The 69288-nt window shown below is 58.2% G+C and overlaps 2 protein-coding genes across 2 annotated transcripts; both read right to left on the reverse strand.

Moving 5' to 3' along the window:
- Positions 1-9429: 9429 nt before the first annotated feature.
- Positions 9430-18773, reverse strand: MATN1 (matrilin 1). Its single transcript, XM_086716259.1, has 8 exons — positions 18342-18773; positions 15984-16330; positions 13762-13984; positions 13141-13266; positions 12265-12681; positions 11316-11468; positions 10459-10539; positions 9430-9936 (listed from the first exon to the last, which is right to left on the reverse strand). Exons 1-8 carry the CDS (start codon positions 18433-18435, stop codon positions 9887-9889), a joined length of 1491 nt encoding a protein of 496 aa, XP_086572385.1. The 5' UTR covers positions 18436-18773; the 3' UTR covers positions 9430-9886.
- Positions 18774-29047: 10274 nt separating this feature from the next.
- LAPTM5 (lysosomal protein transmembrane 5) lies at positions 29048-53055 on the reverse strand. Its single transcript, XM_025934960.2, has 8 exons — positions 52888-53055; positions 37803-37896; positions 37059-37135; positions 35333-35464; positions 34510-34632; positions 33620-33715; positions 31645-31737; positions 29048-30422 (listed from the first exon to the last, which is right to left on the reverse strand). Exons 1-8 carry the CDS (start codon positions 52972-52974, stop codon positions 30333-30335), a joined length of 792 nt encoding a protein of 263 aa, XP_025790745.1. The 5' UTR covers positions 52975-53055; the 3' UTR covers positions 29048-30332.
- Positions 53056-69288: the final 16233 nt, after the last annotated feature.

Raw genomic sequence — 69288 nt, forward strand, 5'->3', positions numbered from 1 at the left:
ACACTCCCCCACCCAGATTTCACAGAATTCGTTCTGCCCAACTAGCAGATCTTCACCCCACTGGAGGACAAACACACACAGGATGAAGCCCTATTGTTCTGCGGACTTGATCTGTCTTTCCTTGTTGCTCCTCACAGCCACACCCCTGTGAGGTAGTTCTCTTGGTCTCAGTCCACAACCAAGGACGTGGTGGCTCCAAGAGTCCATGTCACCGCCCAGCGGGTGGCCCAGCTGGACACACACTCAGACCTGCCTGAGGAGGGCGCCCCTGGTGGAGCTGCTTGTGGGAGGCATGGGGGGGCAGGGGGAGCTGTGTTCATTGGGTGACAAGCCCTCTTCCCTGACGAAAGCCATCGGTCCCACACCTAGAATGAGCTCCTGGTGATAACAGGGCTACTAATGCTAACTATAATAAAAGCACCCGTGGCCGCCGCCATAGCAGGGCGCTGACCCCACGGCAGGCTCCGGGCCAGCACTCCACCTTTCTCACCTCATTTACCCCTCTCCACAGCCCCGAGAGCTGCGTGACATCCCGCGTGACAGAGGAGGCGAGTGGGACACACAGGGGAGCAGTGGCCTGTCCACGATCCCTCAGCCACAGGCGGAGCCAACCCCCCAGGGATCTCACACCCAGCGCAGGGGCCTCCGGTGTCTCCCAAGCTCCGGTTGTTTCTCCGGCCTCTCTGGGCTTTTTACCACCTTCACCCTCTACCTGCACCGTATTGACTCAAGGTTCCCTGCAAATCGGCTCAAAATAAGCTCCTTTTTCCAATTTGCCTCACCCTGAGCAATAATATCCATGAAATCAAGGGTTTCGTGCATTAATTGCTTGTGGGGTTTTTTTCCCTGATACTCATTAAAATAAACACACGACTGGTAAATATTAAACGTTCTTCCGGGCACCGCTCGTCCTGGTCGTCCTGTCTCTGACTCACCCGGAGCAGATGCCCCTCCCTGGGAGGCACCAGGGCTGTTGCCGGAGAGGCCGGGAGGGGCGGGGAGGAGGTGGATCTGGGCGGGTGGGCAGGGCGTGGCCTCCCCCAGCCCCGCCCAGGACCGCCGAGGAGTTTCTCCTTCTGCCAGGGAGGCCCCGCCCCTGCCTGCTGCCCCGGCCTGGGCCTCGGCAAAGGGAGCCCCTTGGCGGCCGGAGGGGGCTCGGCTGACCAGGGCCCCATGAGGAAGGGATCAAAAGGCTGCAAAGGCCCCAGTGGCCCCTGAGAATGGGATGCACCTGGGGGTGCTCACCACACGCGCTCCCCACCAGTCCTGGCTCCTGGAGGAAGCCCCAGGCTCGGGACAGAATTCCTGGCTCTGCCCCGCCCACAGGAGAGAGGCTGGGCGGTGCTTGCTGTCCAGGGGCCAAGGGCTCCTGCCAGGAATGAAGGCAGGAAACTGCAAGGGAAAATCTGATACCAAGAAGGAGGGAAGTTTCTTCCCAAGTTGTGGCCACATGCCCGAACAGCAGTGCGTGCCAACCGTGGCCTGAGCGGGGCAGGAAGCAGGGAGGCCCAGGTGCAAGTGGAGGCTGGCCCTCGTCGTAGGGGGCGTGGCCAAGCTGGAGGGGGTCCAAGAGGCAGAACCAGCAAGGCCGGACCCCAACCCTATGGACCTCAAAGAGCACTTAAGACACCAAAGGGGTCTCCCCTGGAGGAAGGAAGACTCGGGGGGCCATGTGGCACAGACGGGCCTGGGTGCAAGACCCAGAGCCTCTACATGCCTCTGCAAAGTCCCTTCTGCTCTCTGAGCCTCGCTTTACCCAACCTGTAGAATGGGGATAGTCCTGCCATCCAAAGTAGCTATAAGGAATTAATGAGATTGGTGCTATTTCGACAATGCTTACTTAGCTCATAGTAAGCACTGACAGATGTTAGCTATCCATGGATTTATTTTTATCAGTTACTATTTATAGGTATATAATATACTATATTTTATTATCTATAATATAGTGTTTATGTTTATATTTATTATTTACATGGTTATATTATTTACATATTTTATTTATATATTATATATACGTATATTTTTATTTATATATAATATACACGTGTTACCTGGAAGTATGTATAATATACTATCTATACGGTAAGGTGCTATAAATCACTATCGATAAATTATTATTGTCACCACTGAAAGGCTATGGGACACAGAGGGGGCAGATATGTGCTGTGTGGCCCAGATGTCACATACTCATTCAGTGTGTCTATTTCCCAAGGCCCCGGAAAGCAGAGGTGAGCTCGAATCCCAGGGCTTAATTGAGCACAGTCACCTTCTCAGACGGGCATCTGAGAAAGGATGGCACTGTCGTACCTGCTCGGTGGCTGGAGCACAGGGGCCCCTCACCGGGACCAAGTAAGACAGCGTGCGGGCCGGTCTGAGCGGCCGGCAATGCAGGGGCTCCGGACTTAAGGACTCGCCAAGGTCACACAGACCCGGATGTGGAGCTGCTGCTCACACCGAGGTCTGGGCACAGGCTGTCCCCCTGCAGACCCCATGCTCCCTGTCACCGTCACTGTCACCAAGTAGGACAGACACTCGCACTTTGCAGGAGGGGACAGACAGGAAGGAGCCACTTCAGGCCCTGAGGACCTGAGGGGGCCACAGCAGAGGACACGTTCTGACCTGTTGGGAGGTTTGCCACGAGGGAGGAGAGGACAGCTCTTGATCTGGAGGAGGTGCCGTCTCCTCCTCAAAACCCCGGTGGGAGACCTGTGGCCGGGGGGTCACCTGGGCCCAAACCCCGGCAAAGATGGGGTTCCGTCCTGAGCCCCGATGACAACTCGTCCTGCCCCAGGTGCCTCGTTTCAGGCTGCACGCCCCAGAGAGGTGGGAAACGTTGTCCCCATTTCCTAGGTGAGCAAACTGAGACCCAGAGGGGCAGTCAGGTGCCCCAAGTCACACAGCACGTCAGGGAGGGTCCCAGGACTCTCCCCCAGCCCTTTTGACTGTGGACTTCATGTTCTATCCAGGGTGCCCGAGAAGCCTTTTTAGGGCCCCTCAGTCATGTCTGCTTCGGGGTCTCTAATACCCCCTCCCCCACCCAGGCTGCAGTTATCTTTGCTTAAAGACTCTGATACCCTGACTTAGGGACAAAAGGCTTGGCCATTGCCCATAGGAACAAGAGAGGGGAGGGGAGCAGGAAGATGCCCCTGGGGTGCTCCTAGCTAGTCCCCCACCCCGTCCTCCACATTTGGGTCTGAGCGGCCACCCCTCGCCCAGGAGAGCCCCGGACGGGCCCCGGGAGAGATGCATCCAGCCCAGGCCCTTCACAGGGCATCTCAGGGCAAGGGATAGCTGAGCACGGCCGGCTGCAGTGGGGAGAGAACCACCGTCTCCAAGAAACCCCCCTACCCATGCTTGGCCCTCGGGGGACAGGTTGCTGCTTCCTTGGGGGTGTCTCTGTGAGTGGAGGGTGGGGTGGTTTAGAGGGGTTGATCGTGGGCTACCGAGTGCCACAAGTGACAGGAACTAGCCCAGCTCGCTGTGACTGCTGCCGAACCCCATCCCCGCCCCCGCCGCCAGGCCGGCCATCCCATTCCTGGGCACATGCTGCCATCCTGTGGCCAGATTCCTCCATAGCAGCCCCAGGCCACTAAGATCCCTCAACTCTAAGATCCAAGGCCGTTCTTGAGATCAGCTTACCCAGTGCCGGGGGTCCATTTCACAGATGGCGAAACTGGATCACCCAGGTAGCAGCAGCAAAGGGAGGGTGAAGATAGCAGGAAATTTGGATTCCAACGGGCCTTGGCAACAGCCAAACCATCTAGGTTCTAGTGTGTCCAACTAAGTTTGAAATTCATCTTGGGGACAATAGGGAGCAAGAGAAGGTTCTTGAGCAGGCGTGTGACCTGATCAGATGTGCACTGCAGGACCATCACTCCGGTGTCTGTGTGCAGAATGGACTAAAGAACAAGGCAGGGAAGCCAGCTAACCTGCCACGGTCCCAACCAGTACAGAAAGGGCTAGAACCCCCTCTCATCATAGTGAGTTTGAACCTCGGAAAGAGTCCTGCCTTTGGAGCCAGAGATTCCAGGGTTCAAACCCCAGCCCTGCTGCTTACTGGCTGTGTGGCACTTTACCTCTGGCAGCCTTGGTTTCTCCGTTTGTAAAACAAATTTATTCAAGAGATCACTGGGAAGTTTGAATTCAAAATTGTGTGTATAACAGCTCGCACCTAGTGGACGATGGAAAAAAGGTAACTCAGTGGGGGACCTACATCTGATTCTGACCCCAGGAGCAGAGATGGCCCCTCCCACATCAACAAACCGTCCTGCGAACGGAGCTCCCGTGACCGTGACCCAGCCGCCCAGCTCCGGAGGAGGGGGGCCCACACCCAGGCAGCAGGCAGCCTCCGGGCAGCTCCTATCTCCTCTCATATTAATTGCATTTGCAGCTGGAACAGATGGGGTGCTGGGACTCCCCCCCCCCACCACCACCACCACCATCATTTTTCACAGAGCATTGATCCAGGAGAAAATCATGTAATTAAAAGAGAAGAAATGTAAAACAATCCCCTTAGCGGACTGTGCCGTCTTCCCTCCCTTGTAAATCCGTTAATGAACTGTAATTGCAAAGACAAACCCCTTATTGAAATCTGGTAACCAATTCACTGTGGGGCCAAGGGACTCCCATTGTAATCCAAGACCTGGGGAAAGACAGGAATGAAAAAAAAAATCCTAATTAGGTTGGTCCTGTTTATCTATACAGAAATCAACACAACAAAAATATCGGTTACAAAGTAACTTGCCATCTGCCAATAGACTGTGGGTGCCTTGGGGAGACCCTGGTTTCCTTTCTTTCTGGGACTTGTTTATAACCTTCTGTTAATCAAACTGAGAACAGGGAAAGATGTGGGGATTACATGGAGAGCGTGGGTGGTGTGGGGACTTGAAGCGGACGTGGGGAGAATTGAGAGGAGTTTGGCAGGAGTTTGGGGCGGGAAGACCCCAAGATCCCAGCCCCTGCCCAGCGGCATGGTCCCATGAGAGCTGGCTCCCCCATTCAGATTGTTCTGGCCACGGTGATTGTTCAATCGTGGCCACGGTGGTGGTTCGAGGGAGGGCACAGGACTCAATGTGAGCCTGAAGTCTGAACTCAGAGCTGGCCAGGTATGAGTCTGGGCTGTGGGGGCCTCTTGAGAGCAGGGCCTGGCTGGACATGAGGCCACTGGGGTAGAGACCGGAGTCAAGGGTGCAGAGAGCCGGCGGCCTGACGACATCGCGGAGCCCAGCCCCTCCGCCAGCGCCTTCCGTCACGGGGTCCCATCAACTCCCTTCTTGTGCTAAAGCTGGTTGGTGTGGTGTTTCTGTCACTTGCAACCCAGAGCCCTAACTCAGCCCATTCGGACCCACGGTGCCTGTGGTCCAGTCTCTGGGGGGTTGACCTGACCTGCTTCTCCCACCAGCCACCCTGGGACTCTCCCTTCTGCCGTGGGATGCCTTGAGCAGGACTGTTGGAAGCAGAAAGCAGCCCTCTCCCACTCCAAAATGGGTGAGTTCTGGGCACATAGCCCCCTCCGGGTATGTTGCTCTTGGAAAATCCTAAGGCTCAGCCCCAGAGGCCCCAAATCTCCCCAGCCCACCTCGGCTCAGCCCGGACGGGAGCCTGAGCCAGGCCTGACCCGGCACAAGGCCAACCACAGCCTCGGGCCCGTCAGTTCTAGCCTCTGGGTTCTGATCAGTCTCCCTGTGCCAACACCTTCTCCAACCCCCAGCCGGGTTGGTGGGGCACTCACTCCATGCCTGGCTCCCACCAGCCCCTCTGTGGGGGTCCAAACCTGCCCCCCTTTCCCTTGGGCCCCCTGGGGCCAGGCTCCTCTGGGGCCAGGCCCACCTTCTGCCGAGCTGTGGCCTGCTGACCACTGAGAGGATGACCGGGGAAGATATTGGCCACTGGGATCTGCTGAGCACCTACTATGTGCCCAGGGCTTAACATTCCCTGTCCCGGGCAGCAAAGCTAAGTTCACCTTGCTCTCAAGAAAGGTCCCTTGATAAGGCACACTAAGTCCTCAGCCGGCTACCACAGCCGGATTCCCCGGGAGGCTTTCTGTCCAGTGTCTGCCTGCCTCTCTAGACTGGGAGCACCACGAGGCCAGAGATCATCGGGCATTTTCCATTTTATCCTGAGTGCCTGGTCCATGCTCTGTCCTTTGGCGATGCTCAGTAAATGGGGAGGGAAGGAGGGGAGGAAGGAAAGAGGGAGGAGGGCAGGCTAAGACCGGAACTGCCCTTAGGGCCCCGCAGCCTGACTTCACCGTCCCTGCGCCTCCCTCCCGGAGTCACAGGCCCCTTTTCAGCACCACCTCCCTCCACACGCCCCTCACTTCCAGACTTCCCCTGCAGGCACAGCCCACAGATCCCTGCAAAGCCACCTCTCCCGGGGAGCCCCGCAGGGCTGGCCACCACTACGCCAAGCCCTCCGTCTGAGAGCCCTCAGCACGACCACTCGTGAGGAGGGTGCCGTTGCCCTGTTTACTGGTGAGGAAGCTGAAGTCAGAAAATGAAGGAGTCTGTCCCAGGCAAGGAGCCTTGGGGACTCACACCAGGACCGTTGACCCCAAAGACGGAGCCACTAAGCCCTCCGCTGTCGCTTCTCCATGGGGCGGTTCCTGGAGGCTCCGAGACCGATGCTTGGTCTCTGCCAGGCCAGACAGGTGCCGGGGCGCTCTTCTGTCTTGTCTGACTTCATCAAGGAAGTGTTGACAGCTTTTGGTCCTTGAGTGACACCATTCGTCCCCTTGGAGAGTCTCCTGGTTTACTCTTGGTTTCTGGATTATCTCTCCGTGTAGCGGATGAGGAGCTAAAGCTCACGGGGAGATGGGACAGCTTGTCCAGGCTCATAGAGGGAGAAATACCGTAAGGCTGGAATGTCGGCCCAGGAGCGCAGGGACTGGTGTCTGTTTCTGGGCTCCGTTCTACCCCTGGGGCCTGGAAGAGGGCCTGGTGTGGGGGCTGGGCAATCGCTTGCTGCAGAACTAAAGGAGGGAGCTGGCTGGCTGTCCCCAGGGCCTTGCAGGCTCACCCCACCCTCCACACCTCACCTCCCTGAGCCCTGGAGCACTCAGGCCAGAGGCAAGGCTGTCCTTGTCTTTGCCCCCTGGCGGAGCTGGAGGATGGGTACCCATTAATGTGACACAGCTGGGCCAGAGCCATCGTGTGCGCTCTGGGGCCGTCTCCCAGCAGGGAACGGGTGTCCCAAGTGGCACCACCACCGGAGGCCAAGTGGCTGCAGTGTTTTGAGGAACATGGGTGCCAGATGGGAACAAGGCAGGTGCTCAGGAACTGGCAGGTTTGAATGTGTCCCTGAGGCCAGGGAACCACCCCCTGGAGGCACTCTGGATGCAAGGGGTGGGTGGGCACTGTTCTGGGTGCTCTCCACGCATCTTCTCATTTCCACCTTGCAGCGCCCGCGAGGCGACACCGGCATCCTTCTCCTTGGATGTGGACGGGGGACCCAGAGGGGCGAAGGACCCTGCCAAGTTGCCAGGCAGCTGAGGCACAGGCCCGGAGCCCAGGGTGGTCCTGGAACTGAAGAGTGAGCCCAGGACACCAAGGCCACCCCGTGGGTAGGAGACAGAGGTGAATGATCAGCTGAGTCAGGGCTCTCTCGCATTGCATGGAACAGAAACGGGCTCAGCCGTGTCTAACGTTGATGAGAGGGTTTCCTGGGTGTCCTGTGAATAGCCAAGGCAGGGAATGGAGCCCGAGGAGGGCGCCAGAGAATGCGACCCTGCTATGGATTGCAGGTGGCCACAAATTCTTCCCTGCTCTCTCCCCATGGAGAAATGGCATGTGCCTCCCCCCGCCCCCCTGCATTTGGGCTGGCCTGAAACTGCTTCGATCAAAAAAGTGCTGGTGGCTCAGTCAGTTGAGCGTCTGACTTCGGCTCAGGTCATGATCTCACAGTTTGTGAGTTCGAGCCCCGCATCGGGCTCTGTGCTGACAGCTCGGAGCCTGGAGCCTGCTTCGGATTCTGTGTCTCCCACTCCGCCCCTCCCGTGCTCACAGTCTCTCTCTCTCTCTCTCTCTCAAAAATAAATAAACATTAAAAAAAAAGTGCCTCCAAAGTCACACAGTGCCAAAGTGGGGCCATAAACCTAAAAAGCTTTTGGAAGCCCTGAGCTGCCACGTAAGAAGCCGCGTTCCCCTGCTGGACAGACTGTGGGCGAAGGCAAGGCCCTGAGACTACGTGGAGAGAGACCGAGAGAGAGGCCCAGCCTCGCAGCCGGGCCTCCCCGGGCAGCGGTCACGCGAGTGGGCCCGGCACAGGTGAGCGGGCCGTGCTGGAGGCCGCAGCCTGGTCGAGACCCAAAGGAGGGTGGCCCCAGTCACCACCAGGTGGAGCAGGAGAACCAACCAATGAGCCCAGCCAACCCACAGGACCACGCCAATAGCAGGTGGTTATAAGCCACTAAGTGTTGGGGGTGTGGTGGTGTAGTTCTGCCTGCTTGAACTGCCTCTCAGGAAGACCGCTCAGGACGGCCTGAGTCTCATAAGGGCCCTTTACATGCTCTCAAGTGTGAATCGAGCAGTAACACCAAAATTGGGCCATTACACAGGAATGGGTCCCGAAAGTCACCCAAGCTCCCCCTCTGGGAGACAAGGGGTTGAGATTGCATGGGGTGGCGGATGGAGCATGGCTCCAGAGGGACCTGGGAGAGGCCGACAGATCCGGGCAGGGCTGTAGGGGCACGTGGAAGAGGGGAGTCTTTCTCCTGTGCTGTCCCTGAGGCGGGGGTGTCACTGCCCATGCTGGGGACGGAGGCAAAGCTGTTGAACTACAAGGAGACCCCGAAGAGGACTCCAACATGGGTGTGGGGGGCAGGGGGCACCCAAGGCCAGCCCAGGTGCAGCTGGGACCCTCCCGCCATCTCTAACTCACACACAGACACACACACACACACACACACACACACACACACTCAGCCCATGGGCTCCTGGTACAACCTAAACCCACTCTTTCTCCAGCGCCCTGAGGGTGACAGGGCGCTCTACTCAACTGTAAGTCCCTGAGGGGCAGGGACTGTGTCTGTCTCCCAGGCCCCCATCTCCCCACTGCCTGACATGGGCATGTGCTCTGTGTTTGCGGTCTGCATGAATGAATGAATGAATGAATGAACCCTTCTGGTGCCATCATTCTTCTTTCTCTTTGATGTCTTGCAGTCCTAGATTCAAGTCCTCTCTCTCCAACTGACGCTCGGCTGACGCTCTCCCAGTGACACAGCTTTCCCATCTGTGCCACGGGGGTGACTCAAGTCCGTTCCGGGCAGGGCTGCTGGAGGAGGAAGCGAGACCCTGTGCGGGCAGGACGAACACGGCCGCCTCCACCACTGTGACCGCCACAGTGGCCACCCCGCAATGGCCCCCCCTCACCCGGCCACCCTCGCCACTCCTTTGTCCCGCTCCCCAAATGACCACGCCGCCCCTGGCCTCGTTCAGGGCTTAACTTAAGTCATATTTAATTGCTCTTCAGGAGGGAGTCGAAAACTCAGAAAAGAGATTCACAGCACTCGCAGTCAAGAAAGGGTTAACTAAAAAAAAATAGGAATATATTAAGCTTTGGATTGGAAAAACAAAAAATGCAAACCCAGTCCCTCTCACACTCACCCCTGTGTTCTCGCTCATAACACACACGCATCCCTGCTCCAGATACACACCCGCCCTCAGGTGCACACACACACACACACACACACACACACACACCCAGCAGGGCTGGTGGAGGAGGGGGAGGCCTGGTACCCTCAGGGCCTGTCCCTCCCCAACCCCCCCCCCCCACTGAAACAGCAAAGCTAAACTAAACCCGGGCTCTAGGGACACACGCAGGACTCCGCGGGCTGTGCTTGGGGTGGGCGGGGGGGCAGACACAGAGGCCGTGGCGGGGACAGGCAGCCTTAGACGACTCTGTTCTCCAGGACGGCCAGCCGCTTACTCACAGCTTCCAGTGGACTCGGGGTTAAGGAGAGACACAGGCTGACCAGCACGGGGTAGTGACACGGCTGTGGTGTCTACACTCGGGACCCCGCTTCCTGTAGCTTTAGGCCTACTGGGCCCCCCACCCGGGATCCCACCTCACCCTGACCGAGCAGGGGTTGCTGTTCCTGGCCCGGCCCTATCTGAGCCGAGACCGGTGGTAGTCGTGTCACAGAAAACCTGAGAAATGGGGAGTCCCCGAGTACCATGCTTTCCCCAGGAAGGCTAGGACTCTGTATGCGTGTCTAGTCTCCAGAGCTTGGTTTCTGCCTCAGTTTCTCTGTTGACCTTCTAGGAGCCTCTGCTTCCGACAGGAGCAGTCCCAAAGCTGGTGCCAGCCCATCTGGCCAGAGTCCAGCCCGGCTCCAGAAGGAGGCAGGCAAGGCAGAACCACCGCCACCACCCCTCACACAGGGGCGAGGCCCCCTCTCCCCTCCGCGCGGTGCCCTGCCCCACCCCCCTGCCCCCTGCAGTGGCCTCTGGGAAAGGATATGTTTCCTGGTCAGGGCCTGCAGCAACCCCTCCACCGTGGTCTGGAATTTCACAAGGGACTCGCAGGCACACGGGTCTTCCTCTGGAGCGGACGGGAAGTAGGGGGAGAGAAGGGGGGGGTGGTGAGTGGTGGCGAGGCAGGGGGGCGCAGGGCAGACACGACCCAGGGCCAGGACAAGGGAGTCTTGGGGGAGCGTGGGCTCCGAGAGATCTGAGAAGACAGAGAGGCGTGTAGGGTTCTGAGGCCGAACTCCCAGGAGTGACCCTGAACGTCTCCCCAATCCCTCAGAGCCCTGAGGAAAACCTCCAACAATAACACCTCCACGCTGGTCACCTACTATGTGCAGGACACTGCCCCTGGGAGCCTCTATATCCCCTTGGCGACTTCGCCCAACACTTGAGGTTTGAAAGCATGAGTCCCATTTCACAAACGAAGAAGCCGGGAAGTGAAACAACTTGTCCATGGCCCAACAGCTAGCTAGAGTCAGAGCAAACACGGAAACCCAGGCAGGTAGGTCTGGCTCTGGAAACCATATCCTCTACCATGGGAGAATCAGAGGAGGTAGTAGGGTTCAACTCCTAGCTCCTCTGGTTATTCACGATTGCCCGCCCCCCCCCCCCGGCTTGGCTTTCCTGTCCGTCAAATGGGAATGATCATATCCCACCAAGTAGGATCAAAATATGTCTGCTGGTTGCTGAAGTGAAACTGACCAGCCTTCCTCGTGGTCCTGCCAATTCTTGGTGCCCCCCACCCCCCGCCGGCGCCTGCTGTAGCCGGTTCCAGGATGTCTCCACGATCTCCCCCTGGGCGCCCCGCCCCCCGCCCCGACCATCAGTGCCATCTCTGGCCTCACTAACCCACACAGATCTTCTTCTGCAACTTCTTGCCGATCTGGTCGATGGTCTTGAAGTCAGCCGTGTAGAAGTAGTGTTCGGCCACGGGCTCTGAGGCGATTTCCCTCAGCTCGTCCTCCACGGCATTGCCCACACCCACAGCAAACATCTTAAAGCCTGCCGAGAGGAACAGGATGAGTGACAGTGGCCATGGGGGACGGGGCAGCCACGGCTGAGGCTGCTGGGGAATGCCCGCGCAATCAACACAGACACCTCCTGGTGGCAGCTTCTGGAATTGCAGGCACAGAGGACGGTAGGAATTGCGGGACAAAGACAGCATCCGTTGAGATTCTGCTACCTGTCAGACCTGCACTGATTCCCTGTACTGGGAGCTTTATAAGTGCATACGCCCCACAAGTGTCCACCTGGTGGCTATTATCACTCTCATTAAATCGGCGATAAAACTGAGACTCAGGCTTGTCCCAAAGTGGGGCTACCTTCCAACAGTTGGTGTGTCCTTGGGAACATTCAGCTGGAAAATTTCCCAGCCCCACCTACATAAGAACCATCAGAACCAGCTGCTTGCTTTTCTGGGGCCTCCGTTTTCTCATCAGTATAAGAAAGAGGTAGGAGCGCCTGGGTGGCTCAGTGGGTTAAGCGTCCGACTTCGGCTCGGGTCATGACCTCGCGGTTTGTGAGTTCGAGCCCCGCATCTGGCTCTGTGCTGACAGCTCGGATTCTGTCTCCCTCTCTCTCTGCCCCACCCCCGCTCACTCTCTCTCTCTCTCTCTCTCTGTCTCTCAAAAATGAATAAACTTTAAAAAAAGAAAGAAAGAAAGAGTTGGGCAAACCGATCCCCCCTCGTTCACGTTGAACGTGGGTTGAGGGCAGCGAGCAGAACAAACTACAGTCGAGCTGTTCCATATTTGTCCTCCTGGCCATCAGTGGTGTTCAGGGTCCAGACAGCACCTACCAAGGTCCTTGGCCTTCTTGGCAGCATCATTAATGTAGTCCTGGCTCCGGCCGTCAGTGAAGACGATGCCCACCTTCTGGGCACCGGGCCTCGCCCCGCTGGACACGGTGAAGGAATTGTCAATGAGGTACTTCAGGGCAGCCCCGGTCATGGTGCCCTTCTCCATGTAAGACATGTTCCGCACAGCCGCCTTAATGTCCTTCTTCGTGTGGAAGCGGCCCAGCGGGAACTCCTGGCGGACGGAGCTGGAGTACTGCACCAGCCCCACTTGGGCCAGTTTGTCCGACACGTCCAGCGTGTCCACGATCTGATTGATGAACTTCTTCACCAGCTCAAAATTCTCCGGCCGCACGCTTTTGGATCCATCGATGAGAAAGACCAAGTCAGTGGCCGAACTGCCACCACGGCCGTTGCATACTGGGAAGGGCAGAAAGGAGAGGAGGCGAAGCTTAGGGACCGCTTGTTCCTCGCGACCGCTGGGTCGGGTACCCCTCACACACCAAGCTCTGTCCCGGGCATTATCCCGTCCCATCGCGTCCTCAGAACTCCCTGTAGAAAGCCAAGGCTCCTGGCCTCGTCTCACGTAGCATTGCAAACTGCAGCTCCAAAAGTCGCGGCACCAAGATTTGAACTCAAGACTCTGTAACTCCTTCCACCATTACTAAACCCGCCACCCACCGCGACAGAAAGAGGGCCACAGTCAGAAGATAACTTTCTGCAGACCCCAAGTTCTGGAAGGCATCGCTCGCCTTCGCAGATTGGTCCAGGAACAAAGGGCAGAGAGGAGGCTCCGAGGGGCTACCTAGAGGGTGGCCAAGCCCCAGCCCCTCCCCTCCCCACCCTCCCCCGGGGCTTGCCTGCCTCCAGCCCACTGACCGTTGCAGGTCTTGCCATCACTGTTCAAGGCGAAGCCCTCCCGACAGGCGCAGGTGTAGGAGCCCGGGGAGCTGAGGCACACCTGCTCACAGTCGTGGTCTCCTGTGACACACAGGTCTGACACCACTGTGGGGACAGGAGGAGACTCAGAATCTCATAGTCACAGGGCCTTGGACATCTCGGCCAGGATGGCCCTTCACACACCCAGAGAAACTGAGGCCCCCCAACTAGGTGAGGTCCAAGTCCCAGGCCCTCCGTCCAGGACCCGAACCACTGGCCGCCCCTATGCGGACTCTCTGAGCCCCGTCTGGTCCAGCCCCTCCCCTATTGACTCTCCAGCCACGCCCCCACACCGCCCCTCCCCCTGCCCTGGCTGCCCAGACGCTCAGCCTTGGCTCTGTCCATCCCCGTCCGACCCCGCCCTGACCTGCCCCCCCCCCCACCTGGACTCAATCCCGCTGTCCAGCCCCTCCCCGATGCTCTTAGCCACGCCCATGCCCCATCCAGCCACGCCCCCGTTATGTCCCCGCCTCCACACCCCCATCCCTGCCCCGCCCCTTGCTTCCCCGGAAGCCCCCTTTCCTCGTCCAGCCCCGTCCAGCCCCTCCCAGCCCCGCGCACCGCAGAAGGCCTCCTGGAACTTCTTGGACAGCTTTTCGATGACGCTGTAGCTCTCCACGTAGTCGACGTGCTCGTCCTGCGGCTCGCTGGCGATCTGCCGCAGCGTGGCCTTGTCCACGCGGCCCACGCCGATGGCGAACAGCTCAATACCGCTGGCCCGGGCCCGTGCAGACACGTCCCGCACGCTGTCCTGGGGCCTCCCGTCCGTCACCACGATAACCACCTGCGACACGCAGGGCGCGTGAGAGGTCTTCCTCCCGCCCTGGGCTGGGCTGGGCTGGGCCCTCCAGTAAGCCCCCGAGATCACTAGCAGAGGAGGACACAGAGGCCCCAGAGGCCTGCCCAGCCTTGCCCAGGTCACGCAGCTAGTCTACTGCAGATGGGTCTGACTCCCCGCCACGGTCTTGCCCCAGGGAGGAGGACCTGGCTAGCAGAAGAGGAGAGAGGTTTCCTCTGACTGAAAGACCCGGCTGAGGTGTTCTCCCCTCTGACTGGGGCCTCTGGATCTCTCCCCCTTCAGGCAGACACCTCTGTGATCATCTGAGGGCAGGACCCTGCCTCCCTCCTCAGACTGGGACCTCTTGAGAACCCTGCAGTTGAAGTGTGTCCGACACCATGCAGTTCTGCCCATTGGCCACCAGAGGGCGAGCGAGGCTAGCGAACGGCGGCTCGGCCTCCAGTCTGGCCATCTTTCCCCTCTAGGCCCTGGGAAGGGGCCTTTTCTCCCTCCGTCCCCCAGGATGCTACCTGCCCTTTCCGTGGGGGAAAGCACTGTCTGCCCCCCTCCCACAACGCTCCTCTGTTTGTACCCTGGGAAGGGAGACAGAGGGGACTCCGGGGCCGGTCCCAGCCCTGGCCACCCCGAGCTCTGCTCCAGTCTGGGGCCCGGAATCCAGCCCTGCCGGCTGCTTCTCTGCTTCTGACCTGGGCCTGCTTCTGATTCCCGGGTCCCCACCCTGGGCCCCGGGGCCCGAACCCCTGGCCTGTAGTGTGGTGATTAAGGCAGGCCTGGGCTGGAAATGCAGCTCACCCTCCCGGTGAGATGATTCATGGTAAGAAGCCAGGAAGAGGAACTATTCTTTTCCGTATCCCTCCCGTGGACCCCCTGGGGAGTGGTCTCGAACCATCCCTTCCCCCAGAGGCCTAGACTCACCTAGCTATGACCGTCCGCTGCCCCAGCCTGTCCTATTCCCCCCGCCCCCCATCAGTCCAGCCTTGCGACCCTGAACCCACCTTGTCGGGGCTTCCCACAGGTGAATTCCAGGCTGGCCACCCACTCACCCAGACCCGATGGAACTCTCTCTCCCCCGCTTGTCCACCCCGGGCTGACACCGTTCACTAGAGGTGTGACAGCCACAGATGTCACCACCATCCCCTTCACCACGTCTCTCCGTCAGGATCACCCCAGGCCACCACATCCTCCCAGTGATCGTGACCGTCAACTTCCTGTCAGGGTTTGTAAATGGCCCTCACGAGGTATGACCAACAGGCCGCCTCATAGACCTGCTCTTTGAGGCCTGTCACGGCCGGGATTACACGCTGTTGTCTGTAAACATTCCTACCTCTTATTAACGGGGCAGGATGCTTAAGCCCCGCCCCCAAGCAGGACTGCATTCACTCGGCACTCATATGTCAGGCGTGTGCTCCATGGGGATAAGAAGTACATCCCCTGGGGCTGGGGGCCTGGGCAGATAAGCGGTGACTCCTTGGGGCCATCGAGGGCTCTGAAAGGGAGGCGCGGGAGCCTGTGGGAGGAGAGAACACCTGACCGGCCTCACAGGCCCCGGACTGAGCCCTGGAAAATTACCCCGTGGGCACCAGGTCCGTGCAGCCCCTCCACACACCCTGCTCAGAGCCCTTCCTGACGTCAGCTTGTGGCACGTCGTGTCATTTTTCTGAACCCCTGCCCTCGAAGGCTTTAAACAAAAAAATAAGCTGGGGTGCCTGGGTGGCTCAGTCGGTTAAGCATCTGACTCTTGATCTCGGCTCCAGTCATGATCTCATAGTTCGCGGGACAGCGAAACTGCGATAATCAAGTGCTCGCCAGATCGGGGTCCTGGGGTCAGACGGTGGATAGAGCGGGTTCAAATCTCAGCTCCGCCAATTAGCTTAGGCGGGTCTAATCCACAACCGTAAGAAGGCCAGCCCGTCAGGTGCTCTGAGAATCACGCAGGTGAAGCTCTCAGCACACAAGACGCCGGCGGGGAGGGGCGGGCACGTACCTTGCTGATGTCGGGGGACCTGGCACGGCCCCCCTCGGCGTCGCTGAAGGCTTTGGTGATGGCGAACTGGATGGCCAGACCGGTCATGGTCCCCGTGGACAGCGGCCGGATGCCGCGAACGGCCCGCAGCAGCGCGGCCTTGGAGCCGTGGGCCCGCAGGGGGAACTCCTGCTTCACGGCGCTGGCGTAGTTGACCACGCCCACCCGGGTGGCGTTGGGCCCCACATCCAGCGACTCGATGACCTGGGACAAGAACACCTTCACCTTCTCGAACTCCACGGGCCTCACACTGCGCGAGCTGTCCACCACAAACACCAGGTCGGCGGGCCGGGTCCGGCAGAGGTGCCCTGCGAGGGGGCAGGAGGGGGGAGGCAGAGGGCAGGGGGTTGAGGTCAGGGGCTACTTCAACCGAGACTCGAGGCCTTAGGCAGTGTAGACTGAACCTGGGCCAGCCTTCTGTCAGCGTGTGGACGGCCCCAGCAGGCCATTTGCCAAAGGCCCCACCGCTCAGCCCCGTGGGAAAGACAGAGGCTCAGATCTCGGCCCCGGGGAACTCACTTCCCCTGCCTGAGCTCAGTTTCCTCTGTACAATGAGTCTGTACAATGAGCTGACAATCCCCTCTTTACAGGATCCTTCGGGGGCCCAAGCAGGAGTGCGTGTAGGGCACGAAGCAGGTGTCCAGCGGGGAGCAAAGGAGAAGGCAGCCTTTAAATTGTTGCAAAATTTTTTAATGTTTATTTATATTTGAGAGAGAGAGAGAGAGAGAGAGAAACCGTGCACAAGTGGGGGAGGAGTGGAGAGAGAGGGAGACACAGAATCCGAAGCAGGCTCCAGGCTCCGAGCTGCCAGCACAGAGCTGGATGCAGGGCTTGAACCCACGAACCGTGAGATCATGACCTGAGCCGAAGTCAGATGTTCGACCGCCGGAGGCACCCAGGCGCCCCAAGAAGACAGACTTTAAATCATGCTTCTCGGGTTTCAGCCCAAGGTGGCTGCCATAGCAAGGGCAGCATTTCTCCCGGCGAGGGAGTCAGGGGGCGGGGGAGGGGGGGAGGGCACAGCCCCAGAGCGGGGGGGGGGGGGGGGGTGGCATGGGCAGCACAGTGCCCATGAGCTTGGCCTCTTTCATCTCAACATCAAAGTCAGTCACCGAAGTGGACCCAGCTTCCCTCAGCCCCGGAACCTTCTGGCTGGTGTCCCTGGGCAGGGGATAGGGCAGGGTTTCCTCGTGGCCATCTTGGTAGCCTGACCAGGTGGGCTCCTGAGACCTATCCCCAGAGAGGCAGGTCTTCCCAGACACCCCAGGAGGCAGCAGCATGGCTGGAACGAGGCAGATCAGGGTTCGAATCCCGGCTTAGCCGTTCTGCAGCCCTGAGCAGCTCACTACACCTTTAGGGGCCTTGTCCGGGGGGAGGTGGGGGGAGAATAAGGCTCGCTGTTTAATGCTGTCACGGGCCTGGGCCTGCAGCTGGGCAAGGCTCAGTACAAAGGCCCTTCCCTCTGCGTTCCAGAACTGAGCAGAGCTGCTCCCTGGTGAGGGTGCAGGAAGGATCGAGAAAGGAAAGGTCTGCTGGGCTGTCCCAGCCCCCCAGCCACAACGCCCTAAGTATCAGAGTTCCTTGAGGTACCTTAGAAATGACCTTGCAGACTCTTCCTGATCCCCACTAGTTAAGGCTACAGATGGGTAAACTGAGGCCCAGAGAGGGTGAGGGAATTAACCACACCCCAGAGTAGAGGATCAGGTGCCAGGAGGCTCTGGGGCTATCTCACTATGTGGTCTCAGACAGGTCCTCCCTTCTCTGGCCTCAGTTTCCCCACCTGTGCAGGACGAGTTAGGCGTTCCAGGATTCAGTGCCCAGGGCTAAAGCTCTGGGAATGGAACAGCAGGTAGGACCCCACCCCGAGACATGCTAGAAAGGCTGGAGAAGGGAGCATGGAGCCCTGGCCACCCCAGAGTGGCACTCAGCGGAGCCGTGGGCGCGGCCCCAGGCTCGGTGCGGCTCCAGACCTCAGCTGGCTCTCGGTGTAGCCTCTGTCCTCAGGGAGACTGGCCTTTGCACCATGCATGGTCCCTGAGGGCGGCCTGGGAGCTGAGACGCCCCAGCGAAGGCTCTCAGGCCGCAGAGAGAGGTCCCACTCGCGTCCCCCAACAGAGCCGACTGAGGGTCACCCCTGTCCTGACCCTTGTGAATGTCACCATTGCTGTCTGCTCCTGTGCCAGCCTCCGGCTACCCCTGCCTCCCTTCCCCCCGACCCCAGCGCACCCTGGATCCCATTTAACCTCTGCTCATCTCAGTGCCCAGCCGCCCCCCCAGGCTGTCGGCCAGTGTGGCCCAGCTCACAGGGACCCCCCTCACCTCTGGACTGGGGGGCGAGGCCCAGCGTGCACGGGGCCTGGAGCCACAGCAGGAGGCCACACAGCACGAGGCTGGTGCCCGAGATGGCCCTCATGGTTCTGGCAGCGAGGGCGGCAGCCGGCACAGTGGTGGGGGCCGCTGGGGTCCAGGTCTTATCAACCTCTCTGCCCAGCCTCCCAGCCAGGCGGCCCCCCACTGGCGTGGGGGTGGCTGCCCGGGCCCCTAGCCCCTTTGGGGGGCGGGGCCGGGGCTGAATGGAGGTGTGTGTGCCCAGAGAGGGAGGGAGACGCCTGGCCTGGGCTCAAGAGGCCCCTCCGACCACAAGGGTTCCTTTGCCTGCCTGACGAAGGAACTAGAACGGCAGCTGGAACTCAGGAAATCTCGGGTGGGCGGAGGGCGGCTCCTCCACGGGGCTGGAGCCTGCACAGACCCAAAGCCGCCCCTCCAAGCCCGGGGAAGCCTGAGGCCCGGGCCCTGCCCTGCACCCTCAGCCCCCGCCCCCCCGTCCTCTCACCTGCCCCCGCTTCCAGCACGCTCCCCCTGCACCGCCTGGGCTGTCCCCTGCCTCTCCCCGCACTCCCTGCTCTGCAGGGACAACTGGCTTCTCAGAGCTCCGCTCCGGGCCTCTCCGGCAGGGTCATCCGCCCGGAACGCCCTTCCCTCCCATCCCCTCTCTGCCTAACAGAGTCTTTCCAGATCGTAGCTCAAACCGACACGCGTGTGCAAAGCCGGGAGAGGGAACGGTTACGAGCGCAGACCTGAAGCCAGATGCCCCCGGGGCTTGCCACCCGTGTGACCGTGGGCAGGTTGCTTCCCCTCTCTGTGCCTGCCTCCTAGGGTGGATGAGGGGAGCGGGGTCAGAGGAAGTGTCTCACGGGATTCCCTCGACAAGCCTACCATGACACCGATTTTGCAGAAGAGCCAGAAGTGGAGAGACGAAGTGACTCGTCTCAAGTCGCACCGCTGAGGGGTATCATCACCAGAATAGGGCCCCAGGCGGGCGCTCTCAGCGCCGCCCCCCTCCCCACCCCCACCGCCCCGCTTGCTTGGGTGTAGCCTGGCGGAGGCATCACCTCTCCCCGACTCCTCGAGGGTTAGGACCCCCTCCCCGTGCTTCCCTACACCGTGTGTCTCACCCACGAGCTGGTGAGAGTCTGATTGGTTCATTCATCTCTGCATCCGGGCCCCGCCTGGGATCTGCACTGAGAAGGCAAAAATAAAGGCTCGTACAGAAAGGAATATAACCAGGCATGGCCCCTGGCGCTGCAGAGAGAGGTCCCACTCGCGGTGCCACCCTAGGAGGCAGGCACAGAGAGTGGTTGACGGGTTAGAGTAGGAAGAGCAAAGGCTTGGCCAACTGACATTCTGTTACTGAACAGCTGTGTGACCTAGAGCCGGTAACTTAACCTCTCTGAGCCTCAGCTTGTTATGTAATGGGAATGGTAGTTCTTGGCTTGCCTGCCTCACTGGGACCACGTGAGGAAGCAGTGAGAAGACAGCAGTAGAGACGAGGGTCAAAGGCGTCTCATCTTTCCCGAGGATGGGATCATCGACATGTCAGACCCGTGTGCCTCGCTCTTCGTAAGTTATACCTCAGAAAGAAATGTAAAGACTTTTTTTTTTTTTTTTAGGGGACACAACCAGGGCGCCCGGGTGGCCCAGTGGGTTGAGCATCTGACTCTTGATTTCAGCTCAGGTCATGATCTCACGGGTTCGTGAGTTCAAGCCCCACATCGGGCTCTGCCCGTTTGGGATTCTCTCTCTCTCCCCCTCTCTCTCTTTCGGCCCCTCCCCTGCTCTCACTTTCTCCGTCTCCCTCAAAGTAAATACACAGAAACTTTAAACAACTAAAAAATAAAAGCGCCCCACCCAATGTTCGCACAATCTTGACCAGTCACGGCGGTCACACTCTGTTATGTGTCTCCTTGTTCTCCAGACAGACCCGTGAGGTGAGCAGCTCCAAGAGCATCAGCCCATTTGTCAGACGAGGCAACTGAGGCCCGGAGGAGCCCGTGACTTGCCTGAAGCCACCCAGCCGGTTCAGGGACGGAGCCCAGCCTGGAACTCAGGCCTCTTGCCTCTTGATGCCCCAGTTTTAGAGAACAAGGAAGCCAAAAGCATTTCCCTTTGCCGTTTCCCATTGACATTTCATTTATTCCTGACATTCATAGCCCTCCCCAGCCCCAAACACCCACTGAGTCTGCCGGTTCCTTTCCCCTCTCCCACTGTTAAGTGTGATCCTTTTCTGCAAAGACACTGCAGGGCATCGTGACCGCTCTGCTTCTCGCCTCCCCAGTTTGGGTCTCAGCCGGCTCCCCCCGCTGGCCGCCAGCGCCCTCTGAGCGGTGGGGGGGAGGGAGGGGGGGCTTGCGCGTCACAGTCACTGCTGAACCGCAAGACCCGGCACGAGGCCGGAACAAGGGATCCCGTGAGCAAATAAAGAAATGAATTAAAAGAAGAAACAGATGACGAACGGGCTCCATTTCCCTGTGAACCGACGAGGGTCGGAGTGGGGTCGGCGGTGGTGACCGTGGGGCGGGGGGGAGGGGGGCGCAGGGTGCTGCCCGTGACCTTGCTGGAGGTGCACGAGGGAAACGTGAGCGGCAGCCTCCTGGCTCGGGGTCCCCTCCCCGATGCACGGGGCTGTGGCCAGACTTCAGGGTACACAGCTCTCTTGGCCGGGGCGGCAGCTGGGCCCATGAAACAGCTCTTTCAGCTGCACGTCTGAATGGCCGTTCTGTGGACCCCTCAGAGGAACACAGGCACCTTTTCTGTGTCACCCCTCCGCTCATTAGCAGGGCCACAGAAACGCGCCACAGGTAAGTCTCCAGGAGCAGAGATAGGGTCCCCCCAAAAGGGGGCGGCTTTCACATGCCACGGCGGGAGCAAGGGCTTTGGGGGAGGAAGTTCGGCACATACGCTGAGGAAAGAAGATAAATATTTGTGTTTTCGGGATGTGAAGCCTTTTGTCCCCCAGGAATGAAAATCGGGAACGGAGTGTCCGGTACGAGCCAGAGGGGAAAAAAACGCTCGCGAGTCAGACAGGCAGCCGTGAAGGGCTCTCACTGTTCCCTCTCCTTGTTTTCACATACCTCGGGTTTCCAGAAACTTAAAGCCTCTAGTGTTTTATCCAAGGAAGCGTTTGCGATCAAGCGAGAGGCCCCCGGCAGGCGCGGCTGTGTACGAAGGGCACAGGACTCCCCTGCCCAGGACCCAAGACTCCGTTCTTTTCCTAAAGAGCAAATCCTGGTCCTTCACCACCATCCCCCCCCCCCCCCCAACCATCCCAAACATCACAGTTTGGCCGGGTCCACGCGTACCTTTACTCTTGTTTATTTACTCTGCCTCCTGAACTCCAAACCAGCCAACTCACTTTGTGAGCAACGTTCTCCCCCTCCGAACACATCACAGCCGTGAAATCCCCGGCTCGAGGCCCAGCTGGCGAAGGTGTTCCGGTACGCCTTCAAATAAATTCGAAGCTAATTAAATTCAGCCCCTGCATCCGCGCGTGGCCAGAAGTTACCTCGGGTTCCGCCGGGCCTCGAAGTGCAAAACACCAGAATCACACCCAGCCGGGTGTGAGCCCCGGTTCCTTCACCCACCAGCTGTGCCGACTTCAGGTGAATCCCTTCACTTTTCCGCTCTTCCGTGTCACGTCTGCAAAGCTGGGACCTCCGCGCCGATGTCACAGGGTGGTTGGGAACGGCATGCGTGAACACCGCATCCGAGTTTATTTTTTACTTTTTCGTTTTCGTGTTGCCTTCTCGTATTAGCTAGGGTAAGCAGACTGACAAATGAAGCCTCAAGTGGCAGTGGCCTAACACGAGGGTGTGTTTCTCTCTCGTGACACGGTCCGGCGCTAGACAGGTGTCCCCCCTGCCCAGACTCCTCCCAAAGCCACCTTCATGTGACGATCCCACCGTTTCCAAGTCCTCTGTCTCTGGCCACAGGAATGAGGGCGAGACGGCGAGTGTCAGATAAGGAGTGCACATCACCGGCCTCTGCCTAGACGCCCAGGGGCAGGACGTGGGTGTTTAGTGGGCAGTGACACTCGGTCACCCTCCCCAAGGGCAAAAAAGGCTTCCGTTGGCCCTCTATCACTTCTAAAGGAAAAGTCACGCTTAAGCGAGTATTCAAGCCTCTTCACGATCTGGTTTTTGCCACCTTTTCCAGGCCGTTCCAGTCTCCCTCCCTCCCCTGCTCCGTCCCCTCTCTTCTCCGCCCCAGAGCGAGTCACTCCCTCCTCCGTGTTCTCTAAGCATACATTTTCCCTCCTTGCAGCAGGGGCCATGTCGGGTTTTACGCTTCCAAGGTAGGGCCCCTGCCTTTTGCACGAGCGCGTTATTCGTTATCCGAGTGTGTGCTCAGTAAACGGGGCCTCGTTTTGCTTGGGGGGAAACATAAAGCCTTGACTCTCAGGCTCTGAAGGAGACTCGAAGGTCATCCAGAGCGGTCTGTCCACCCTGGCCACCCATCAGAGCCAGCTGGAGAGGCTGTCAAAAATACAGAGCCCGCCGGAGTCAGATGCCCTCTCAAGGCCAGCGGGCCAGCCCACCCCCCTTTCCGTGGGGGATGGCTCCCACTGTCAGCCAGGCTGGCAGAAGGAATGAGCGTTTGGAGGAGAGGCTTTGGTCTAGCGCTGGAAGCCACGGCAGAGCCAGCTGGGACCCCTCAGGCCCTTGGGGTTCACCTACAGCCACGGGCAGTTCCCACGCACACGGACGGGGAGCGGGGCAGCCTGGGGATTTCACGTTCCCCAGGGCGGCCCTCAACCAGTGAGGGACAGGAGCTGCGGATAAATGGCTTCCCCACTCCCTGCTGGAAGGTTCTGACACGTACTTCTCGCGATTCCTCCGAGGGTCTCCAGCAGGATTGCGCCCCAACTGCCCGCAGAAGTGGCCCGTGTACCAGTGCACCTTTTACTGGGTTTCACCCCCTCCTGGCCTCCCCTCCCCTCTCATCGTGTTTCCTGGGGGCACCCCCCCCAAGTAAACTACCTGCACCCACCCAAGTCCTTGTCTCAGGAGCTGCTTTGGGGAGAACTTGAAAACAAAGGCAATGCAAAGCCTTTTCGGGTGTGGAAGACCGAGACGAGGATGTGTTTGGGGGGCCCTCCTGGGGGTGAGGGGGAGATCAGGCCTCTACAGCGTTTGGTTAAGATTTTTCAGAAGAAAACTACAGATTCCCAGGGTCCACCCCAGACCTGGTGAATCCGTATCTCTAGTTCCGTTGTAACTAAACCGCAGTCTCATCCAGCCTCCCGTTGGAAATGTGAATTCTCTCCCTGTCTCGGAAAGCTGCTGTCCAGCCCCTGGTAGAACACCTGTCGGGCAGGGAGTTTGCTTTCTTCCAGAAGTGTTCCATCCAGCTCCGGGAGTAAGCAGGTCTCCCGTGTACCAAGTTCAGTGACCTGAAGATCGCGGTCAGGGCCCCGCTGCGTCAATTGCTCCCTGATGAGAACAACCTCATTCCCTACAACGGCTTTGCGAAAACACAGCCTGGTGCCAGCTCGTGCGGCTTTTCGATTTGTCTCTCTCCCTCCTAGAGATTTGAGCTCTGAATTTCAGATAACCCTCCAGCTGACAGAGCAGCATATATTTTCTCCTCCATTTTCCAGAGTCCCTCACCTCTGTTCAAGCTGCCCGCAGCCCCTGCCCTGTGCCCCTCGGCCTCCAAACAGAGCCTCGGGAGGCCCCAGAAGACCACAAAAGATGTCCCAACAGCGGTCAGCTCCCCTGTTCCATCCTTCCGTGTCAAAACCCTGGGTCTACACTGACCGCGACCTCAGCCCTTCAAGACTGTTGGTTCTGTTGCCACTTTGAAGTTGAAGGAGGAAAAGTAAAGCGTCCTCCAGGTTGGGAAAGAGCGACACCTTCATTTTTCTCTTGCTGTGTACCAAGGTAGGGCAAGCGTGGTGGGTTAAAAGACTGCAAATGTATTACCTCACAGCTCCTGCAGGTCAAGGTCAGAAGTCTGGGCACCACGACACCGGGTGTCCCCTCACACGGCTGAAATCAGGATGTTGGCTGGGCCTCGTTCTTCGGGAGCTCAGGCCCCTCTTTCAAACTTACACAGTGGTTGGCAGAATTGGGTTCCTTGCGGCTGTCAGACCGAACCCCCTCCCCGACCCCCACCCTCTGGCTGGCTGTTAACCAGCGGCCACGCTCGGCAGCTTGTCATGGGGTCTCCTCCAAGGCCCACGCAGGCTTCAAATCCCTCCCATGCTGAGTCTCCTTTAAGGGGTCACCTGATTAGGGCAGGCTCACCCAATCTCCCTTTCTTCGAGTCTCCTGTGCCACGAAACATAATCTACTCACAGGGGTGACTATCCCATCCGTCTTGCAGGCTCTGGCCGTGCTCAAGGAGACAGAGCTCCCCAGGGTCATAGGTCAGCGGAGGCCATCTCAGAATTCTGCCTACCTCAGGTGGTATGTGTGTGTGTGGAATGAGGGAGGGTGGGAACGAGGGAGGAGGGCAAGAGATTGACAAGGAAACACAGCATCTTCAACCTGAGGAAAGTTGTTCCAGGGTCAGTGTGGGAGGGGCTAGGTGCTAACTAACGTATCCAAGCTACAGCGCAGTGGTTAGTCTTGTAATTTGGTCTCCAGGCCCTTCCCTCCGTGGTGCCTTCCACGATGAAGGATGGTGGGAAAAGCACCCCCCCCCCAACCATGGAGCTTCATGGAAGATCTGGTTCTGTTCTTACTCGCACAGTGGCTACGGGCAACGAGGAGTATTTGAGGGTCAAGGTGGTCCACCTACAGCCTTCCCAAGGATGCCCAATGCCGGAAACATTTAAATCTTCCCTCTCCGCCCTCCCCAGAGACGCCTGACATCACCTCCCCAGGACAGAAGAGCCGGGAAGGTGACCAGTAAGATTCCTGGTGTGTTTTGTTTTGTTTCTTTCCTCCCATCGCCCCATTCGAAATGTTTTAGAAAACCTTTGGCTTTTCCCAAAGCCCTCTGTTAGGACCTCGGCTCCACCAACTGTAAAATTTCAACCACTTAGGGGCGCCTGGGTGGCTCAGTCGGTTGAGCATCCGACTCTTGATTTTAGCTCAGGTTATGATGCCAGGGTCGTCGGATCAAGCCCTGGGTTGGGTTCCTCACTGACCGGGGAGCCTGCTTGAGATTCTCTCTCTCTCTCTCTCTCTCTCTCTCTCTTTCTCTGCCCCTTCCCACCACCCCACCCCCCAAAAATCAGCAACTTGGTCAAGGTCAAGGCTGAATGTAATCATGCCATTGTTAAGTTGTGAGGCATTGCAGGTGAGACTCCTGGGCTGGAGCCACATGGCCACACGGACATGTGGTCCCATGTCCGGGTCTTTGCCCAGGCTGTCCCCCTGCCTGGGTCGGCCCCCCGGCACGTAGAGCAGATGAAGCTGCAAGGCCAGCATCCTGCCTGCCCAGCTGGGCCACTGAGGTTGACCAGATGGACTCTGTTTATTTAGGGCCCTGGCTCCCTTGTGCTGGCTGTTCTTTGCCAAGCCGGCTGCCTATCAGAACGCTCTTGGTGGCTAATTAGGCAGGCTTCCTCCCGGCGTGCCAGGAGACTAGTGTGAGCTCAGGCTCCCAGAGAGCCCATCCAGCAGGTAGCGGGCGCACATCCAGAGTAGCTGCTCCTTACCCCCACGGGGCCGTGGGTGCCACCCAGAAGCACCCAAGGCGGGCCCACGGGTGGGTCATCCCCTTCCTTTAGCCTGGCAACTGCTCTTCCTGACACTTTTCATGGCAACCTGGGGGCATTCCCAGGGTGCCTGAGTGGCCATGAATCTGAGCTCCCCGAAAGTCTGAAGGGACCCCTCACAGTGGAGAACTTGCCCTGTCAGCACAGGGCGAGGTTTCCCCGTCTGCAAAGTGGGTGTGATCACCCCGACGCCCCGGGGCCGATGGGGCGCAGCTGGTGCCCGTCCTGGCCGTGGCCCCTTCGGGACACACCGCCGCAGGTGAGGCCTCTCGTGTGCCCATCAGGCCTTGCACATGCTGCCTTGGTCACACGCCCTACAAGCAGGCAGACAGGGTGGGAAGCTTCTATCTGAGGGCACATCCAGCGTGGCCACAGGTCAGCATTATGTCCCCCACTGTGTCCTCAAGGGAGCCTAAATGCAAACGAAGCTCAAAGCACCTTCTTCTGCTCCCCATCCCGCGTCCTCAGCTCAAAGCCGGGCCCCACCATCTCAAATGCTCTCCAGACATGGGCACCAGCCTAGACCTTCTCTCTTCCTCTACATCCAAGCCCTGGGGGTCCTGCCTCCCAAAATGCGTCTTGAATCTACCCAGCCCCGTGGCCACCGCCTGAGTGCATGCCCAAAGCCTGCCTGCCCCGGACCACGGCTGAGGCAGCCTGGGTCTGGGCCCTGCACCCACAGTGGACCCCCATCCCCCACCACAAGCGGCGCCCTGAGCCAGGCCTGTCCCGAGTGCCAGGTGCACAACAGCGATTGCATGTCAACCCCTACCTTCAAGGGCCTGTCCCAGCCTCTAAAATCATGCCCCTGATCCTCTCACCTTGTCGGGCAGACAAGATAAGCTAGAAAGGACCAGAGAGACGAGCTCAGACTCCGGCCAGGCCCGTCGAAGTCCAACCCCAGCCCTGCCCTCCACCTGATCGTGACTTTGGGCAAGTGATCTGCCTGCTCCGAGCCTCAGGACTAATCACCACACGACACCTGCCGCCCGGGGCCCGTGGGAGAGTCGCTGATACGACCCTGAACTCCACTCAATTACAGGGGAACGTGCCCGCTACCCACGCAGTCCTGAGACACCGAAGTTCCTGCTCGGGGACCCGGATCTTATTTTGCCGACTCTCCTTCCCTCTGAGAGTCGGCCTGTGCGGGCGGTCCTCACCTGCCCAGCCTGCACGCAGCCCGCTCTTTCCTGGGGCTGGCTCCCTTCCGGGCATCCAGCTCAAACAGGCCCCCGCAGTGGGTCCCAACTCAGCCCTGTCAAAGGACCCCTGTGTGAGCCTCAAACGGGCCATTGATAGGGCCGTAGTGAGCGCTGCCCAGTGGATGGTGCACTGGCTTGGCTTGGCCAGGCCACTCGACTTCCCCAAACCCAGCTATTTCCTGTGTCTCGGGCCAGCCTCCTCTCGGCCGCCTGGCCACAGGGCACAATCCCACCATACAGCTCAGCCTGCTTCTTGGCTTCAGGCCAGGAGGGATGGGAGGCAGGAGGGTGTCGCTTCAGCCGGTCCTCCGGACACACGGCCACGGCCCCCTCTTGGTGTCCTCTTGGTGAGGATACAAGGCTGGAGACAAGACCAATCCCCTTCCCCCGGAGAACTCTGTCCCCAGGGCTCATTTGATGGGGGCTTCTGGGAAGCTCCTTTACAGGGATCGTCTCGAGAAGCAAGAGCTCACACATGCTGGGGCCTCAGACCTTCTTAATGGCCCCCAGCGTAGTAGAGAACAAAGGCGCGTGGTCCAATCTTTGGCTGCTTTGTGGCCTCGAGAAAGCCACCGGATGTCTCTGGACCTCCATTCCTTCTTCTGGCTCCCTGCACCTGCTCTCATCCTTCCTAGAGCCCAAACCCGACCCTGCAACACCCCTGTCCAAACCCTCCAGGGACTCCCTCGTCCCGGTATCAGCCCCCGCTCCTCGATCAGCAACGGTGACCAAGCCCAACTCAGGCTGCCCCAGGCTCTCTGTTGACTTCACTCTCAGGCAGGTCCTCCGCAGCTCAGCCTCAGAGGATAAAGGCCAGAGGTAGAGAGAGAGAGAGAGAGAGACAGAGAGAGAGAGACAGAGAGAGATCATTGAAAAATTTGATTCGACCATGCCCGAAGCCAGAAATCTCTGCACTTGTCGTTTATGTGAGCCAAGAAATATCACAACCACCTTTTTTTCTTTTTTTAAATAAGTTGGTTCACTAAGGTTTCTGTTCCTTACGACCATGTCCTTCCTGCAAATGCCCTTCTTGGCTAAAGTGAGCCAGGGTGGGCTTGCGGCCAAAGGACCCTAACGACTGCCAAGGGTCTTCACGATCCAGGCCCACGACCTGGCCAGGCCCCCCATCCCCACCTGCAGCCACTCCAGCCCACCCACCCCTCCCCTCCCCACCTCTGCGGGGGCCCTCCACATCCTTCCCCTCTTTGTTTACTGCTGCCTGCCCGCCTTTCCAATCCCGCTGGGCGAGAGGTCCTCCAAGAAGCCTTCGCTGACTGTAGGGGTCTCTGGGACTCCCCCCATCGTGGTGTTGGCCGTGGGCTATTATAATCATCATGGATCTGTCTTCCCCCACCCCACACTGTGGGTCACTGGAGGCAAGTCCGACCCATTGCGGTCACCCCCGGTTCTCAGCACAGGATCTGACTCCAAGTAGGCACTCTCCAGGTGAGTGGAGTTCAACACCTTACCTGGGGAGACATCAGGGTACTTATGCGGTCCATGACTTGTGATCAGAAACAGTGCAGGGTCAAGCACTCCCAGCCCTTGCCTATACCACATCTTAACGAATCACATCAGGGGGACCTGGGTGGCTCAGTCGGTTGAGCGTTGGACTTCGGCTCAGGTCATGATCTCACGGTTCATGAGTTCGAGCCCCACGCAGGGCTCGCTGCTATCAGCACGGAGCCTGCTTCGGATCCCCCGTCTGTCTCTCTCTCTCTCTCCCTCCCCCGCTTGTGCTGTCTCGCTCTCCCTCTCTCTCTCTCAAAAATAAATAAACATAAAAAAAAAAAAAAAAGAATCAGGTCAGCCAAAGAGAAGCGTGATGCTGCTTTATTGAAATTTCTTCCCCGTCACACACAAAGCAATTATCCAAGGGGGTGCTGGCAGGGAGCCTCTTGCACAGCCCTCTGCCTCTGTATCCCCCTCTCAGACCCCAGAGAACGTGCCTCCATGGCCCTGTCTCCGCCTTGGGGTCAGCGTCCTCAGGAACCCCGGAAACAGGAAAAAGAGGGGGTGTTGGGATCAAAACCTTCCCTTCTGCCATCACCAACACGAGCGCCCGTGGCAGGGTCTGGGCCCACAAAGAGTCTGCCTGCCTAACCTGCGGATTCAGTCCAGCCAACGGACCCGCATGGCGACGGGGCTAAATTTCTGCTTAAGCACAAGCACTGGGCAGGACGGAGTCCCCTGTGCCGGGACTGGTGACGGATGGGCCAGCCTGCAGAATGGACTGGCAGTCGCTGTGTGACTATAGCGACCACGTGCGGCCAGCTGCTGGTGACGACAACTCTCCGGCAAAACCACCGTGTGTCGGGACGGTTCCGTGACGAGACAACCGTTATTTCCTGGAAGTAGCTGCTGGGTGACGTCTGGCAAGTGCCTGAATGTTCATTTGCACTAACAATCGCTCAGCCGCCCAGAGGCGCCCAAGGGACCAGCGTGGGCGACCAGTTGCCGGGGGCGATTGCATGGCATAGTTTGGGGGCTAATTTGATTTTTGTCATTGTTATTGTTGAATGCTGTCCCTAGTTTAAAACTGACTGATGGGCGGCGGACCGTAATTGTTGAAACAAGCCGTCTGAAGAAATCGGACGGCTGTGCTTGGTGGAGGTGGCGGGGGGCGGGGGGGGGGGACCAAGAGGCGATGACTGGGCGGCATCGTTTGTTGTGTGAACGGACAACGGCCTGAAAGCCAACGCGATGGCTGTTGCCGTCTGGACAAACCACCTCCCTGCACGGGGAGGCGTAGTTTGATTTGGCAGCCACGTGGTGAAGCGGTCAAGTTGCAAGTTGTTTAACCAAACCCCCCGAACTTAGAATGACGAACAGGTGAGACAAGTGCTGAAGCTGGAAACGAGCCGAGGTTCGTTGGACTGAACTTCTGAGGGACTCCAGGAGCCACTCCGCCGACAGCGTTGACCCAGTCGTGAGCATCTCCCAGGCCCCACGGGACAAGCAGGCCAGCGAGGGGGACACAAGCCGGTTTGTCCTGAAGTCAGCCGGGCGGCTCACCCCGGGGCCGCAGGGGCCACCAAAGCGAAGAAGCGGCTTGCGAGACAGCTCCGCCCCTCCCAGCACCAGGGCTGGGCCTGGCGGGGGTCACACCTCCGAGTAGGGGGGTGGTGCGGGGTCCCCGTCCGGGGTCTTGTATGGCAGAGACACGGCTTCCTCATAGGACGGCAGGACCACCTGGGAGCGACAGAGAGATAAGGGCTGACGATTGGCCGGAAGGAACCAAGATGCCAACCTGGAGTCAAGGGACTCCAACCCCCACCTCTGGCAGAATGGATGACGGTGACCAGCACCTTGCCCACCCAGGACCTTGGGTGCTTACTATGCTTGACACTGCATGCACGAGACAGGGGCAGTGTCTATCCCTGTAGGGGACAGACTGGCCTCTGCCTGTTCAGCTTCAAACCCCCTTGTTTTGATAACCATGCACCATTTCCCCTGGGAAAACGTTCTCGGTCCACATGCTTTCAGAAGAGTTGGTCCCACCCCTTAGATCCAAGGACATGCGCCCTGGGTGCGGCCACGCAAAGTAGAATCTCCTCCCCCTTGGCTAGCATCACTGGTTTGGGGATAGGCTTGCGACCCAAGCTGGTCCTTCAGGCGTGCTCCTGGGACTTTCTGCTGGGGTTGCTGAGAGGGTGGGATGTCAACCTAGGGATTTTGGCAGCCATTTTGCCACCACAAGGACAAGGCTACCTGAAAACGTCGCCAACACTGAGGAGAGGACAGTCCAGAGACGGAGAGAATGAGATCTCACCAGATGTCACAACTCAGCCAGCCTGAGCCAGGCTTACACTGGACGCTCAAGTCCTGGGAGCCAATAAATTCCCTGTTATCACTTGAGTCAGACCGAGTTGATTTCTGCCATTGGCGACCAACAGACTCTTGGCTAATACAACCCCCGTTTTACAGAGGAGGAAAGTGGCACCAGACGTTTAAACCAGCTGCGCTCTGCCCGTCACATCTCCAATCAGCTGCTTCTAAGACCGCCTCAGCCCTCTGCCTAGAAGGCCCCTCCCCCTTTCCCAGCTAACTTGCATCAACTGACAGTCTAAGACTTGGTCAAGTGTCACCTCTTCCAGGAAGTCTTCCCTGATACCCCAGATGAGACCAGGTACCTCCTCTATGCTCCCCCAGCACAGGGTGGCATCTTAAGTCCTCTCTGCACCCCCAGGGTTGGATATAAGGCCACCAAAGAGTGAGAGGCAGAAAATATTGAATGCATGCATGAATAACATCCTAGACTATCAGGGCCAAAAGAGATCTTCCCATTTCTTCTGGTCCAATCATCTCACAGTGGAGAAACTGAACCCCAGGGAGGGAGAGAGGCTTGCCCCAAATGACACAAGGTATGGCAGGGCTGGGACCTGACCCCCACCCCCACCCCCACCAGGCTCACCTTCTGGAGCATCTTGGAGCCGCTCCTCTCCTCGGCTGAGTTCATGTACTTCATGAACTTGTAGCATCTCCACACGCACTTGAACATGTAGACCTGGAAAAAGGCCCGGGTCAGGCTACTCTTTGCCGGCCCTTCTTCTCGCTGACCCAGCACGCCTGGGACAGATGCTGGGCACTCCCCGGGGAGCCCCAGCTCAGCCCAGAAGGTAGCAACCGGCCACTGCTGCTCACGCCCTTGTTCCGGTTGAGGGGTGCCTCATCGGCCAGCCCCAAGCGTTCCACACACTTTTCACTGCCCCCACAGACCTAGCGCAGAAGGAGGCTTCTGGGGGCTTCTGGGTCCCCCTCCAGCCTCCCTGGCAATGGTCCTACAAATCATTCTTCTCCACCCCCCGAGCTGGAAAACTCCCCACCTCCTGAGACGACCCCGTCCTTCTTGAGACAGAGCCCGTGGTGGGAAACCTTTTCTCCCAAAGTGCTTAGGATATGTCATTCGTTAAAGCAGATTACAAAACAGCATCCTGCGTTTATAAAAGCAGAAAAAACTATATCTACAGATGTATACATCTGGCAGATGACGTCAGCAACTGTTTTCTCTTAGCAGTTGATGTAAGAAGGGGGGGCGGATTTTCCAAGGTGGGGAGTGAAGCCCCCAAGGGCCTGTTCAAGAAACAATAGCCAATAGGTCTCTCTCTGCCCCTAAACCACCCCCCAAGGAAGGAGAGTGGGTCCCGTCTCAGGAAGCTCTCTTGAGCTCTCAGGAAGCTCCCACCCAAGGGGGTAAAGAAGAGGAGGGGAGATGGGGGGGGGGACAGGGCTGTGTGGTGGCCTTGATGTATGACGTCAACCCCCGCGCTGGTTCCCCCAAGCCTTCCGGAAAGTTCTCGCTGCACCTCACTAAAGCCCTTGTGCTGGGTTCGCCCTCAGAGGGAAGGTTCGAAGGAGTGAAGTCCCATTTCCAGGCTGGCATTAGGTGACCCCAAAGATTGCTCGGGGCCTCCAACTGAAGGAGACAGTGACGTCCGGTGACAGCCACCCACACGGAAAGACGGGAAGGAAATGCACCCGGATATCCGGACGTGGTCCCCGGGCGGTGGTGGGTGGTGAGTTGACTGCCTCCTTTCTGCTCATCTTGTCACAGTCAGAAAAGAACCCTCTTTAAAGCCCCTTCTTCTGCCGAGTCGACATCAGCCTCCCCGCGGCTTTGGGACACGGGTTCCAGCGCTGGCCTCTGGAATCCCCATGAGGGTCCTTCGGGTATTTGAAGACAGGGATTATGTCTCCCTTGACTCATCTCTCTTCTCAGCTGAATTGCCCTGGTCTCCCTGACTCCCTCAGATGGCAGAGTTTTCTTACCTCCTGGTCATGCTGCTATTGACACACTCCAGTCTGTCCTGTCTCTCTAGGAAGTCTCTAGAGTTCTTATCTCTCTAAGAACTCTAAGGTCTAAGGGACCCGACACGGGACTCTATCCTCTGGACCAGACCACCTCCGAGAAGAATAAAACCACTCCCCTCCCTCCCTCTCATCACCCAACCTCTAGTAACATGACCTCAGGACCCACCTACATTTTGGTGCTTGAATCACAGAAAACTGTGACGGGGCAAAGCAATATTAATTACGTCCCTTTCACAGATGAGACCCAAGGCCCAGAGAGAAGTGGCTCGAACACCAGCTACACAGCTAGCAAGGGGAGAGCTGGGACTCACATCCAAGACTTTCTGAATCTGATTCCAGACCGAACAACTCCTCCTTCCCTGGATCAGGGTTCTCTCCAGGTTACACGTTAAGTCCTTGACACCTGAACATGGTGGGGGGGGGTCTTCACAGATCCCCTCCCTCTCAATGGGATGTCCCCGGGGATCCTAAGTGGGGTCCAAGGAGCTGGTGTGGGAGGGCTGGAGTAAGGAGCCAAGAGCAGGGAGGGCAGCAGCGGCTCCCCACGCTTCCCAGAGCTGGGGGGCGGGGCCTCTCACCTTCAGGATGAGGACAGTGATGAAGGCGATGGAGAAAATGATCATCATCTTGATGAAATGGCTGTGAGCCATACCCTCCTGGCTGGGGAGATAGTTCTGCAAGAGATGTGGGGGCCACGTCAGCGCCTCTGCCCACAAGGGACTCTTCCAGCGTCCACACGTGGAGGAATGACACAGGCGTGGCACAGCCATCATCCTGCCCGACCCCTGCCAGGGGCGCGACCTACCATCAGCCCCAGGCGACAGGCGAGCTCAGCAAGCCCGCCCACTTGGCTCTTTCCTGGCTGGAGCACCTGGCCCCCAGCTGCGGTGGGGCCACGCCGATGTCCTTCTCCAGAGGACGGGCTCCCGGGCGAGGGCTCTGGGAGGTACGTCCCAGCCACACCAGTAAGCCGTGTCGGGAGTGGGCCCTCCAGAGCTAGTCAAGCCCTTGGCGTCCGCGGCCCCCTCCCCACCTCAGGTGTAACCTCAGGAGAGACCCTGAGTGTGAACGACCCAGCTGGGTCTGCTCCCTCGGACCCAGCGTGAGACAGCAACGGTTAGCCATTCCGCGTCACTAGGTTTGGGGATAATTTGTCAGACCGCTAGAGACAACGACTATTATTTCTGCGGTGCAATTCACACATCAGGGCTCCCTCTGGGATCGAGCGGGGCCGCCCCCAAAGTCGCGCGTCCTCCCGGCTTCTCCCTTTGCCTCCCCTGCTTCTCTGACTCCTTTTCAAGCGACGTCCTGAGAGCTCTCCTTCGAGAAATCACCCCCACCAAGAGTCCTCCTCCCAGGCTCCGCTTAGGAAGGGGGCCCAGCCTGAGCACCGAGGCACAGAGAGGGGAAGCAGCTTGCTCCAGGCCGCAGAGCCGGTGATGGGCGCCGCCCCCTAGCCCAGACTCACCATGTGGTTCATGGCCTTGAAGTTGAGATAGGTGGGTACTTCCATGTAGGAGCTGCAGAGTGTCAGGACGCTCAGGCAGAAATCCAGCAACTGCAGGGTCATCAGGGGGACCTTGGGGGCGCCCTTGGGAAGGCAAAGGTGGGAGGAAGGAAACAAACCGGCAGTGAGGCCCTAACCCAGAGGTCCCGGGGCTGTGGGGCACACGGTGCTCCCTCAGCCCGAGAAACACTCTGCCAAGGATGCTGACGACTGTCCAGCCCACAGCACCCAGAAAGAAACGGACACCCGTTTCTCAGACATTCCCGCCAAGGGCTGGTGGCAGGCCCCGGGGGGGCTCCCGCCGCCCAGCCCGGGTCAGCAACTCAGTCTCTTCCAGGACAACAGTTAGGGAAAGTCTGAAGGTGACTTTTGGGGCGCCGAGTCAGGGAGCAGCACCCTCCGTCACAGGCATTGGCCCTCATTGTTGTCTTTAGCCTCCTTCCTTCCGCTAGGTCACAAAGGAGGGACAGAGCAGGGGCTGGGGACTGAAATGGCCATGCGCCCTTCCCTGTGGTATAGCATCACGTGTGGCTGGCATTTGATTGCCCGCAAGGCGCTGAGCGCCCCGGATACACCTCCCTCCCTGAATGCCCATAACACTGTTGACGATGTGCCATCACGGGCGCATTTTCCAGAGGAGGAGGCTTGGGGCGATCCGACAGGGCTCGGGCTCATCGCCCAGGGAGGGGCCCCGGGGACTCCCACCCTCGCCAGCCTGAGCCCCTACCACCTCCCCCAGGCAAGGGGGGTGGTTGTGGGACGTGGGTCAGGGCTGGGTACTCACAACCCTGCTGCTCCGGGAGGCAAACTTGAGGTAGGAGGGCAGCTCGATGTAGGAGCCCAGCAGAGTGAGCAAGCAGAGGAGGAAGTCCATGATTTGCAGGGACAGGAAGGGCAGCAGGTACTTCTCCCGGTTCTGGAAGACAGGCCCGGCACGGTCAGGGTGTCCCTGTGCGGCCCGATGCCCCCAGGGACCCCCCTCCCTCACCGGCAGCTCCCTCCCCCGGGTAGTATGGCCCTCTCCCAAATCATCCCCTCCTGGCTCAGCTGAGGTCGTTCCTCGTGGACCCACACCCTGGAGTGAGATTCTGGGGATGGGGAGAAGGTAAGACCCAGGCCCTGAATGCAAGGCGTCTCGATGTCCCAGGAGACACAGGGCACAGTCCCCATCTACAGAGATAAGTGCCCCAGGGCCTTCAGGGGCAGGGTCTGACTCAATGTGCTCTCAAGAACCCAACAAGGAAGGGCTTTGTGCCCATTTCACAGATGAGAAGGGATCAGAGAGGACTTCCTAGAGGTGGGGACACTGAGGCTAGATCTGGAAAGAACCACAAGGGGGACGGGAGGCGACAGGAGGCAGAAGGGCCGAACAAAGGTCCGGTGGTGGGGAAAAGTCTGCGCTGGCTTAAATGGTGGGACCCTTCCCTAGGTGACCACTCCCAGGGGGTCCAGTCACGGTCAGAGGCCCTGGGAGGCTGAGGCCAAAGTCCTTCTCCTTCAAACTGACGGGGCCAGTATGAGTGCATTCGAACCCGCTGTTGGGGACAAAATGACAGAAGGGGTGGTTTTGTGGCTTCTCGGGTGGCTGTCTAAGATCACTCAGGAGGCCACCAAAACAACCCAGACTCCATCTCGGAACCTTCCAGACGCCCCGATCCACTTTTCTAGCTGGACCACTTGCGCCCCGCGACCCGCCCTGCCCAGGGTAAAATCACTCCCTGGGGTACCGGGCTTCCGAAAGAGCGGCATTAGCTCAGGGAGTGAATGGTGGCAGTTCAGGCAAAGTGGAGGCGTTCCAAAGCAGCCCCAAACCATCCACTGCCCCACCGCTGCTGGCCTGTGAGTCCCGGGCCGCCGGCTCCCCGGGACGCCCTTGCTGGGTCCTGCTCTGGTGCCTGTGTAGTGAGGCCCTGGCTTCCTGCCCCCTGGGGGCCGAGGGACAGACTGGTTCCTCTTCACAGGAGGCTGAGCCCCAGTCTCTCTCTCTCTCCCTCTCTCTCTCTCTCTCTCCTGCTAGCTGGGTGAAACAGAGCCAGAGGCGTCTACACCCCACCCCACCCCCGCCTCTGTTCTGGTTCCTCTCACTGATGACAAAACCCGCTGCTTTCTCCTCTGTCCCCAGGCCTCAAAATGACCCTTCTCTTTCCCCTGTCAAAACTCCCTGCTTGCATTGGCAGCTTACGAGCATGTGGGTCACCAGCTAGTACAACCAAAGCATCCGTGTGCAAGCCCCACCCATGGAGCGTGCATTTTAACGGGGAACCAAGGCCTCCAGCCTGACGGGTCTGGTACAGAAACGAGACTTTCCAAACGGTCAGGAAGCATGGCGATCTCTAGGGTGCAGGGGCGGGGAGGGGGGGAGTCTCCCAAAATACCCACCTCCCACCCTGTTGGCAGCCAGTGCTGCCCGCTCAGTGGGTGTGAACAAGAAGGGGGGCAGGAGGGCATCTGGGGTTCCTTGCCAGGCCCCAGGTCCGGACCCCCGTCCCCTCCCCGCACCAAGCCCTCACCTTGACCACTCCGATCAGCAGACTCAAGCTGATGACAAAGAGCATGGTGATGAGCAGGAAGCTGGAGATCAGGTTGGCTGAAAGGCAAGGGAAAGCAGTGAGCAGCCCAGAGGTGCCCCCAGGAACCCCATGCAGGTTCCAGGGACCACATTTTGGGAGCCACTGGTGTGGTGGCTATGACAGCGAAGGAGCAAGCCCAGGCCCTGGCCTCCTGCAGTTCTCAGTCTTGGGGACTACTAAGGCAGCAAACAGAACATTTCGGGTAACACAGGACGCAGGGTGGGAGGGTGGCCCGAGTCTGCCACCCCCGGGCCCAGGGCGAGGTCGGGGAAGCCTTCTGAGGAGGTGGCCTGTGAGTGGAGTGACCAGGAGTCCAAGGAGCTGAGACGGGGCTGAGCTAGGTGTGGCCAGCGCCACCAGAGTGGGGAGCAAAGGGACGCTGCAAGGTGTAGCCGGAGAGGTTCGCTGGGGCTGGATCCCACCATGGGGAGGTTCTAGTTTATTCCAGGGTGGTGGGCAGCCATTGACAGAGGGAGGCAGGAGAGTCCTGCCATCACCTTCCTGAGCTGGTTAGGTTCGCGAAGCACCAGCCTCTCTGCTCTCCCACCAAGAGACTTGGGTGGGGACAGATCTCCCTTTGCCGGTGAAAGATCTGAGGCTCAGAAGGGAAGGGGCAGGGCCTGAAACCCCAGCCCGTCTACCTGCTGCCAGGGCCCCTCCGCCTCCCGGGTCCCCTGGACCTACCGAGCCTGAGGTAGCCATTCTGCCAGACCTTGCAGGAGGCCTTGCCGTGGGCCACCTCCACGGAGTGCTCGATGAACAGCAAAACACTCATGATCTGCGGGCAGACAGAGCGACCATCAGTGAGGCCCGCACACCCCCACGCCTGCTCCCGCCCACCCTGGTGGCAGGCAGTCAGGGGCCTAGGAGGAGGCTCCTGGAGGAGACGGAAGGCCAGGTCCGTGGAGCATCCCGGATGAAAGTGTGGCCTAAACAGATAAGACGGCTCAAGCCCATAGTCCTCCTCCTTCCTTTTCCCAGCTGTGTGAGCTTGGGCTAGTTACACAGCCTCTCTGTGCCTCAATTTCCCATCTGTAAATAAGGATAGCGCTAGTAGCTACCTAAGGTTATCGTGAGGAATAAGTCAGAGCATCCCAGGAGAGCACTTAGAACCATGCCTGGTTCTTGATAAAACAGTAACTATGACTATTGAAGGTCAAGGTTGGTGGCGGGGGGTGGGGGGGGAGGCTCTGAGGGCTCCCGCCAGTGACTGGCCCCTCTTCTGCACCTTCTTTTATAACAGGCTCTGGACATTATGGGATCTTAGTCATGGCATCTGAGCATCATAAAGCTTCAAGCTCTTGGAATTCTCAACACAGGCCTGGGAGCACCTGATCCATGAATCCCTGGGGAGCCCTGTCAATACCAATCCCCAGGTGCCCTCAATTTCTCCATCTGCAAACTGGGGAAAATAATGCCTGCTTCATACAGTTGTAGTGGAGCCAGATGGAATAATTCACTTGAAGCACCTATGCTTGCTATTATTATTGCTATTATTCCCACTGGACTGAAGGTTCCAGGCAGGGAAGGCTTGTGTCTCTCTTGCTCACTGCTCTAGCTATTGTATTGGATGGATGGATGGATGGATGGATGGATGATGGGTGGATGGGTGGATGGGTGGATGGATGGATGATGGATGGATAGATGGATGATGGATGGATGGATGGATGGATGGATGATGGATAGACGGATGGATGGATGGATGGATGGATGATGGATGGATGGATGACGGATAGATGGATGGATGGCTGATGGATAGATGGATGGATGGATGGATGATGGATAGATGGATGGATGGATGGATGGATGATGGATAGATGGATGGATGATGGATGGATAGATGGATGGATGGATGGATGGATGAATGATGGATGGATGGATGGATGGCTGATGGATGGATAGATGGATGGATGATGGATAGATGGATGGATGATGGATGGATAGATGGATGGTTAGATGGATGGTTAGATGGATGGATAGATGGATAGATGGATGGATGGATGAAGGATGGATGATGGGTGGATGGATGTTTGATGGATGGATAGATGGATGATGGATGGATGGATGGATGGATGATGGATAGATGGATGGATGATGGATGGATTGATGGATGGATAGATGGATGGATGATGGATGGATGATGGATGGATGGGTGGATGGATGTTTGATGGATGGATAGATGGATGATGGATGGATGGATGGATTATGGATAGATGGATGGATGATGGATGGATGGATGGATGGATGGATGGATGATGGATGGATAATTGGATGATGGATGGATGATGGATGGATGGATGGATGATGGATGGATAGATGGATGGATGGATGATGGATGGATGGATGGATGGATGGATGATGGATGGATAGATGGATGATGGATGGATGATGGATGGATGGATGGATGGATGGATGGATGATGGATGGATGGGTGGATGGATAGATGGATGGATGGTGGATGGATGGGTGGATGGATAGATGGATGATGGATGAATGGATGGATGGATGATGGATAGATGGATGATGGATAGATGGATGGACACACAGATGGACAGACAGACAAATGAACAAACCCCATCCAAATCTTATGGGCCTGAGTGTTGTGGCCCTGGTGACAGTTGAAGTCCAGCCACAAAACTGTAGTTTGAAAGGACCTTGAATGTCACCTTGCCCATGCCCTCCGCCATCCAATGTGGGAGTCCTGTGCCATGCGGCCTCTATTTAAATACTTCCACCCAAGGGAACTCAGTCTTCTGTACGTCCGTGTTCTTGCAGCAAGCCTTCTGCTCTTCCCCACCTCTACACACAAGTCTCCAGGCACCGTCCGCCCACATTGAGAATCACAAGACCATCTCCTTCCTTGTAGTGGTTGCCCTACCTCTAGTAATATGGCGTGAGTTTACACAGGCTTTCTGGGTGGCCCTGCACTAAGTAACTCATGCTCAGCTGACAGGCAACCAAACACGCACCACCTGTTTCCCCCCTGCCGATTATGTGGGTTTGGGTTTTTTTGTTTTTGTTTTTGTTTTGCTTTGCTTTGCTTTAGCTCAGACACAGGTCTCAACTTCCTGCCATGTTACATTCTGTTCAGGGGGGGCACAAAGGGACAGCCCAGAGGAGTGATGAATTGCTGAGCTCCAGGTCAGACGGAGGTGGATTTCAATCCAGCTCAATACGTGGCCTTGGGCAAGTCATTTCACCTCTCTGAGCCTTCTCGTCTGGAAACTGGCAACCACTGGATTCAGTGCGGAATAGTATTGTATTTGCAAAGCACTGAGCCTGGAACCTGCAGTGGGGGCTCAGCAAACACAATCTGCTTTTGGCTGAGGTGAGCTTACATGAGGTGCTGCAGCGGTACCAAGACCAGGGTGCCAGGGGGTAGACAGCAAGCTTGTTCTAGCTGCCCTTCTACCTGGTGCAAGCTGAGCCAAAAAAAAGGCTCTGTTTCCCCAGAAAGGCTGAGAGCAGCCCCGAGCGGAAGGCAGATGCTGTGAGAGCTGCGGCTGGCACCCACAGGAAACGGCCCCAAGAGAAAAGAGCTGCTTCCTCAGCCCCTAAAAGCTGGGGTTCCAGCCCCTCGCACCCTCCACCCCTCAAGTTCACCTTTAAGGAGGGAAGGAGGAAGCGAGGTAGATGACAGCTCCATCCGGGACGGAACAGAGCACCCTGCGAGGTGGTGAGCTCCCCGTCCCTGGGGGTGTGCAAGCAGAGCACAGATAAGACGCAGCTGGGCTTAGAAGGGCACATGGGTATCTACCAGGTGTGGCAAGAGAAGACTCTGGAAGTCCCAAACGAAGCTCAGAACCAGACAATCCCAACCTCCCGTTGCTGGAAAGAGCCTCTGCCCACTCATTTTATAAGCTCCCCTCTGCTTGTTTTGGAAGCTCAGAGAGGTTAGGTGGCTTGCCCAAGGACATACAGCAAGTTGGGGACAGAGTGGAGACTGGAGTCCAAGTCTCCCAGTGCTCTCCTGATTCCTTCACGCACACCCCACTCCCCAAAGCACCTCAGCACCCCTGCTAGCCAGTACCCCAGGGGGTGCAGATATTTTGACCATGCACCTGTGTCAGTAAAACCCTTTGAACACACTCCTCTGTATTTCTTCATTTCAATTTTTTTTAAACGTTTATTTATTTTTGAGACAGAGAGAGAGACAGAGCATGAACGGGGGAGGGGCAGAGAGAGGGGGAGACACAGAATCGGAAGCAGGCTCCAGGCTCCGAGCCATCAGCCCAGAGCCCGACGCGGGGCTCAAACTCACGGACCGCGAGATCGTGACCTGAGCTGAAGTCGGACGCTTAACCGACTGAGCCACCCAGGTGCCCCTATTTCTTCATTTCAAAACCGAATGCACGTGCCACTGTTCTGGTTACCACGAACATCGTAAAACACACACACACACACACACACACACACACACACACACACATCCAGAAGTTAATAAAGGATATAGTGAAAAAGTTTGGAAATTCTAATACTGTCCTCCTGAGGTCCCAGCGGTCACCTCGGGTATCACCGCACTTTGGAGGCCAATGCTAACCCACAGCCGTCCCCAACCCCTCAATTCTGGTCCTAAACATCTCTCACGGCCCCACCATCTTGCCTCCCATGCTGCCATTAGCATCACAGTCACCCCCTCCCTCCCCACCTCCACCCTATCCAGTGACCCCAAAAAGAAGGGGGAGAAGGGCAGGGACCTTTGTGTACCCTGACCGCATGCCATCCGTGCCACCCACACCTTCCCGACGATCCTCCCAAACCCAGCAAAGGGACTATTCTGAATACTCCCACCCCCACTTCACAGATGAGGAAAGCGAGGCTCAGAGAGGTCCAGTGACTTGTCTGTGGCCTCCAGCCGGTAATCTGTAGGGCCAGGATTCAAACCCAGGCCAACGGGCCCGAGATTGGATTCCTTCTTCCACTGTCCTTCCAGCACCTCCCAACCTCCCGCCTCTGCCTGAAGCCTGGCCCGCTTCGCCACTCCCATGCCTGCGCCGGGGGGGCAGAGTCAGAGGGGCCCCAACCCCCTCTCTCCCCACAGTTCCTGCGAGGTCAGCAGGTGCCGGAAGTGGTCTTCCTTGCGTAAGAATCACCTTCTTACAGGCTCAGGCTTCCCTCCATTCCACCTTCTCAGCAGCCCTATAAGGCGAGGGAGGTAATTCTGTCCCCCAAGTGAGAGCCCTGAGGCCCAGAGAAGGCAGGAACCGGCTCAGAGCCCGGCAAACTCAGAATCTGACTCAGACGCTCTGCCGGCCCCTAGCCTTCGGCAGAAGACAACAGCCCCAGTCCAGGAGAAAGACAGGAGCCTCCGCTCCCTAGGAGATGGGAGGGAGAGGAACTGACACTTATTGAGTACCTACTGTGTGCCCAGACCTGCACACACAGGCCTCCATCGCAGTCTCCCAAAACCCTGCGACAGAAGCCACATTTTCCCATTTTACAGATGAGAAAATGGAGGCTCCGAGAAGAGAACTCACATGGCCGCCGGGGATCTGAACCCTGTTACCTGGGCTCCCAGGGTCCAGGGCTCCACCCAGGGCCGAGTGGGCCCAGCCCCTGGTCTTGCCAACCTTCTGCCCACCCTTCCCCCGGCAGCTCTGGACACCTCCGACTCCAGAGCCGGCGGGTGGGGCGCCAGAGGCTTCCCATACTGCCTCACTGCTGTGTAACCCTGCCCAGTTCCGGACTCCTCCCTGCCTTCAGTTTACCCCCTCTGGTCATTGAGGAGGGTCACCCCCATTTGCACCACTGGGACGATCGAACTCCTTGCAAACTATGGCATGTGACACCGAGGCCACCCAGGGTGGCCCCCTGAAGCTGTGCTCTGTTCATCCGCAGGCCCTCACTGCTCCACCCAAGCCCCTACCCAGGAGCCTTGGCGGTTCCCGGAAAGTAACTGGTGTTCCTACAGTGTATGCTGGGAGAGGCCCGGAGACCTCAGGAGCCCTGGCCGTCACCTCCCCCCTCGCCCCCGCCACACCCCTGCTGCTACCCACCTGGACAGAGAGTTGCCTTCTCCCGGAGCTTTGAGGGTCTGTCTGAGCCCTGGCCCACGACCCCCAGGGACAGGACAGGGCTCCTCTCCTCCCACAAGCCCACTCGCTCACCTGCTCCCCCAGGGCGGCGCCTTTCTCACTGCCTTTTCTCTTCGGCGGTGAGATCACGCAGAGAAGAGCTAGGGTGCCTAGGTCAGGTGGTCCTGGGTCCAACCCGAGCTCTGTGCCCGCGAGCAAGCCACTGACCTCTCTGAGCCTGCCTCCTGGGGATATCAACCAGACCTGCCCCACAGGGTTGCGGTCAAGTCAAATGACATCCCAGCACGGGGCCAGGCGTCCCAGCAAGTGCTCCATAAACCAACACGGTTGGGCCGTGTTCGTTAAATTCACTCCCTCTGTTTGTTCATCCAGGAAATGCTCTCTGAGCACACAATGGCCCCAGGCCCTGTCTAGGTAAGCCACTCACCCTGGCCTGGCCCGCCGGTGTCACAGTCCCCGGGGGAAACCATGGGTGACCAGTGTGTTCAGAGTCACGACAAAGGGCCTGCAGAGGGCCGAGGGTCCCTGATGAGGGAGTGATTGCCACTGTCTGGAAGCCTCACGGAGGGTTTCACATATGGGAAAAGTTGGAGTAGGGTTTTGAGGGTTAAGTAGGAGTTTCCCAACAGAGAACAGAACAAAGCATTCCAGGAAGAGGGAGCATCACAATGCAGAGGCCCAGAGGCTGGCAGTGCAGATCCAGGGAAATTTGTGGGCAGGAATGCCTCTCCCTGAAGGAGGAGATGTTACCAGTGGGCAAGTGAGACCCAGAGAGACACCATGACCAGCCCAAGTCCACACAGCAAGCCTGTCGCAGAGCCGGGATGAGGCTCATTCCAGACACCGAGCCTGGGCTCAGGCTGCAAGACCACATTAGTCCTGACCATGCTCAGCCCCACCCCTGCCCTGCCGCCATCCCTGCTCTCCATTCCCCCCTCTCACCCCTTCCCTCTGCCTCTCCCTGGGCTCGGTCCCCGTGCCCAGCCCTACCCTGTCCCTTCTTTCTCAATAAACACAACCTCCCTAAGCTGAGCAGGCCAGGAAGCTGGGAGATTTTCTGTTTTCCTAGTGATTCTGAGAAGCAACCGACAGCTAGAGCTGAAATAGAGGCAGCAGGGCTCGTAGGGTGAGCGGCAAAACCGGGGGGTGGGCGCGAGAGGAACGGGGTCGCTACGGAATATGGCCGTGGCCATAGTGGCGGTGACCCTGGCGACCTTGCTGGGGGGTGAGGACCGGCTGTCACGTGGCTGGGTTTGGCGTGGCGGAGACAGTTACGATGACGTGTGTGACCACGGCTGTGGCAAGCGCGGGGGGTGACAGAGGCAACTCCAGCGGACCTGCTGGGAAGTAGTCACAGACACCGTTGCTGATGTTGATGACATGGTGACATCTCGATTCGGTTGTGCTGATGGCAGTCACGGGGATGGCTGATGGCAGTCACCACGGTGACATGTGACGTTCCCCGACTCTGGGGCTCAGTCACCACTTCCCTGACCAGGAAGGTGGGCCTGACCTCCCGGGGCTCAGGACACACCCCCTCAGAAGCAGGCAGGCAGGGTCCCAGCCTCTGGGATTCCGGGGGGTGGGGGGGCGTCACTTACAGACACCCGCCCCTCGGTGAGCACCTACTACGTGCCAACTGGAGCGGGACACTTTCCTCGCCTTTCACTTAATCGACGCTTCACAAATCCGCGAGGTCAAACTGTCCCCGCCCCCCCCCCCCCCCCCCCCCCGCCCCACCTACGTCCGAGGAGAGCAGGGGCCTGGGTGTGGCTTGGCTGAGTTTGCACAAGGAGTCAGGCCCGGGCTGGTCCTCGACCCTCCCTCAACACGTAGCGCAGCTTGCACAATGGGAAATGCGTCCCAGGTGCACACCCCTTCCCGCCCCTTCTCCCTTTTCAGGGCTGCTCCAGCCAGACCCTGTGTCCTCCGGCTCTGGTGACCTAGGGACCCAAGGGCTCCTGCAGGCTTGGACCATCATTATCACTTTCATCATCGTCGCGCCATCACTGAAACTCACCTGCCCACTCTGTTTCCCCTGCCCGCCCCCCCCCACTCCCCACGTATCTGGGAGGAGGAAGGGACAAGACAGCCAGATGTATCAGCGTCAAGAGGAAGCTCTCCTCCCCCACCCCCTCCTCTGCCACCCCATACTTCCTGCCGAGGCTTATCGGGGCCACTGGGCGGGGGCCGTTCCCCCATAGCACTACCGTCCCAGTCACCTCCCCAGCCTGCCCAGAGATCATCTGCCGGGGCCCCCGGAGCCAGGGCTCGGCTGCCCTCCTCTGCCCCAGAGCCAGCTTCCCCGCCCCGAGGCTGCCACTCTGCTGTCCTCCCTGCCACCCCTGCCCCCTCCACTGTTCGCTGACCAACAGAAGTGCCTGTGTGTGGACACCAAACCACCAGTCCCCATGGCCACGGCCACCCTATTTGTAATAGCCCCAAACTAGAAACGACGCTCCCGCAGGAGGACAGGCAAATGCCTGGCGATGTATCCATTCAGTGAAATATTACACGGCGGGGCTGCTGGCCACACACAGCAACACAGAGGAAGATCACAAACCCAGTGTTGAGGCAAAGAAACCAGACACAAAAAGGCACCTGCTGTGAAATCTCATCCCTAGTTAGTTCTAGAACATATGTGGGAAGAAGCCAGTGGGGCAAGGGTGGTGACGAGGAGATGTCACCAGGGGCCTCTAGGTGCTGGCCTTGTCCTATTTTGTAATGTGGGTGGAGGTGACACGGGTGTGTTCACCTCGCACAAGTTCAAGATGTGCACTTGTGACAGTTATGTAAGTTATGCACCAATAAAAGGTTGGCAAAAGTCAAATCAAAGAGCGATTAGCTGGTACCTACTGTGTGTCATGCCCTGGGGATTACAAAGATAAATCAGGCTTCCGGGCCCCCAGCCCAGAAGACAGGAGCCACGGGGCCCAGGAGCTGGGGGTGAGGAGTCGCCCTGGGATGGGGATGACTATTGGGGGCTCGGGGTCCAGGACTGGGGGCTCCAGGAAGGCTTCTGAGAAGCAGTACGTCTTAAAGACATTTTCTCCCAAAGGGCAGTGGGAAGGGTGTTCCAGGCAGAGGGAAGGACAAGACCAAAAGTGGGTGAGCCCCATTCAGGAAACCGTAAGAAGTTCTCTTGGGGATTGTAACTTGGGGTCATCCGTGCCAGGCCCCCAGTAAGCCCCCAGGAAACGGTAGCTGCCGTGTGGCTGGGCTGGTGGGGGGGGGGGGTGTCGGAGACATGAGAGAACAGGTGATTTTCCAGGGGCCGTGACTTTGGGACTGGCAGAAGCCGGAGAAAGACCACTCCAGGCAGAAAGGACAGCTTGTCCAAAGGCGGGGAGCTCACAGAACATGATTCGGACGGTGCGTGCCTCGGTTTACCACACTGTAGCATAAGGATCGCCAAGATGGGAGCACTCCATGGGGAGCATCTTGCTCCGGCCCGGGCTGTCTTGGAGGGCCAGCGTTCTATCCTCAGGGACCCCCAGCCCTCCGCATGTAACAGCCCAGCAAGACCTTCCCTTTGCCCTCTGCCCTCTGCCCTCGACCCTCGGCCCTTCCAGACCTGCCCCTTATCCTCACTTCAGCCTTGTGAGGCAAGTTCTGTTTTTCCCATTTTCTCCCCATTTTGCAGGGAAAATCGAGACTGTGTCTTTACATGTGGGCTCTGAGTTTCTACGAACGAGCCCCCCCTCCCCAGATCTTACAGTTGACCCCTCCCCTGTCACTACCAAGAAGCGTGCCCCCCCCCCCACCACCACCACAGTCTGGGCCGTGAGCAGGACCCCCGGGCTCTCGTCCTTCATCTGCCACAGGCTGCAAAGTCGACTGGCCCCTCCAAGCCTGTTTCCTCTCCTGCCCAACGGAGGCTCCAGAGTTAGCTGCCATTTGTGGGGCACTCATCAGGGGCTGAACATGTCTCCACCTGGTTTCCTGTGAGTCCCAGAATGACCCCACACCTCTGGGCCACCGGCCCCCATTTGACAGGGGAGGAAACTGAGGCTGGGGGAGGGGAGGGATGGTCTGGGCCGTCGCAGGGCCGAGGACTGGCAGAGCAGGGAGCCAGAACCTCCGCCTATGCAGCCTCTCGCTCAGCCTTCGGCCTCATTGGGCTTTCTGTGGGCCCCTTCCTCACAGGAGACCAGCACAGGCCTTGCAGTGAGCACGGAGCGAGGCTCTGGTCCCAGGACCTCAAAATAGAAGCCTCACCTCCTGGGTGACTGAGAAGACGTCACCCCACCCAGACCCGGCCTTCCAGTCACGGGGCCCAGTCCGAGTGGGGTGGACGCCCTCCTCCCAGCTGTGGCCCTCTGACAGCAGCGGGTCCTTCCAATCCAGGTGATTCCTGAAGACTGGGACCACCACCCACACCCCATGCCCAGAAGCCCCTTCCTGCCCTTCCCTGGGGCCTGAGAACCAAGAAGTGGGGAAGAGGACAAAGCCCAGCCTGGGGTCTGGCCTGTCTTCGCCCCCCTCACGGGGTAAAAAAGTTCCATCGCCCAGCCCTCCAGGTCTGGTGACACAGGAAACGCTTAACTTTGCCCCCCAGGGGGCGCCCTGCGTGCAGCACCCCCATGGGTCCAGCGGGTCTGACGGCCCCCTCGAGCAGCTGTGTGGGCCTCCAGCATTTTATAAGTTAGAAGGTGGGGTGCACATCCCCGAGATGAGGAACATAGCTCAGTTCCAACGGGGCCCCTGGGCCACCCCCGTCCCACCCCCACCGGCCTCTTCACACCTCCAGGAAGGGCACAGAGCTGCAGGGCACAGACCAAGGCCTTTCTGCCCCACATGGGGGCACCAGGCGTGAAGGAAGAGGTTCTAACAGACTTTCATCAGGGACTTTCCCCACCTGGCAGTTGGGGCCTATTTTTAGGCCCCAGACAGACGAGCTTTCAAAGATGCGGTCTGCTCCCCCAGCCCACTCTGGGCCCCAGCCGGCAGCCCCTCCCTCAAATGGGGCCGCATCAGCTCAATGCCCCAAAGCAGTCGCCCTTGAGGCCAGGGCTACTGACCCCATTTAGGAGATGAGGAAACTGAGGCCCCGGACAGCAAAGCGCCTGCCTGCGCCAGGTCACCTCGTAAGTTAGGAGACGGCTCTGTGATTTTCAATCCCAGAACAGAGCGGAAAGGAGAGCCCCTGGGGGGGTCTGAGAAAGACAAATCAGGAGGGCTTCCTGGAGGGGGAAGCTTCCCGTGAGCTGGACCATAAAGAAGAAATGGGTAAGAGGAGAAGACTGGGTGAGGAGACTGGCTCCCTCCCTGTGACCTGGAACAAACCAGGAACCTTCCTGGACCTCTGCTTTTCTCATCTATAAAAGGAGAGGACTGGACCAAGCAGAGATCCCTCCTTTTGGCTCTGAAGCCTGCAAGAAAAGAGGAACTCGGCCCAGCATCCCCCCACCACACCTCACAGCCATCCCTCCCTAAACCCCAGCTTCACGAGCTTCCCTGTGTTCCAGACATCACATGGTCTCTCCCACCCCCAAGGCTTTGCTCAAGCTGCTCTCGCGACCTGGCCTGCACTCTTCTCCCCAGCACCCCCAAGCTCGGGCCTGTCATCCCTAGCACGCCAGCCTCCTCCAAGAAGCCGCTCCTGAATCTCCCCTCCCCCGTCTGTTCCGGGACTGGGATAAGGCCCCTCATCTGTGCCCCCAGAACAGTCAGCCCCGTCATCCAGCAAAGCCATTGTCGCAGTTGTCCTTGGGCCTGGAGCCCATAGAGGTCCAGACCCTGGTCTGGAGCTCGGCACATAAAAAGAAGGCATGTTGGAGAACGTATCTTCATTAAGGACAGACTCCTTCAAATGGTAGAGGTGGCTTTACTTTGTTTGTTTTGCCAATTTAAAAAGCAATATACTTGAGCAACCACATAAATACAGTAGCATTGGATGATAACCCAAAGTACAAAGTAAATATCCGTGAGTTTCCACTGCTATAAATAAGTAAACCGTTTCGTGTAATTAACACATGAGGAAAACAGACGAATCCCCCATGAGAAATTCCAAATGCCCTCAAGAAATAACTTGCCATTCTTTAAGTGACTTTCTTCCCCAAAGGAGAGTATGGAAGGCGGGGCAGGGTGGAGAAACCTGCCGATCACGACTGCCGCCAGGTGACCGAGGTCACCGTCAACAGTGCTAAGACACGTCAGGAGTCCATACCTTTGATATCATGTGCTGACGATGGCCCCTTACCCCTATGGTCTTCCTCCCAAAAACACCTGACCCAAGCCTCACCAAGAGAAAACCCTCAGACAAGTCCCACTGGATGCATATTTGACAAAACGTATGCCCAGCCCGCCTCAAAACTGTCAAGGTCACCAAAAACAGGGAACATCTGAGAAACCGTCCCAGCCAAGAGGAACCTAAGGGACATAAGGACTAAATGTGACACGGTATCCTGGATGGGATCCTGAGACAGGGGGAAAAAAAAAAAAAAAAAGATGTTAGGGAAAAGCTGAGAAAATCTGAATAGAGTGTGGACGTTAGTGCGTCGAAGGCGACCCATCAACTGTGACAGATGAGCCATCACATAAGGTGCTAACACTAGGGGAAAACAGGTGCAGGGCGTACGGAAATCTGTACTATGTCTGTGACATTTCTGTGAATCCAAAACTGTTCTAAAATTAAGTTTACTTTAAAAAGTCATACGTGTGCATTGTACCGAACACGGAGAATACGGGAGTGTAGAAACAATTAGAGCTTTCACAACCCTGGCAGCCCAGAGACAGCCAGCCCCGGCCTCCCTCCCTCCCCGGCCTGGTGCTACAAGGTTTTGAAACCACCGCAGGTGTAAGCTTTTTCGTCCGGGCGATGCGTTCCTAATGGGATTCCAGGTGCCTTGGAGGGGAGAAGTCAGGGAGGGAGAGATTTCTGAGCAAAAGGGCCTTCCGGGGATCCTTTCCTCTTACCATTGATTTAAGACAGGCTTTGGGTTGCAGACAAGCCAGGGCTAAAGACCTAATTTAAGCCTCCCCAGAGAGGCCGAGTCTATGAATAGCTCTTAATGTTGTCACCCATGACTGGCTCCAGATGATGACAATCTGGGCAATCAACACATCTGGGCAATAGCTTCCCTTTTTCCATCCAGATGTTAGAGGCCAGGACAGTATACCTGTCCCCCCAACTGCTCAGTCACAAGAAAGCCCCCAGCCCCCCTGCCCTTTCTGGGAAGGAGCAGAGGACGATCCCCCCATTGGAACCAACCAAGGACCCCAGACAGCACTGCCCGGTACAGCTTCCTGGCTTCTCCTCTGTTCTCATGCCTTATGTTCTAGAACATCCCATGGCTCCCCATGGTCCACATTACAGACCCTGGGAGTGACTTAGCACCCGGGAGACATTTGGCAACGCCTGGAGGGATTTTGGGTTGTCACAACTGGGCAGGTGGGGGGAGGCTACCGGCACCTTGCGGATAGAGGCCAAGGATGCCGCGAAACGTCCCGCAACGTACGACAAAGAATTCTCCAGCCCCAAGTATCAACAGCAGCCTACCCCGAACTCCCAGAGTCCTCAGCTTGTCACTCGGAGCCCCTACCACCACCTGCACCCCAAGCCAAAGCCTCCAGCCTGGGCTGTGTACGTGTCCCCTACACAAGCCACCACCCCTCAGCCTGTGCACTTTGCACACCTGTGCCTCACCACCCCCCATAGGCTACGCCTCCCTTAATGGCACCGCCTCCAAGGAGGCTTCCCTGGTCACTGGCCCACACTTTCTCCAGCTCTGCGGGCAGGCACTGATGTCGCTTCACCACGTCCTGGTGAGGACCTCACGCAGCGTGGTCAAGAGGAACTCTCGAGAGTCGCGAAGCCTGGGGCCTTCAGGACAGAGGCCAGGCCCAAGCAGCCTGCATGTGGACGCTGTCCCGCCCGCACAGGGATTTCTTTTTCACCTCGAGCCAGTCGCCAACACGGGAACGCCACAACATGGGGCCTAAAAGGCCGTGTTTCCTGCTTCTCTGAATGTCAGAAGAGCGGCTGCTGGGGCCCGCATTCCTGTGTGGCAACAATCAGAGGAAGGAGGGACCGGCCACCGGGGTAGACCCAGAACAGGGCCCCGAGGTCACCGCGGGTCCGTCCGCCCCACTGCGCTCACTTACGCGACCTGCCCGGCCCGTCAAGAGGCTGGAGTCTGAAACCTCTGCGCCAGTCCACATCCCCACCCCTCATTTTCTAAAGGGGACACGGAGGCCCAAGAGAGAAACTTGTCCGAGGTCACACAACCAGTCAGGGGCAGAGCTGGGGTACAGACCCAGGGGCCTTGTCCCCCACAGGGACGCCGCGGGGGCCAATCACCGTCCTTCGGAGAACGCTGCCCAGTCCGAGCTTGGAGAGGCCCTAAGGATCTCACGTGGGGACAACCGAGGCGCCATTCGCTTCTCCCAGGATCACTCTCACGCCGGCGGGAGCTAGGCAAGGCAACCTCTGAGAAGCGCCCCAAACCAGCATCACTCCAAGTGCCCGGCAGCACACTGTGTCGGAGGCACTGCTCACAAACACTGCTGTGCGCCAGGCACCCCGATCCTCACAGCCAGAGAGGTATTACTGTTTTCAATGAGGAAACCGGGGCCCAGAGAGGTTAAGTAAGCGGTCCCCAGCGGCACAGCTCGGAAGCGGGGAGGCGAGAATTTGCACCCAGGAGTGGACCCCGAAGCTAGCTGTGCACCGATCCGCTGAGGAGCCCCGCCCCTCTGAAGGCCGGGCTCTCGCCACAGCCCTGCCTGCCCTGCCCAAGACAGGAAGCAGATGCAGCCAGACTTCAGCAGTTTCCAGCAGCCCACCACAACAGAATGCCGGATTTAGGCTAATTTTGAGGAAGCCCTTCTAGGCTCATGAGAGAACTGTTAACCACAGGCCCTGAGTCACCGTAAGGAGGAAGGTGCCTGGGTCTGGGGGAGCCGGGTGTGGCTCAGAGTCGTGCGGTGAGGTAGACGGGGTCCGGGCAGGAGTGAACAGAGACCCCAAGTTTCACCCACCGAGACAGAGCGGGGAGCCGCTGGCCCCAAGGGGCTGTGGCTTGCCCACAGTCACTCCGAGCGAAAAGACAAAGGCTCCACGCCGGGGGGGGGCGGTTTGCACACCAGCTTCCAAAGGGGAACTGCTGGGCTGCTCCCTCTCAGGGCCAGGCAAGCCACCCCACCCTGTAGCACCAGATCTCAGATCTTCTTTGGTGGTTTGGTGGGTTGTAAACCAAGAGGATTCAGCCCCCTCCCTCCCCGCCCGGAGCACAAAGGAGAGGGTCCCCCCTTCATCCTCCCAGCGGCCCAGGACCCCCCACAGGAAGAGGCAGGCTGTGCCTGGGGCCTGACCCCATCCCCTGGCAACAGCCCCAGCCCACATTTCTCCCGAGATTCCTGGCTCCCGACGCACTTTGCCGGCTGCTGCTCCCTTCGAACCTCGCGGCTGTTCTTTGGTCCCATTTTACAGAGGCAGAAACTGAGCCCCAGAGGCAACGTGAGTTCCATTCGCTCAGCATGAAGACCCTCCTCCCACCACTGCTCCACTCTGCCAGCTGCTGCAGGGCTCCCCCCCCTCTTCCCGGTTGAAAAAGGGGAAACTGAGGCCCAGAGCAGGGAAGGGATCTGGCCGGGCTCCCGCGGAGAGGTGGTGGGCAGCGGTCCTCCCACCCGAGGGGGTCAGTAGATTGGGGCCCTCTCTCTTACACACACACACACACACACACACACACACACACACACAGCCTCCCCGCGCCCACCCGCACACTCACCACATGGTAGATGGCCAGGGCGGTGGTGGCGATGCGGACATTGAAGCAGCAGCAGGTCTGGCGGACGGCAGCCGTGCGGGGGGCCATGGTGCTGCCGTCCCCTGCTCCTAGGCACTGAGGGAGAGAGCCCAGCGCCTGGAGCAGGGCAGAAAAGAGGAAGCCGCCAGCTACCCTCTTCACTTCCTTCCTGCCCCTCAGACAGGCAGGGGCCGGGTCGTCACCACTGGGGCGGGGCGGCTGGGAAGGGCTACAGGCTGCCTCCAGCACCACAGCTGGCCCTTTGCCAGCCCCGGGGGGCTGGGGGGGGGGGGGAACCTCCCTGGGGAGGGCAGGTCCTTGCAACTCCATACATACCGTTTGGTAGAGCTGGGGTCGGAGCAGACTCACGCCCCGCTTACTGGACGCTCCCCATCGCTCGTGGAAGGCAGCGTTACCATTTTGTAGATGGAGGAACACAGGGCCAGAGAGGTCAAGGCAACCACCCCAAATCGCACAGCAGTCAGTGCTGGTGGCGCGATTCAAACCCAGGTCGGCCTGGCTGCAAACGTAGCTACCGCATAGCGTGCTCCTGGATTACTTGCTCTCATGCGCACCTCCGTCCTTTGAGGGAGGTCGCATTACCAGCCCTAGTTTACAGATGAAGAAACGGGGGCCCAGAGAGGGGGAGCAACTTGTCCAAGGTCACACTGCCAGCCCACGGAGGAACTGGGATGAAGGGGAGCCGACTGCTCCGAGAGGTGGCCCCTTGGAGCTGGTGTTCTCTTCACTCTACGTCCAGCCTCAGAACGTGTCCTTCCTGAGCTCTGTCTGAACCAGGACAGGAGAATGATTACTGAGCAAAGCCCTCAGTCACACGTCTGGCCCTGGTTTGGGCTCTCCCCACAGCTGGCTCCTTTATGCCTCATGGCAGTCTGGGAAGCCCTCAGTCAAGCCTCTCTCCGTGGGCCACAGGGACCCCGAGGCTCACATGCCGTCAGGGCTTTTTCTCCCCCTCACTCTTGGGAAGAGTTGGAATTAATAAAGCGTGACTATTAGCAAGCTTCGCCGGCAAGCTAGCGTCTCTACTCCCTTCTCAGGTGACAAGTGATCCCTATTGCAGTAAAGGAAGGGCATACGAGGCACTTGGGAAATCCCTGCCAGCATTCTGCTTTGTGCTGATGCCGAGCTCACTTGCAATGCATAGTTCCCCTGGAGAACTCCTGGGCACCTGCCATGAAGCCCCACCCTCACATGAGGTCCTGGAGTTCGGATTGGCCACCACGGCTGCTCATCATTTCCGCCCCGGGAGAGGTTATAAAAGGTCTCTCTGCTCCTACCCCAGGCAAGAGTTGCTCCATTGGACTCACAAAACTTGGCTGGTACACTTGATCAAACCTTTCTCTGTTTGCCTGTCAGACCAAGGGGGCTCTGCAGGCTTGGGGTTCCTGGGTGGCCCAGCCAGTCCCTCCCCTACTTTATTTTCAAGCTTGTTTAGCTGGCGTCACCGACCTTGCTGGATCAGACGTCACGGAAGGGTGGTGCAGGGTACTTGGTTACGTGCGTGGGCTCTGAGGCTCCCGGGTTCAATTCCCGGCACCTGCCGGCCACAGAGACAACACAGAGAGAAAAGTCCTGCTTTGCCCAAGAGCGGCAGGACCGGAGTGGCAGGAGATAAAGAAAGCAAGGGCCAGAAGGGCCCCGAGGCTGCGCTGGGGAGCCTGGATTTCATTGTGCTGGGAAACCACTTGAAAATTTAATGCCCTAGCAAATGATAGCCATTAATATCATCATGATTTGATGAAACTAAAGCAGGTGTAGAGCCCGTTCCCAGAGAGAGTGCCAGAACCCACCGCCAGTGTGTGAGACCATTTCGCACGGTACGCGGATGAACACTTTTCATTTTTACGGTGATAAATTCCTTTTAATGTGCATTATAAAAATACACATAACAAGCCCATGAATTTTGTGACTTTCCATTTATGAGAGTAATAGAAAGCCTCTTTTTAAAACAGATGCCTTTAGGGGCGCCTGGGTGGCGCAGTCGGTTAAGCGTCCGACTTCAGCCAGGTCACGATCTCGCGGTCCGTGAGTTCGAGCCCCGCGTCGGGCTCTGGGCTGATGGCTCAGAGCCTGGAGCCTGTTTCCGATTCTGTGTCTCCCTCTCTCTCTGCCCCTCCCCCGTTCATGCTCTCTCTCTCTCTGTCCCAAAAATAAAAAAAAAAATTAAAAAAAAAAACAAAAAACAGATGCCTTTAAATAAAAAAGCGGTGGGTCGGCTTAAAGAAAACCATCAAGCCCGCCGCTGGCCAGGAGGCAGGCAGATGTGGCAAACAGCCACGGAGCAGGGTGGGCATCCCTGGTTTGGGAATTCCGGGCCGCGGGAAATCTCACGGTAGCTGTGTGATCTCAGACAAGGAGTTTGATCTCTCTCTGAGTTGTTGTTTCCGCCTCCGCGAACCAGAGGGCAGAGGCTCCACCTTGGAGAAGACGAAATGAGATCACGTGCAAACACGTCTGTCTGTTTCCTCCCTTCCGGGACATGCCTGCTCCCCACCCCCGCCCCCACCCGCAGGGCTGCTGAGAAGAGGCAAGGTTGGGATTCGAATTCTGGTCCGTCTGCTCCTGGGTCCGGGGCACCGCCTCCCTTCCCGAAGCGATGGAGTTCTGATTGATCGTGAGCTCCTCGCTGCCCCCACCACCTGCCGGGCCCTCGGTGGGAGGGGGAGACTCAGTCACTCCCCTACGGGGTGGAAGCCCATTCCTCTTTATCTTCATCCCCTCCAAACCTCCTGAGAGAGGGATGCTTGTTCTGCCAAATATCAGACCTCTCGGCCAAGGCCACTGAGGTAAGCAGACCAAAGATACCCATAGCTCAATCCCTGGATTTAGAGATTTAATCCCACGGTTAAAGGGACTTTGCAGGGGTGACTAAGACCCGAGCTGGGAAGGTTGTCTTGGAATATCCAGGTGAGAGGCGCCAGGTAAACAAAACAGAATCATCAAAGTGTCTCGTGCTCACCATCAAAAATGTAAGCACAAGGGACGCCTGGGTGGCTCAGTCGGTTAAGCGTCAGACTCTTGATTTCCTCTCCGTTCATGACTTCACGGTTCACGAGTTGGAGCCCCACACGGGGCTCTGCTCTAACAGCGCAGAGCCCGCTGGGGATTCTCTCTCCCTCCCTCTCTGCCCCCTCCCCCGCGCTCTCTCTCTCTCTCTCTCTCTCTCACTCTCACTCAAAATAAATAAATAAACATTTTTCAGGTAGAGATTGGAGGATGCGGAAGTGCTTACTCCGAAGATGGAGAAAGGAGACGACAGCGAAGGAACACAGGCTGCTTCTAGAAGCTGGAAAGGGGCACGGACTTTTCCCTGTCCAAAGGGAATGCACCCTGCTGACCACTGACGCCTTCTTCTGATTTTAGCCCGATGAGAGCCATGTTGGACTTCTGTCCTCCAGAATGGTAAGCGAATAACTTTGTGTTGTTTACGCTGTGATTTGTTACAGCAGCGACAGGAAAGATATGCTGCCCCTCGGTAGAGTCCACGCTGGGCCCTGGGCCCCTCCAACACTCCACGGAAGCCACAGTCCCCATCCTCACACGTGCAGCCCTTGGCCTCCTCGCTGTGGACCTTGGGCAAGTCACGGGCTTCCCTGAGCCTCGGTTTCCTTTTGCCACATATCCTATAACGATAACGCCCATCTTGCTGTTTGTGCAGACGACCTAAGGAAATGCCCAGGCGGGCGGCAACCCGGCATGTGCCCCTTACGCCTCTTCGGCCCTTTTCCATGACAAACGACAAGGTTTGGGCTTCTCCAGGCTTCTTCCTAACCTCACCGTAAACTGGTGGAAACCTTGCAAACTTGTGACCTTCCAAAGCCCAGAGAAGGAGAAGAAGGTGTTGCAGATTTCCATAGCAGCAGCCCGGCAGGGACGCACCTGCCACGACGCCGACCTCCTGAGTGTCACTTCTGACAAGGGATCTTCGGGGACTCCCATCTCCTAGCTGGTCACCTTGCGTCCCCAAAGCATCCGTACCTCCAGCTGCTTGTCCCGCCTGACGTTCTTTTAGTATATATTTCAACAGACTTCTCGGTTTCCTCAAAGGCAGAGTTGCTTGTGAGCTTTCTTTGTTGGGCCAGAACATCACTGGGACTTCCCTCTTCACCCACAGGCCTGGCGGTAAAAATAAAACCCGCCACGACTCCTCCAGGTTTCTTATTCAAACAAAGAGCTGGGGAGTCTTGCCCTCTCAGTTAACCCGCAGGGTTCAGGAGGACCTGGCTCCTAGTCACGACTCAACAGCCGGAGCTACTTTGATAGGATTGTTGCCAGGATTCTTCCTGTCATTAGCTAAGCCCTTTCCCAGCGTGTAACTCAGCTGAGCGTCCCCCAGCCCCAGCCTGGAGAGGAAGGAGGCAAAGAGGTGTCAATCGATCGGCCCCTGGCAGGCCCGGAGGGGGCAGTGGCTGGTGCACGCAGCTGGTCAGCGGCCGAACCAGAATGTGTCCCCCTGCCTGGGGACAGCTGCTTAGGAGGCACGTGAGTGGCGCGGCCCAGGGTAGTTCCGGGGCTCTCTTCCCCAGGGGGCTCCCGCGTGCCCTCTGCAGCTCACCCGGGGCCAAGGGACAAGCTTCCTACCCGACCACCAGCCTATAATTCCCCTCTGGCTGCCCTCACCTCCCCACTCCCACCTTTGAGATTTGGAGCTGGGACCTGCAGGGCCAAGGCCGGTGGCCTGGAGAATGTGAGAAAACACACAGTACTCTTTCCCCTCTCTTTCCGCCCAAACCGGCCTGCTGGCCAGGGGCCCGGGGCCTGCACACGCAGCCTCGGGGTACCCCCCCCACACACACCCCTGCCCTACAGAAGGGAGCCAGACCTCGACCTCAGAGGGTCATCCTGGCAAGAACCGCACACAAGCCCGTGACCAGGCGGTCGTCCCGTGGACAGGCGGAGCCCCTGAGGTGGTCTGGCCAACACGGAGCCGAGGAGGCTGCTCTCAGCCAAGGAGATCAAAGGTCACTGACTGCACCCAGGGGCATAATCACAACCTGTACTGCTCTGTCACTGCTGCCGTGGGCTCTGCTGGGCTGCGGGCCCTGAGGTGATGGCACCACAGTCAGAAAAGTCACCGGATGTAAACAGTATGAAGGGCCACGCCAGTGCCCTCCAGCTGAATACGAGCACCTCCCTCCACGCAGCTGTTAACCTCCACGCAGCTGCTAACCCTTGGAAAGAACCTCCTGGATCCAGGTCCCTAAAAAGTTGGTGCTAACGTGCACACCTGCCATTGAGACCACAGTTAAGAATGATCTCACTGGGGCATTTCCCCCAGATAGGGGATTTTTACGTAACCAAATAAAAACAACAACAACCAAACAACAAAAGCGACAGGCCCTGGAAGAGGCTTAAAGAAAAAGAAAGGCAGAGAACTACTATTTCGGGTTCTGGCCAATGTACTATTAAGGGACTTCTGGGAAATCTATGGTTACCCTGATCAGAAAGGGACAGGTTCCACAAATGCCTGCCCTTCTACCCTTTGTCCGAACTCCCCTATCGCCACCAGGAATGCAGGCACAATGCATGGGGGAGCAGCAGCTATTTTGGAAGCATGAAGACAAGAGCCATACCCTAAGAATACTGGCGGAGAGAGACAGAGCCCGGAGTCCTGAACGCATCACAAAGCCTCTGCACCGGGCCCGGAGCCCTCTTCCTCTGGACACCTTGTGACATGAGAAACAGAAACCCTGTCCAGGTCTTTTTCATTTGAACAAGAATATCCATTGTCTTGTTGAATATCCATTCAACAAGAGGCTTGTGTTAAGTGCTCCAGAACGCAGCAGGGGACGAGACAGACGTGGTCCCTGCTCTCACGGGATGAACGTTCTGGGGGGGGTGGGTGGGGAACAAACAAGGACCAGCAGAAACAAGGCCATTTCAGCAAGTAAACACTTCGCTCTGCAGCCTGCACCGGCCTGGCTTCCCGTCTTAACTGGAGAACAGACTCGCCGTGGGACCTAGAATGGTCATCTCTCAATCCACCCTGACTCCCCGTCTGTAACACCAAGGAGGCGTCCCACGCCATGCTGAGGCCTGGCGCCCCTTGGCCAGGCCCCGGGGCCAGGCAGGTCATCTACTCGGAGCAGCTGTACCCGGCGCCTGGACACCCTCCAGCCTGACTGCGTGGCCTCAGATTCCTTGGCACTGACTAAAGAGCCGGGGGGCCCCGGTCGGCGGGCCCAAGCCTCCTGACTGCAGCCCTTTAAGGGCCGCCAATAAATCTCAAGCAACTGCTGAAAGCTCGGTCCCCAGCCGGCTGCGGGCTGAAGAGGCCAACTGCGGCCGAGGCTTCTCCCTGCCAGCACTGGGCACGGCCCTGGGCAGGTGGGCAAGCCGGGCGGCGATGAGGCAGCCCCACTGGACTCTGCTGTTGCCCCAGGGGCCGCCGCCCCTGCTCTGCTCACCCCCCCCCCCCAGCGGCCGCTAGCCACCTGCCCGGGTCAGCTACTGAACCTCACCACCCCCAACACAGCCCTGCGTGTATATGTATATATACATATATGTGGAGTGATATATACACATATATATGCATTTATATGTGTGTGTGTGTGTGTTCTTCAACAATTAAAAACACTGGACAAGTGAGGAGACCACTGAGGACCCCTGCTTGTCCCGAAGGCCACACCACCTCCCACAGAATCTGCCCAGAAACCGAAAAGTCCAGCGCTGTGCTCGTGAGGCTGCCTTAATAAGAAGCACCTGTTCAGACCCTGTGGCTGCACCCACATCGGCCTGAAGGTCAAGGGAATCCAGGCCTGCTGGAGGTCTAGGGAACAGAGCAGCTGCATGAATCTGCCAGGCGACCGCGTCACTCACTTATCCATTCAACAGGCCCGTATTGCGTGCCCACCATCTGCGAAGCTCTGCGCTAGGCCTTGGGGACAGAGCAGCGAGCCACACAAAGGCGCTGGCTGCAGGGCACTGCCATTGCCCGCCAGATCTCAGCCCCTCCTAGGAGTCGGAGTGGGGGCCTCCTGCCCCTTCGGGGCTCCTCCAGCCTGGGCCAGGCCGGGGCCACAGGCAGCAGCCCCAGCGACTCCAGCCAAAACCCAACTGGGGAAGAAAAAGGCCAGTCACAGTCATGACATTAGTAAGAGCAGCACGGGGACGGGTAACAATACCACTTCTTAGTCAAAGGCATAAGGCAGATGCACCTGTGATCTAAAAAAAGCTGTCCCCTCAATGACAGGGGCATCAGGTGCAGGGGAAGTCCGCAGACCCTGGAAGGGGGCACACCCAGGTTCACTCCCCATCTTTGCCCCTAGCAAGCTGTGAGGCCAGCCTCACCGCCTCTCTTAGTTTGCCCATCTGTAAAACGGGTGTAACAACAGTCTGCCTTTCTTGCAGAATTATTATAAAGATCAAGATAACGATGGGGATGTTGGATTGGACATCAGTGGGGCATCTATTCTTCCCCCGATCCGTTGCCATCCCCCCGGCCAACCATACTTCTTACAGGCTGATTCGGAACAAGCCCTGTTTGGCTCAAGAACATTCCGCGGCTCCCCATAGCCCGTAGGATCCATCCATTAGTAGCCCGCTAATCAGAGGCCGCTACTCTGTCCACGCCACCCCAGTAAAGCCAAAACCTTCTCTGAGGTCTTCTGGATCCATCAGAGTGGGGCAGCTATGAGGCCCAGAGCCCCGACCATGTTGGCCCCGCCCCCCAAAGATACCTGGGCCAAGAGGGCTGGGGAGGGGCACAAGGCCTAGAGACGTCACCAGCTTCACCAGCCTCAGCTCCACCCCATTCGCCTAAAACCCCACTACCCTGGAGGGAAACGTGGGGGTGTTTGTGGTTGGACAAGTGTGCTGTTTCCCATGGGGCTAATCTGATGTTGACATTTTCCACCCCACCCCACCCCCAGCTGCTTTGCTAAGCTGCTCCTGCTGGGGAGGCGGGGGAGAGGGGAGAGGGGGCCGGGGTCTGCCCCCGCGGGGGTTCCCAGGGATGACGGAGGGGGCGGCCTGGCAGAGCACCTCCGGAGGGTTGGCTTTTCACATGCGTCGTCTCATGGAACCCCCCCGAAGGCGCTGTTCTTCTCCCCATTTTACAGACTAAGAAACTGGGGATTCCTGCGGTGAATCGGTTCGCTAGGAGTACGTTCAGGCTTGAAATCCTGTATACTTTCCACCACACCACGGGACCACCCGACGCTGCCCAGGACTCAAAAGAAATGTTGAGACACACGCAGGGTGGAGACCTTCTCCGCTTCTTCGTTTCCCGTTCAACAATGCCTGAGCGTATCCTGTCAGCCCCTCTCCCTACGGGGAAAGCAAAACCCTCGCCATTCACTTTTGTAATCGATTTTGAACAGCTAACAAAGGTACGTGGCACCACATTTAAAGTCTACGAAAGACTATAAAATGAAAAATAAGTATTCATCCCCCCCCCCACCTCAGGGCAACACTATTACCTGGTTTCTGATGTTTCCTTCCAGAGATTACTATGCCACACACATACCATTACCGAGAACGGTAGCCTATCTTCCTTAAACACGTTCTGCACCGTGAGTTTTTCACCGAAAAATACGTTTGGAGCTTGTTCCATATAAGCACACGAAGAGCGTGCCCAGTCCGGATTATGGCTGCATCGTCCTCCTTCGAGTGACTGTCTCACAACTAGAGAACCTTTCATGGACGTCCAGTGGATGTGAGACTGGTCTCCAACCTTTTGCAAATCACAAACACTACAGCAATATGTATCCTCGTATGTGCATCGATTTCACACTGTTCGAAGACATGTGTGAGACAAGTCCCTAAAAGCCGAATTACTCGGCTAAAGGGTGTGAGTGTGCCAGTTTTGATCCAAATGGACAAAGTGGTCTTCACAGAGGCCGTACTAATATATGTTCCCACCCGCGACGTAAGAGAGCCCCCGTTTCCCACATCCTCACTAACACAGTGAGTTATCAAACTTTTAATCTTCACCGATGTGATAGATGAAAACATGGCTTGCTTTGTGGTTCATTTCGCAGGTAAAGAATATTCTCACGTGTTTCGGAGCCGTTTGCGCTTCCTTTTCTGTAGACTGGCTGGATCCTTAGCCCATTTTCTTCCGTGGGTCGGGGAATCTGTTTCTTATTGATTTGAAGGCACTCTTTACGTATTCAGGAAGTTAATCTCTGGTCAGTCATAGACGTTGCAAGTATTCTTGACACAGTTTATCTTTTGGCTGGCCGGTGAGTTTTGTCACCATTTTTAAAGGAGCCTCGAGTGTGTTGATATTGTAAGTGACAGTATCTGTTAAAATGTCAGGTTATAAACATATTCCTACCTGGTTTGTTTTGGTTTTGTTTTTTTTTTGTTTTTTTTTTTTTGGTGTTTTTTTTTTTTTTTTTTTTTTTGCCGTTGTTTCTGTGTCGTTTCCTCTTTTGAATTACTTGTGTGCCCTGGGTTTGGTAACATTTTTCAGGCCCTGATGACACTGTCTCTTCTTCCTGTTGTGTATTACTCTGGAGTGGAGGCTGAACCAGGCAAGGTGCAGAGCGGGTGTCCATAATGCTTGTCCACAGGCTGCCTGGGCTACTGGAAAGGAAGGAGTACAGACCACAGGAGGCCATGCGCTGTACTGGGAAGGGCCACTGTACCGGGGGCCACTTCTATTTTACTGGCTTTCTGTCCTTAGTCTGTGCCTCCGTTTGCTCATTCATGAAATAAGACGAACTTCCCCCATGGACGTTCAATGGTTATATGTGGCAGGACGTTAAACGGAAAAAGCAGAGCGATTGCACAAGGAGGAACAGTAGAGACCTCCAGAACCGTCTCTGCCCCTAGGTCACTGTGCCACCCGACCCAACTCCGTCCTCTTCTCTGAGCTTCAGAAGGAGAAGGTGTTCTAGACGCTTGCCAAGCTCCTTTCCTGCTCCCCCATCTCTGTCCCACTGCCAAACTATTCCTCCTTTGAGTCTAGAGGTTGGAATTGAGCCCGGGCTGTGGCAGTCAAGAGAGACCTCCAGGAGGAGGCAGGAGGCAATCTGGGAGCCAAGCGTGAGAGGAAGGGTGTGCAACTGAGCCCCTGCTTCGCAGCACACGGGCTTACCTTACTTGGCCAGTCCTCACAACAACCCAGTGGATTCCCATTTTACAGATGAGAAAACCGAAGCTTCGGGAGGTTAGTTTGCCCAGGGTCCTACAGCCGGTACACGGTAGGGCTGGGGCTCAAATGCTGGCTTGTTCTTGGCTTCTTTGAGGGTTGCAGGGGGTGGGGGCGGCTGGGCCAGGGTACAGACAGTGGTTGCCAGTCCGTGGCTCTCCTGTGGCAGGAGCGTGGATGGGGGAGGTGGCCAGAGCTGGGAGACAGGAGGCCCACGGACAAGGCAGGAGGTGGGCGGGCTTTGTGTACGTCCCCACAGCCGGCCCCACACAAAGGCCAGAACAGGGCCAAGCCGCTCCCGGGCCCGGCTAAGCCCACTCCTCGCTCCTCGGGTCGCATCTCAACTGAGCCTTGCAAAGCCCGCAGCGGGGTTTCCCCTGGGCCTGGGATGCCGCAGCCCCAGCCAGGCGGCCGCCGTCTCCACTGGGACAGAAAGCGGGGGTCTGTCCTCCTGCCCCACGCCAGCTGCTCGGGGAAAACAGTCGGCGGAGCCTACCAACCCCGTGCTTCCTGTGGCTGCTGCACTTGGCCTTCTCGCTCACAGGGCACACGCCTGCAGTCTGCACAGCCCTCGCCTCACCCGGCACCTGGCAAGCTGCTCGCGTCGCACGCTCACCTTCGGCACCTGGCCCCTGAACACCTGAGTTTGAGGACCTGAACAAGAAGCGTGGAGGCACTGGAGGCCAGGGTGCTGGGAGAGGGGAGCTCTGAGATCGCGGGGAAGGCAGCGGACATCCCGGAGCCCCACCGTGGGGCACGCAGCGCGGGGACTAGAACTCGGGATTCCTGACTCCCACCGCAGTGCTCTCTGACCTACCTCCTGTCGCCTTCCCGAAGCCCCGGGGGGAGAAGCCGAAACCCCCAAAGGAAAAGAATGGAGAAATGAGTGTTCTTCTGCTGGCCGGTCCCGCAACTCACACTGTGACCCAAGGCAAGTCCCTGCCACCTCCAGGCCTCAGCTTCCCCATCCACACAGAGGCAGGTTGGACCAGTGACATCCTGGGCTTCTGGGAGCAACTGGGTCCACCTCTCCTCCTCCCTCCCAGAGACCACAGGGGACAAACGACACGTTCCTTGGGCCCGTTCCGCACGAGCTAATATTGACCCGGGGCTGTTTCCTTTGGCCACACGCAGGGGCTGTGTTTGCTCTGGCGGGACCCCCAGCCTCGCCCGCGCCCTTCTAGGCTCTGGCTGTGCTGGCCGAGGCGGGAGGGGCCGGGTGGAGGAGGCGCGCCCCATGGGCCAGGAGGCGAAGCAGAAACCACTGAGAGGCCCAGGGCACGATCCCATGACCCCCACCCACCCAGCTTTGAAAGCTTCTAGTGTGTTTCTCAAAAATAAGGACTGCCCAGATACCGTTATAAAACACCTGGGTTTTTTTGAATGCCGTGTCTCATAAATAAACTCTGAGTGCACACCTAACACGCACGCACACAGTACGATAACTGCACGTTCTGCCTCGTTTGGGAATCACGTGGAAAACTTAGGCCCTTCCTTGAAGAAACGGCAGACGCCAGTGTTGGGCCAGAGACAGAACAAGATAAAGAAGGTCATTTGGGGGCGCCTGGGTGGTTCAGTCGGTTAAGCATCTGACTTCGGTTCAGGTCATGATCCCACGGTTTGTGGGTTCGAGCCCCACGTCGGACTCTGTGCTGACAGCTCAGGGCCTGGAGACTGCTTCGGATCCCCTGGATCCCCCTCTCTCTCTGCCCTTCACCCGCTGGTTCTCTCTCTCTCTCTCTCTCTCTCTCTCTCTCTCAAAATAAGTAAATTAATTAAAAAAAAAAAAAGTTTGATGAAGAACGGACAATTTACATGGACTCAAAGTCCCTCCCTGCAAGATGCTTTCTCATCATGAAGTGGGGGAAGAGTAACATGACAGTGGAGAAGGGCAGGCTGACCCCGGTCAGCATATCCAGGGGATTTTATCAGTGTTGTGTTCGGGGGAGGGTGGCGGCGAGTCATGAATCTGTTTCAAGCCCAGATACCCAGAAGAGGCCAGGAAGAGAAACAAACTGCCCTGAAAGAGGCCAGGTCCTCCTACCTCCTCCAGCAAGTGAGAGATATGGACGTCCAGAGAGGGCACCGCCCTGCCTGAGGCCACACAGCAAGTGGGGCAACCAGGCACCAGCGGCTCCCTTCTTTGTGCGTTTCTCTGTCCCTGCTCAGGCTTTCTGAGGCCTCCCCTGGGATTCTGGGCAGCAACCGGTCCCCTGGGGCCGACGACAGACAGAGACAGGAGCCCTGAGCGCCAGCCCTCACCCGCCTTGACCTGCGCACTCTCTTAAGTGAGTCTGTTCCCGTGTCTGGCCCTCCAGCCCCCATCTGGTCCAAGAGACAAGCTCAGTCCCTCCTATGCTCTCGCTAGTGGCTTTCTCTGCGGCTGGGAGGGGACTTGGGCTCGGCCACTCCAGCCTCTGACCCGCTGGGCAACCTGGGCCAGGTCACTTAACCTCTCTGTGCTTGTTTTGGTGTCAGCACGTGGCAGGATAACATGTCGAAATGCCCACCAGTGCCTCTCTCCCCAGAACTCCCAGGGTCCCCTCCCCCCATCCCCCCTCCCTCCCTCCCCCCACCCCCCAGTCCCCACGGCTGGGGGCAACCATGCTGCCGAAATAAGGACTATTTCCAGTTCCCTGCCTTCTGAGTTTCCAAAGTCCAGACCCTGCCACAGTGTAGAAAATGTGGAAGCCCACCTGATGAGCCGGAGGCGTCCTCCTGCCCTTGAGGCCAGGTGGATCTCCAAGCTCCAGAGGAAGCACGCAAGGAGCAGTGGAGAGAGCTGGGAGGCCGGGGGTCCCCGAGAGCCCTCCTCTGCAGTCTGAGTTGTCCAGATGGCTCTGGACCCAAGACAGAGGGAGGCCCCGGGATGTGGTGAAGAGTGGAGGTGCCGCCTGGCACAGGAGCCAAGGTCGTGGCCCTTCCTGGGGGCAGATGCGGCAGCCAGAGCCCCGCCCCTCGGCGGGCGCCCAGAGAGCTCTCGCCTCAGACGGGCAGGTGCTGTGCAATGCCCGTCCCTGTCCCCATGGCCACACATGCCCAGCACCGACGTGGCCCCAGGGAGCCGGTGGCTCTGAAAGGGACTTTGTGATCAGGAATGAGGGAGGATTCAACAAGACTGGACAAGAACAGGGACAACGCAGGGGAAGCCAGAAGACGACAACGTCGGGGTCTAACGTGTCCCTCCCCACCAGTGTCCCCGGCGAACCCCCCAGGCCATAAGCAAAACCCCAGGACAGGGCCAGGGGGCCAAGAATGGCTAGAGGATGACGTTTTCATGACTTCAGGGGGTGAAGACCTCAGGAGATAAGAAGAAAGCTGCTCTCCTCACACATCTGTGTTTGCACATCACAAGTGCTCCCCAGCACACGTTCGTGAGCAAGCGAGCAGAGCAGCGGCCCGTTGGAGCAGGCCTCCGCCCGCCTGCGGGGCCAGTTGGGCCCGAGCGTTCCCGACGGCCCTCACAGCGACCTGATCTGCCACCCTGGCGGTCACACGGACACCGAGGAAATTGGCAGATACTAGCGGTCAGTGATGCTGTCGCCGCTGGTTTTGTTTTCCAGAGACTCTCTTTCCCAGCACATCCTTGACTAAAACCTCCCCCACAGGGGGTCGTGGGCGCAGGAAGATCATGCAGATTGCGTGCCACCAGGCACACGCTAGATGTTCAGGAAATGATGGCTGCTACAGAGCGACAAGGAGGTCCGGCCTCACCTCCGAGCCTCGTCCCTTCCCCGTCTCACTGCCGGGGCCGGGCTTGGGGGATCTCGCAGCCCTGCGAATCACCAAAGCTGTCCCATGTGAAGGACCCCCCTGAGAAAGCCTTTACTTACTACAAGATTTGTAAGGACGGAGGCCTGCTCGGGGGAGGCAGGTGGCACCTTCTCTGGCTGGCCCAGGGGAGCTGGGAACACCGGTCTCTGGGCAGGACTCAGAGAGAGTTAGCAGCAGAGTACTGAGCCCCCGACTGGGGGAGCAAAGTGGAAGCAAAGAGGGAGAGGGGCCCCTGGACACCCAGATGCTCAACTTAGCCAACTTCGTTCAGAGCTAAAGCACTCCATGGGGCGCCCGCGTGGCTCAGTCGGTTAAGCGACCGACTTCAGCTCAGATCATGATCTCATGGTTCGCGGGTTCAAGGCCAATGTCAGGCTCTGTGCCGACAGCTCAGAGCCTGGAGCCTGCTTCGGATTCGGCGTCTCCCTCTCCCTGGCCCTCCCCCGCTCGCTCTCTGTCTCTCAAAAATAAATAAACATTAAAAAAAATTCAAAAGAAAAAAGAGCTAAAGCACTCCAGTGGGAAAATTACAGATTCGTTTTGCCCCGGCCCACGGGCTGTGTGTGTGTTTGTCACCAGCAGACAGGAAAACAGTTTTCTTCCTGGTCTCAGGCTCAATCGAATGCCCGGTCACACACCGTGGAGGCCCCACCCACAGGTGACACTGAGTTTGTTTATGTTATTTTATTTTTATGTTTAATTTACTTCGGTTCAGGATGCCCCGCCTGGTCCCGAGACCGCACTGGCACGACCAGATCAGGACACTTCAGGATCCTGAGCCGGCTCCACCCAGCCCGGGTTGAGGGAACCCAGGGCACACGCCGGATTCCGGCCACCGACCAGCCACGGAGCCGAGCGGAGCGGTTCACGAGGGCGGGAGGGGGATTTCCAGGCCTCGCTGGTTGGGGCAGTTTATTTGGATGAGGCCCAAGGAGCAGTGGCCAGGTGTCCCAAAATAACTCACGTGGCCAGGGCTGGGAGCCAGCGCCCCCATGGAAAATTTAAATTAATTCTTCTTGGCTGCAAGTCCGGGCCTCCGGAAGGGCCACCCAGAATCACCTGATTGCTGTGGTTCTGATGGTTCCAGAAGCCCGAGGAAGCCAGCCCCCCGGTGTCTGGGCTCCCTCACACAGCCAGAGGTCACGATACGCCCAGAGATGGTCGACCCAGCCGCCAACTCCACGGACTGTCCAGAGGCCCCACTGCTAGCTTTGTACAGCTGGGGAAACTGAGGCCAGAGTAGGAAAACTAAAACCCTAAGAGCAGAGGTGAGGCTTGTCCAGTGCTTGTGTGGGTCAGGCACTGTGCTGAGTGCAGATGAACACCGAAGACGGGCAGCTGGGCGAGTGGGGGGGGGGGGGGTGGTGAATGCTGAATAGGTGAGTAGAGGGAGGGGGCCGCAAAAGTTCAAAGAAAGGGAATCCCAGCGTGAGTCGTCGGAGACGGGCCTCGAGGGGGCCACGCAGGTGCAGTTTGCGCCCAGGAAAGAGGGGAGGCTGAGAAAGTTACGGACACGGCAGGAGCAGGGCAGGCAAAGGCGGAGGTGGAGACGGCTGTCCCCGAGCACCCGCCTGGCAGATAACAGAGCACTCGAGGCACAGGTCGCGTTTCACAGCAAAAGGCCACTCTCGGGTCACACGGTAAGAAAGGGGCAGAGCCAGGACTTCAGCCTTTTCCCTGGTCCCGAGGGGTGGGCCCTTTCCATGACCTGAGACTGCCCACCCAGGGGCTGCAGAAGCCAAGAGCGGCCCCCAGGGGCCCCGGCACCGCCCTCCAGCACCCTGCACTTGGGCCTTGGAGCGAAAGGGTCTGGCCTTGGGAATCTTCTGAGGAGAGAGCCTGGAGCCTCCGAGTCAGACCGATGGGGCCGCTCCCAGCTGCACTCGCGGTTTGCTGATGGTCATGGCCAATGCCGCTGAGCTCCCACCTGCCACGTGCAACATCGCATTCAACCCCCGACACTCAGAAGGGAGCCCTGGTATCATCCCCACTTTACAGATGGGAGGACTGAGGCACAGAAGATTATTAGCGACCGGCTCAAGCTTGCCCAGTATTAAGGGGCCAATCTGGGAGTTCAGTCCCAGGGCACCTGACCCCAAGGTTGTCACCCTTCCCGGCTCCCATCTCCTCACAGCCACAGTGGCCCCTGAGGCGTAGTGGGGACCTGTCAGGGGAGAAGTCAATGAAATAATGAAATACTGCTTCTCAGGGACTTGGCCCTTTCCCAGCCAGATAGCCTACACACCCCCAGGCCCCATCCCCTTGACCTTCCCCAGGGTCCCTGGCACCAAAGACAAGGTCTGGCCCTTCCAGCCCATCAGGGGTTCAGGGGAACAGGGCTGCTCCAGGGGCCCTGGTGAGGGCAGGGACTGGGCAGCCAGGGGCACACCAGCCTCAGCCTCCTCCTCAGCCTCCTTCCAGTCATCTGGACCCTCCCTGCCCCCCTGGGCCCCCTAGGGACTTGGGGTTTGCATACATCTGATTAGCAT

This window comes from Puma concolor, chromosome C1 (assembly GCF_028749965.1).
Source record: "Puma concolor isolate L17-30 chromosome C1, mPumCon1.1.hap2, whole genome shotgun sequence".
In the NCBI taxonomy this organism is placed as follows: domain Eukaryota; kingdom Metazoa; phylum Chordata; class Mammalia; order Carnivora; family Felidae; genus Puma; species Puma concolor.

Excerpts from the sequence above, each read along its gene's own strand:
- MATN1 (XM_086716259.1), bottom strand. The coding sequence starts at position 18,435 with ATGAGGGCCATCTCGGGCACCAGCCTCGTGCTGTGTGGCCTCCTGCTG. Across the intron at positions 16,331-18,341 it reads CCTCGCCCCCCAGTCCAGAG|GGCACCTCTGCCGGACCCGG; the intron begins GTGAGGGGGGTC and ends GCCCCCTCGCAG. Across the intron at positions 13,985-15,983 it reads GGTCCCCCGACATCAGCAAG|GTGGTTATCGTGGTGACGGA; the intron begins GTACGTGCCCGC and ends TGCGTGTCGCAG.
- LAPTM5 (XM_025934960.2), bottom strand. The coding sequence starts at position 52,974 with ATGGCCCCCCGCACGGCTGCCGTCCGCCAGACCTGCTGCTGCTTCAAT. Across the intron at positions 37,897-52,887 it reads CCCTGGCCATCTACCATGTG|ATCATGAGTGTTTTGCTGTT; the intron begins GTGAGTGTGCGG and ends GTCTGCCCGCAG. Across the intron at positions 33,716-34,509 it reads TCAAGGCCATGAACCACATG|AACTATCTCCCCAGCCAGGA; the intron begins GTGAGTCTGGGC and ends CATCTCTTGCAG.